Source organism: Ranitomeya variabilis, chromosome 1 (assembly GCF_051348905.1).
Source record: "Ranitomeya variabilis isolate aRanVar5 chromosome 1, aRanVar5.hap1, whole genome shotgun sequence".
NCBI classification, from domain to species: domain Eukaryota; kingdom Metazoa; phylum Chordata; class Amphibia; order Anura; family Dendrobatidae; genus Ranitomeya; species Ranitomeya variabilis.
Window position 1 is genome coordinate 165,366,739 of NC_135232.1, and position 72,089 is coordinate 165,438,827.

General features: G+C 44.4%; 1 protein-coding gene across 2 annotated transcripts; it reads left to right on the forward strand.

Annotated features, from left to right (window-relative positions):
- The first annotated feature begins 28,084 nt into the window (after positions 1-28,084).
- On the forward strand, positions 28,085-48,956 carry DCP2 (decapping mRNA 2). Of its 2 annotated transcripts, none has more exons than XM_077290442.1 (11): positions 28,085-28,309; positions 31,663-31,814; positions 33,823-33,950; positions 34,357-34,455; positions 36,703-36,855; positions 38,800-38,912; positions 40,540-40,647; positions 42,268-42,334; positions 42,863-42,982; positions 43,092-43,143; positions 43,950-48,956. In XM_077290442.1, the coding sequence occupies exons 1-11, from the start codon at positions 28,257-28,259 to the stop codon at positions 44,225-44,227; spliced, it is 1,323 nt and encodes a 440-aa protein (XP_077146557.1). In that variant the 5' UTR covers positions 28,085-28,256; the 3' UTR covers positions 44,228-48,956. The 2 variants fall into 2 exon arrangements, with proteins under 2 accessions (XP_077146557.1, XP_077146563.1); XM_077290448.1 differs by lacking the exon at positions 28,085-28,309 and adding an exon at positions 31,078-31,140.
- The last annotated feature ends 23,133 nt before the right edge of the window (positions 48,957-72,089 follow it).

Sequence of the window (72,089 nt, forward strand, 5' to 3'; positions counted from 1 at the left end):
ATTTGTAAGACGGACACTGGCATTATAAAACAGACCCCCATTTAACATAAAAATTTATTTTTTCTATTTTTCTTCACCAAATTTGGGGGTGCGTCTTATAATCAGGTGCGTCTGATAAAGCGAAAAATACGGTATGTGCTCAGCGAGATGCATTTACTCAGTGAGATGCATGTGCTCCGAGAGATGCATGTGCTCAATGAGATGTGTGCTCAGTGAGATGCATGTGTGCAGTTCAAAATCTATTAACCCATACAGTTGTCTGCGCACTCATGCAGGAGTGATCAGTGAAGGTCTCAGAACCTGGGCCCCATCTATCTGCAGGGAGTTTTAGCACATTAAATTGATGCTGTCATATCCACAAATGCTATTTACATACAGATATACAGTTATTCTGGAGGTTATAACGCTGTCAGTCTGCCTTAGTGAAAGCTTTGATACCAGAAGAAAATTAGCTTTATACTCAACCAATAAGAGTGTTGAATTGGGTCAGGATTTCAAGGCTGGCCATAGACTGGACAACATTTTTCATAGTGACAGGTTATCTTTAAATTAATGAAATTAACATGAAGTCCACAATACATTACCCTTATTACAACTTGGAGAATAGCCTTTTAATAGAAGAGGACTTACGGATATACACAAGTGTTCCCTGCATATTTGATTTAACTCAGGAAATCTATGTGGAATAATCTCTGCTTATAAGAACACTTTGAAGTCATATTGTTTGCACTATGTTGGCTTCTGCCCAATGCCAATATCCGCATCTGTGTGCCTTTGTTCACCGGTTGCATAGAATTGACTTCTAGTGTTACCTCAATAAGATACAGCTGCGGACATACCGCATGTGCAGCCGATGTGGCTGCACCGGGGCCCGGAGGTGGAGGGGGGCCCCTGCAGGACTGCTAGTGTAGGATGCTAGCAGGTGCGTATGATGCAGTGACACACAGGAGGCAGAGCAAGGGTTAACAGGTTCTTTATAAATATAAACATTAATGGTACAAGCAGGGGGTAAAGGATGTGAACTTGAGGATAGGGGAAAGTCAAATGCAGAAGAAAATAACAGGTTAACTTATCAGTCTCTGTTCGCTGGAGGAAGGTGGCTGGAAGATCCCTCGGCGGGGGGCGATGCACTGTCTCCTTGCAACGACGAATCCTCCAGGTCCTTCGGCACGTGATCTCCTGATCCGGGCACACGGTGGGGTAGAGATGATGGCTGGCGGCACAGTGGAAGAAGCGGAAAGTTCAGTAGACAAGGCCACAGTTGAAGCACACAGTCCAGCGAACATAGCCACAGGCACAGGCCGGTCCTTAGCAGGCACCGCAAGGATGGAACTAAGCAGTGCCTCCGTGGTGGTGAGCGGAGCCAAGGTATGCACTCTATACTGGTCACTACCCGATGCGGATGTCTCTCTGGGTGGGGTGTAGTCTGTGTCGGCAGTATCGCTAGCCGGGGGTACAGGGACAGCTAGCTGGCATGGGTCTGACAAGAGGGAGTCAACCGTCTCACTACTCAAAAGCTCGTTCACCACCAAGTCTCCCGTCGTCCCACTCAGACTGCTGTTTATGTCGGACCCGCCCCCATCAGTCAGGTGTCCTGAACTGCTGCGGTCCGAAATCTCTTCCTCCTGAAACAATGGTGACAGCCATGACAGTTCCGGACCAGACACCCAAGAGAGACCGCAAGTTTGGCTCTCCTCCCTACACTAACACTGAGGGCAATCTGGTCTATTTATCTGGCCCTAAGGCTCCGGGGTGCCCCTGGCCATATTGCCCTCATGTGAGGCAGGCAGGGAGCAATTTTCTCCTGTAGGCAGCGGAGCTGTAGTGATCCGTCCTGCTTCCTGGCCGCGCTTCCTGTCACAGTTGTGTGGCTGGATGACGTCATCATTCAGCGCGCTTCTGTGTCAGAGTAAGGAAGCTGCCGGTGATGAAGATGCTGCGGCTGCGAGGAACATGTGGAGAGGTGAGTGGTGCTCTGTGTGAGTGTGTGTTTGTGTGTGCTGCAGCTGCCGGGTAGCGTGCAGAGAGGTGAGTGGTGCTCTGTGTGTGTGTGTGGAGGTGAGCGGTGGTGTGTGTGCGTGTGTAGGTGGTGGAAAGGGCAATGATCGGAGTGGTGGGGGAGGAGGCAATGATGGAGGTGGTTGAATGGGCAATGATGGGGTCGTGGGGGGAAAAGCAATGATGGAGGTGGTGGAAAGGGCAGCAATGGTGGTGGTAGAAAGGACTATGATGGTGGTGGAAAGGGCAACGATGGTGTGGCGGGGAGAAGGCAATGATGGAGGTGGTATAAAGGACAATGTTGGGTGTTGTGTTGAGAATTATGGGAGTAGTGGTGGCAAACAATGATTTGCGTGTTGGAGACGGAAATGTTTGGGGTGGTGGAGAAGGCAATGATGGAGGTGGTGGAATGGGCAATGATGGGGGTGGTGGGGGAGAAGGCAATGATGGAGGTGGTGGAAAGGGCAATGATGGGGGTGGTGGAGGAGAAGGCAATGATGGAGGTGGTGGAAAGGACAATGATGGGGTGGTGGGGGAGAACAATGATGGGGTGGGGGAGAGGATAATGATGGGAGTGGTGGGGGAGAACAATAATTGGGGTGTTGAAGAGGGCAATGATGGAGGTGGTGGGGGAGACCAATGATTGAGGTGGGGAAGAAGGCAATGATGGAGGTGGTGGAAAGGGCAATTATGGGGATGGTAGGGAGACGGCAATGATGGAGGTGGTGGAAAGGGCAATTATGGGGGTGGTGAGGAGAAGGTAATGATGGAGGTGGTGGAAAGGGCAATGATGGGGGTGGTGGGAAGAAGGCAATGATGGGGGTGGTGTAAAGGATAACGATGGGGGTGGTGGAGGAGAACAATGATATACACTCACCGGCCACTTTATTAGGTACACCATGCTAGTAACGGGTTGGACCCCCTTTTGCCTTCAGAACTGCCTCAATTCTTCGTGGCATAGATTCAACAAGGTGCTGGAAGCATTCCTCAGAGATTTTGGTCCATATTGACATGATGGCATCACACAGTTGCCGCAGATTTGTCGGCTGCACATCCCAAAGATGCTCCATACAAGGCAGGATGGATCCATGCTTTCATGTTGTTTACGCCAAATTCTGACCCTACCATCCGAATGTTGCAGCAGAAATCAAGACTCATCAGACCAAGCAACGTTTTTCCAATCTTCTACTGTCCAATTTCGATGAGCTTGTACAAATTGTAGCCTCAGTTTCCTGTTCTTAGCTGAAAGGAGTGGTACCCGGTGTGGTCTTCTGCTGCTGTAGCCCATCTGCCTCAAAGTTCGACGCACTGTGCGTTCAGAGATGCTCTTAGGCCTACCTTGGTTGTAACGGGTGGCGATTTGAGTCACTGTTGCCTTTCTATCAGCTCGAACCAGTCTGCCCATTCTCCTCTGACCTCTGGCATCAACAAGGCATTTCCGCCCACAGAACTGCCGCTCACTGGATTTTTTTTCTTTTTCGGACCATTCTCTGTAAACCCTAGAGATGGTTGTGCGTGAAAATCCCAGTAGATCAGCAGTTTCTGAAATACTCAGACCAGCCCTTCTGGCACCAACAACCATGCCACGTTCAAAGGCACTCAAATCACCTTTCTTCCCCATACTGATGCTCGGTTTGAACTGCAGGAGATTGTCTTGACCATGTCTACATGCCTAAATGCACTGAGTTGCCGCCATGTGATTGGCTGATTAGAAATTAAGTGTTAACAAGAAGTTGGACAGGTGTACCTAATAAAGTGGCCAGTGAGTGTAGACAGACTCTATATAGTATAATGGCCTACCCATAGGCAGATTGTGGAGATACGGAGGTCAGTGGGTGTCCTTGTCCGCTGGCCCAGCTGTCTTTAGCAAGACTGCCGGAGCCTTCCGATATTTACTGGGGGAATTACAAAGGTGGGGGGAGGACAGAAGAGGGATATCTTGTCCCCTCTGCCCAGGGGCGCAGCCTGTGGGCTGATGCATCTCACATGGAACCTATTATTCATACATATAACTGCACAACATATTCTGGGTGCTGAGTGGTTCCGTAACACGTAACACGGCTCCCCTTTTCAGCGACGCGATCGGCATACACAGTCTGATCCTTAACGGATCGGTTTGGGGATGACCGAAGTTTATGGGGTTTGTACAAGTTCCGTTTGTCGACTTAGTCCATCGGCGTTACCGTTTTGTTTGCCGGGTCTGTAGTGGATGGTGAAGTCCAGAGGTTGTAGGGCTAAACTCCACCGCAGTAATCTGGCGTTGTCTCCAGAGACCCGATTAAGCCAGACTAGGGGATTATGGTCCGTTAGGAGGGAAAACTGTCGTTCATACAAATATGTTTGCAACTTTTTGAGTGCCCATACTACCGCCAGGCACTCCTTCTCGATGGCCGCATAGCTTACTTCACGGGGCAGTAGTTTCCAACTCAGGTAAGCTACCGGGTGTTCTTGGCCGTCCGGCCCGACTTGGCTCAGTACTGCCCTCAATCCAAACATAGAAGCGTCTGTGTGAACAAGGAAACGTTTAGTTGGATCGGGTGCGGCCAATACAGGGGTATTGGTGAGGGCATCCTTTAGCTGGTGGAAGGCTTCCTCACACTCTGAGGTCCAGGTTACCTGGCGGGGTTGGTTCTTACGGGTCAAATCAGTGAGGGGCTTGGCTACGCTGCTGTAATTGGGAACGAATTTCCTGTAATACCCTGCTGTCCCTAGAAACGCCATGACCTGGGTTTTAGTGCGTGGGGTGGGCCATTTGGCTATGGCCTCAATCTTGGCTGGTTCTGGTCGCTGTTTCCCACTTCCCACCCAATGCCCTAAATACTGAACCTCTGCTTTGCCCATGTGACACTTGTTTGGGTTCAGGGTGATTCCGGCCTTGTGGATCCTGTCCAATACTGTCTCTATGTGATTTAGATGCTCTTCCCATGTCGCGCTGTAGATGGCGATGTCGTCCAGGTAGGCACAAGCATAGTCCTGAAGACCATCCAGAAACCGGTCAGCCAGCCTCTGGAAGGTCGCCGGGGCATTCTTCATCCCGAATGGCATAACTCGAAACTGGAATAAGCCGAACGGGGTGACAAATGCCGACTTGGGAATAACGTCAGGACTAAGGGGAATCTGCCAGTAGCCTTTGCATAAATCGATGGTGGTCAAATACTTTGCCCCCGCCAGCTTGCTCGCTGACTCTCCTCTCTCCGCTCTGCCATCTCCATCTTGGCCAGCTCCACTTTGGTCCGCTCTGCCATCTCCATCTTGGTTAGCTCTATCCTGGTCCGCTCTGCCATCTTTTCCTTCAGATCAGTACGCACATCAGCCATCACCTCTCGTATGATCTCTACTGCAGGGTTTGGGCGATAGAACGCCAGTCTGTTCTTTACCTCCCTCTGGAATTCAGTCTCCTCCACGTTCACATTGGGGGGCGCTGCACTGTCTTGTTCCATGATGGCTGCTATCAAATCCGCTTTTGTTTTGTTGCTGGCGATTAACCCTCGGGCTTCCACCAGATCTTTTAATGTAGTCCTCTTTAACTTCTGGTAGTTGTTTTCCATTCATTCCTTTCCTCCTGTAGAAGGGGTATCACATCCCGCTGTCTGCCACCAGTGTAACGGGGTCTACCAAGCTGGGGTACCTCTTTCAGTACCACCACGTGTTTCAGGAGGTCCACTTTGCTTTCGCTGGAGTCTGAATGAAGGACGCTGGCTGGAATTCCTTGATTACATGAGAGCATATAAAAGCTGACTGCTTCTCCACGTATTTCCAGTCTCACAACTCTTTATTCACAGGACACAAAATATATTACACAGATACAGAGGGCAGGCCAATAGAAAAGTAGCAGGCCAGACATACATTACAATAGCCGCAGGGGGCCGGAGCCTGACGATATTTACTGTGGGAATTACAAAGGTGGGGGGAGGACAGAAGAGGGCTATCTTGTCCCCTCTGCCCAGGGGCGCAGCCTGTGGGCTGATGCATCTCACATGGAACCTATTATTCATACATATAACTGCACAACATATTCTGGGTGCTGAGTGGTTCCGTAACACGTAACAGTCTCCATGGAACCTGGCGACCAGCATGTCCCAATCCTGGCTATCTCCAAATGTATCCATGGTTCAGCGATGGTCAAATGTGGCAGGTCTATATTTCTTCAGTTGGAGTCATGATGCCATGACTTCTGTAATGTAAACTCTCTGAACACAGGCATATCCTCCTTTTTAAAGGTCACAACTTCTCATTCAGTCATTCCACCACAGGCTTGGGGGAAGCAGGTAGGAGGCCATCCCTCACTCTAGGAGTGTGCAAACAACATGCATAGATTGTCCTTCATATTGAAGAGCACCAATGGGTCATCAGCATATTAACAAACATTCAAACATTGTGCCTTTGTTTCCCAAAGATTTCAGAACAATGCTAGGACTGCAATACAATAGCTAATCAGCAACCAGTCAACAAATGGCAGCCAGTGAATTCATTACAATAAGTGCCAACAGTCATTCTCACATGAACTCTAGCTTATGTCCCTGGGCCTACTGAAATAATATGTCTGGGTAATTCAGATTAAATGCGATGTCGCCACACAGACTATAGTATATTGCACTCCCCATAGGCAGACTTTACATTGTATAATGCACCCCCATAGGCAGATTCTCTAGTATAATGCAGCCCCATAGGCAGACTCTCTAGTATAATGCACCCCCTATAGGCAGACTCTCTAGTATAATGCACCCCCCATAGGCAGACTCTCTAGTATAATGCACCCCCATAGGCAGACTTTAGTAGAATGCACCCCCATAGGCACTCTACAGCATAGTGCACCCCCTATAGGCAGACTCTCTAGTATAATGCACCCCCATAGGCAGACTCTCTAGTATAATGCACCCCATAGGCACTCTATAGTATAATGCACCCCCTGTAGGCAGACTCTATATACTATAATGCACCCCCCATAGGCAGACTTTATATTGTATAATGCATTCCCCATAGGCAGACTATATATACTATAATGCACCCCCCATAGGCACTCTACAGTATAATGCACCCCATAGGCAGACTCTCTAGTATAATGCATCCCCCACAGGCATACCCTCTAGTAAATTGCACACCCCACAGGCAGACTCTCTAGTATAATGCACCCCCTATAGGCAGACTCTCTAGCATAATGCACCACTCTATAGGCAGACTCTCTAATATAATGCACCCCCATAGGCAGACTCTATAGTATAATGCACCCCCTATAGGCAGACTCTATATACTATAATGCACCCCCCATAGGTAGACTCTATATTGTATAATGCATTCCCCATAGGCAGACAATATATACTATAATGCACCCCCATAGGCACTCTACAGTATAATGCACCCCCCATAGGCAGACTCTCTAGTATAATGCACCCCCCATAGTCAGACTCTCTAGTATAATGCACCCCCATATTCAGACTCTTTAGTAGAATGCAGCCGCATAGGCACTCTACAGTATAGTGCACCCCCTATAGGCAGACTCTCTAGTATAATGCACCCCCATAGGCAGACTCTCTAGTATAATGCACCCCCATATGCACTCTACAGTATAATGCACCCCCCATTGGCAGACTCTATATGCTATAATGCACCCCCCATAGGCACTCTACAGTATAATGCACCCCCCCATAGGCAGACTCTATATACTATAATGCACCCCCCATAGGCAGACTCTATATACTATAATGCACCCCCATAGGCAGACTCCATAGTATAATGCTACCCCCATAGGAAGACTCTATATTGTATAATGCAGCCTATAAAAACAATAAATACAATACTCATCTCTCCTCCTTGTTCCCCTGCTGCTCTGTGTTCCCGCACATCTGCGGACAGCAGGCGCCGGGTAGTGACGTCATCGCACGCGCTGTCAATGTCTGTGTCAGTGACGTCAGACGCTGAGAGGGGGCTGATGGGAGAGGGAGCGCAACGTTCCCACTCTCATCAATTAGGAAAACTGTATCAGCATTTAGCTGATACAGTTAAATTTGCGATGACGGGCGGGGGGGCCCACTGCTGGCACCAGGCACCCCCCTACTGCTCAGGGGCTCCATAGCACCTGGGTGGCAGAACAGGGAGATTGATTCTCTCTGCTCTGCCACAGAGTGTAACTTTATAGGCGAACTGTCCACGCCGATACATTTACAGTAGCATAGCTTCGGGTTAGCCCCCTCACAGCGTGGGGCCCGTGGTGACTGCCCTCCCGATATCTACGCTACTGTGTATTATTAAATCCAGCAGATCTCTCCTTTGCAAGACTGAGGTCTTATTTATTGTTGCTATGTGACGTTAGTACTATTATGTCTGGTATTTATTGGCCAAACCTCGGTGTTACTTCGAAAACCAACAGAGAATGAACTACCAAGAATTTAATAATAGTAATGGAGCCAGGCGCACTATTATGCAAAGATAATCAAGGGAGGTGCAAAAGCCAGTAGTAAAAACAAATAATGATGCCAAAAAGAAGAAAAGCACTGCTGTAAGGCATGCACACTACACCAAAATAATAAAATATAATAATTTTATTGACCCACAATTACAGAAACAGAAAACACAAGTAAAAACACGTTTTTACTTGTGTTTTATGTTTTCTGTTTCTGTAATTGTGGGTCAATAAAATTATTATATTTTATAACCAGGAATTTATACATAAAATATAAATCTTTATTGAATACATAATATAAATAAAAACAATAAAGTGGTAGAATTTGTAAAGAGAAAGTAGTGGTAATTTAGTCACATATATTATCAACATGTCATACTAGCATAGTTTTATTATTCCCATATTCCATGAGGAAACTCAGTATCAAACATCAAATAAAAATGAGAGTATACCAACACAAGTGTGGAAAACACTGTATGAATGATTTTTATATGTAGCACCAGGTTCACCTAGTGGAGGAAGGTGTAAAAACAACAAACATCACTAAACCGTGGGATTCAGTATAAGCTCTCGGTACCAACTCTTAGGGTATGTTCCCACGGTCAGGAACCAGCAGCACATATCCGCGCTGTCCAAAGCGCTGCCGGCTTTTGAACGCAGGTGATTCCGCATGTGTTCATTGAACCATGCGGGATCACCCCATCCAATACATTGAACGGGAAATTTATCTTGCGGAGACTTTCAGTCTCCGCAAGATAAATTTACGTGCTGCGGTCTGGAAAGACGTGCCACATGTCCATCTGCGCAGGGAAGCCGGAGGTGATCCTGCACGCATAGTGGAGATGGGATTTCTTCAAATCCCATCCACTATGCTGTAACATCTGGCCGCTGCGGGTTGGGCAGTGCAGATGTACGCAGCGTCCGATCCGCAGCGTTTACTGACTGTGGGAAAATACCCTTAGACTATGTGCGCACGTTGCGGATTTGTTTGCAGAAATTTCTGCATCTCTTGGCAGAAAAATGCAGTGGAAAATCTGCGCGTTTTTTATGCGGTTTTTATGCATTTTTGTTGCACTTTTTCATGAGTTTTTTTAAATCCATACAACTAAATAAAGATATATTATTAAAAGAAATTGTGATGTCATTTCCTTGTTCAACCTCTTCAGTCAGATACCCTCATTAATCTAATATATAAAGCTGAATGTGTGTATGTATGTGTGTGTGTATGTATGTCTGGGATTGGCATCTGAACCGTCGCAGCTACAGCCACAAAATTTTGCACAGTCACACGTCTGGACCCCGAGAGCGTCATAGGCTATGTTGTGAGGTGAAATTTTAACCCCACGCTTTCCAATTCACCAAACAATTTTGTCCCTATCTACATAATGGGGAAAAAGTGAAAGGAAAAGTGTTGGAGGCGTCGCAGCTACAGGCACAAAATTTTGCACAGTCACACGTCTGGACCCCGAGAGCGTCATAGGCTATGTTGTGAGGTGAAATTTTAACCCCGCGCTTTCCAATTCACCAAACAATTTTGCCCCTATCTACATAATGGGGAAAAAATGAAAGGAAAAGTGTTGGAGGCAAATTAACAGCTGCCAGATGTGAACAAGGGGGACTTAAAGAATGAGAGCGATGGTGCCAAAGAGTATATACTGTACAGTTGCTAAGGTGGGGCCCCGACATGGGATAATCACCACACCACCACGGGGATATGAACACACACACAAAATGCGCCACACACTACCACGTGCTCGAACACATATACGACCCTCAGCGCACATTTCACCACACATACACCAACCTCGCCACATAAAAGTCAAAACACAAAAGTCGCCGCTCAAAACTCGCCACGCGCAAAACTCTCCACATGCAAAACTCGCCACACGTGCAAAACTCACCTCATGGAAAACTCGCCACATGCAAAACTTGCACACGCGGAAAAATTGCCACATGCACAAAAGTTGCAACACATGCAAAAGTTGCGTCACACAAAACTTGCACATACTCAAAAGGCACCACACATAAAACTCGCCACGCGCAAAACTCGCCATGCGCAAAACTTGCTGCACACAACTTGCTACACTAACCTGTCACATGCAACTCGACACACAAAAAGTTGCTACACGCATGTCGCCACACAAAACTCATCTCACAAAAGTCGCTACATGCATGTCGCCACACGCAACTCAACACACACAACTTGACACACGAAACTCGCCCTAAAACACACACAAGTCTGGTATTATCCTTCAAAAATAAAAATCTGATTAATAAGCTGAAAAACTACAAGAGCAACAAATGTACCATATAGGAATCCGGCAGCTGTCAGTCACATGACCAGTCTATTATGTGTATGTGTGAGCTAATATATACTGCCAGGGGGTGGGCTTACTGTTGGCTGGGGATTTATCAGGCTGCCAATTTAGCTTACAAATACTGAGGTAAAAATACTGACCAAATAACGTGTGAACGAGGTCTAATACAGGAGATGACATACAGATATATACTATATACAGGAGGAGATGACACACAGGTATATACTATATGCAGGAGGAGATGACACACAGATATATACTATATACAGGAGAGATGACACACAGGTATATACTATATAGAGGAGGAGATGACATACAGGTACATACTACATACAGCAGGAGATGACATACAGGTATATACTATATACAGAAGGAGATGACACACAGGTATATACTATATACAGGAGCAGATTACCTACAGGTATATAGTATATACAGGAGGAGATGACATACAGGTATATGCTATGTATAGGAGATAACATACAGGTATATACTATATACAGGAGGAGATGACACACAGATATATACTATATATAGGTGAAATGACACACAGGTATATACTATATACAGGAGGAGATTACATACAGGTATATACTATATATAGGAGGAGATGACATACAGGTATATACTATATACAGGGGAGATGACACACAGCAGGTATATACTATATACAGGGGAGATGACATACAGGTATATACTATATACAGGAGATGACATACAGGTGTATACTATATATAAGGGAGATGACAAACATTTATATACTGAGGTGAAAATGAGAGGTGTGAGGTGAAAATGAAAAGGTGTGAGTGCAAAATGAGAGGAGTGAGGGAAAATAGTGGAGTGATCGGAAAATGACAGATGTGAGGTCGAAATGACAAGTGTTAGGGGGGAATGAGAGGAGTGAGGGGGAAAATAAGAGGAGTGAGGGGGAAAATGAGAGGTGTGAGGGAGAAAATGAGAGATGTGAGGGGGAAAATGAAAGATGTGATGGGGAAAATGAGAGGCGTGATGGGAAAATAAGAGAAGTGAGGTGCTATAACTAACCACAGATATTTACTATGCCCAGGCAACGCCGGGCTCTTCAGCTAGCTTAGATTTACAATCTCCATGCTTTTCTCATGGACAACTTTATGTGGCCTGTTCAAGAGTTGGAACAGACAAAAATCTGTTCGTCTTTGCACCTGAAGGAAAAACTAAGAATGTCGTTTATCAAAAGGCTCTCGAATAAGTAGTAGAAGATTACTTCACATTACTTGGCCAATTTAGTTAAATCTGTGTGCAATATCTTTGGTGTTGAAATATATGTTGTAAAATGCTTCTATTAGCTTAGTTTTTGCCTTTTAATAATTACATTTCTATCTATTTGTTTTGTGTTTTTTTTGTGCAGAATAAATTTTTGTTAACACATTCTATTTTGCTAACAGCAGTTATTACCCCGGGCGAAGCCGGGTAGTACAGCTAGTATTGTAATAATAATGTAACTGTCTCAACAAAAGTATGAAAATAATAGAAAAAAAAGGAAAAGGGAGTCGGGGTATTGTGAGCTAATTATTATAATTCTAGTCCTATGAGCATGTACATAATACATTTAGTACGTTGAGGATTCATTAATGATTGTAAGATAGGTTTGTAGACATTACAATCCCCGAACTCCTGCTACTCCACTATTATGAGTTACAGAGATGTTATTAATTTATTAAATGGAAGTAGTAAAGACTAGGCTCTCCATAGTACTAGACTCCTAGAGGAAATTCTATGGATGACCTAGGTTGTGAAAGGAAAAGAAGACGAGTAGTCGGAAGAAAGAAGATAAGATGAGGAGAGGAAGAGAGAAGAAGAAAAAGAGAAAAAGAGAAAGAGAAAGAGAGAAAGAGAAAAAAAAAGGGGGGGGGAATAGGAGTGGAGAGGATGAGGGTGTAGTTGGATGAGAATAAGAATCCGGTTTCCGGTCCAAGTGAGCTGGAGTCTGTGGTTTTTCATGGTGGTATAATATTAGTCCCATTGTCAGGGTAAATGGTGAGTATGGGTCTCTGGGCTAGTTATTTAGTGTAACCAGTTATTTAGCTCATCAGTTTCCCTGAAGGCGATCCAAGGAGACCAGACCCCAAACACCCCATTCGAGGTTCCAGTGTCTTGACCAATCAGTTGTTCCATTCTAAAGATGTGATTGAGTTCCATTATGAAATCAGATCGCGAAGGGGATTTAGATTGCTTCCAGTAGCGGGGAATCAGGTTACGAGCTGCCGTTAGGAAGTGTCTCAACAGGCCTTTTTTGAATTTGGAAATGGAGAGGTCACAAATGGATAATAAGGCTAATTCCATTGTAGGTTGGATTTTGTGGAAGGATAGTTTATTGTGAAGTTCAAAGATGTCTATCCGCACAATTTGGTTTTGATCCATTCCCCTTTCTTTGTCAGATATCCTGGAATATTTAATAAAGCATTTTGTATTTTTTCATATATTATTTTGTTTGGGTGTTCTTTTGATCATTTTTCTCTATGGTTGATTTACAGAAGTTTATAATGCAGAGCCATGAAAATAAAAAAAATTTTTTTTCCAGAAAAATGATTTTTTAGCCCCCAATTTTTTTTCCCAAGGGTAACCGGAGAAATTGGACCCCAAAATTTGTTGTCCAATTTGTCCTGAGTATGCTGATGCCCCATATGTGGGAGAAAACTACTGTTTGGGCAAGGGAAGTAGTGATGTTTTGGAATGCAGACTTTGATGGAATGGTCTGCGGGCATCATGTTGCGTTTGCAGAGCCCTTGATGTGCTTAAAGAGTAGAAACCCCCCACAAGTGACCCTATTTTGGAAACTAGATCCTCCCAAGGAGCTTATATAGATGTGTGGTGAGCACTTTCAACGCCCAAGTGCTTCACAGAAGTTTCTAACGCAGAGCTGTGAAAATAAAAAATATTTTTTTCCCACAAAAATGATTTTTTAGCCCCCAATTTTTTTTATTTTCCCAAGGGTAACAGGAGAAACTGGACACCCAGAAGTTGTTGTCCAATTTGTCCTGAGTACCCTGATGCCCCATATGTGGGGATAAACCACTGTCTGGGCTCATGGCAGAGCTCAGAAGGGAGCACCATTTTACTTTTTGAACGCAAAATTGGCTGGAATCAATGGTGGTGCCATGTCCCGTTTGGAGACCCCCTGATGTTCCTAAACAGTGGAAACCCCCCAATTCTAACTCTAACCCTAACCCCAACTCACCCCAAGCCCTAATCCCAACCCTATCCATATCCTAATCACAACCCTAATCCCAACACACCCCTATCCCTAATCCCAACCCTAGTCATAACCCTAATCACACCCCTAACCCCAACACACACCTAACCCTAATCCCAACCCTAACCATAACCCTAATCACAACCCCAACCCCAAACACACCCCTAACTCTAATCCCAACCCTAACCGTAACCCTAATCAAAACCCTAACCCCAACACACTCCTAACCCTATTCCCAACCCTAACCATAACCCTAATCAAATCACTAACCCCTTCACACCCCTAATCCCAACCATAACCCTAACCACAAACCTAACTCTAATCCCAACCCTAACCCTAATCCCAAACCTAACCCTAATCTCAGCCCTAACCATAATCCAAACCTAACCCTAATCCCAACCCTAACCCTAATCTCAACCCTAACCCTAATCCAAACCCTAATCCCAACTCTAACCCTAACTTTAGCCTCAACCCTAACCCTTAACTTTAGCTCCAACCCTAACTTTAGCCCCAACTCTAACCCTAACTTTAGCCCAACTCTCTCCCTAATTGGAAAATGGAAATAAATACATTTTATTTATTTTATTACTTTTCCTAAGTAAGGGGGTGATAAAAGGGGGGTTTATTTACTATAGTTTTTTATTTTGACAACTGTGATAGGGTCTATCACAGTGACCAAAATGAACCAATAGGAAAAATCTTCTTATTGTTGCCGGGTGCCGGCCGGCAGATTTCGGCGGGTACACTGCACATGCGCCCGCCATTTTCTCCCCGGAAAAAGATGGTGGCGCCCATGGGGGGAAGCAGGAGGGCCGAGGAGTACCGGGAGACACTGGTAAGTATCAGGGGGCAATCTTGGACCCTATTTCTCTGTCCTCTGATGTGTGTTCACATCGGAGGACAGAGAAATTAAATGGCACATTGTACTTTTTTTTTTGCGGTCGCCGGTATACAGTTGATACAGGCGATCGCAACCCGGGGGTCAGTAAAAAACAACTCGGATCATGTTCTTTGGGGTATCGGCTACCCCGGCAGCCGAGACACCAAGAGCTGCCAGCCGGCAGATCTCGGCGGGCGCACTGTGCATGCGCACGCCATTTTCTTCCCAGAAGATGGCGGCGCCCATGGGGGGAACACATGGAGCACCAGGAGGTACCAGGGAGGGATCGGGGACCCTATTTCTCTCTCCTCTGATGTGCGATCACATTGGAGGACAGAGAAATTAAATGGCACAGCGGACTTTTTTTTTTGCGGTCACCGGTAACTGGTTAATACCGGCGATCGCAACCTGGGGGTCGGTAAAAACTGACCTGAATCATGTACTCTGGGGTCTCGGCTACCCCCGGCAGCCAGGACCCCGAAGAAAATCCACACTTTTTCCACAGCGCCATTAATTAACGGCGCTGTGGTTTATGTACCCTTAACTACTGCTGTTAAAAGGCGTATCGGCGGTTGCTAAGGGTGTTAAAAATCATAATGACAACCCAAAACATCCAAATGACCCTGATCAAAAGTTCACATACTCTGGTGATTTTGGTCTGATAACATGCACAGAAGTTGACAAAAATGGGTATGAATGGCTACTAAAGGTAACATCCTCACCTGTGACCTATTTGCTTGTAATCAGTGTGTGTGCATAAAAGCTGAGTGAGTTTCTGGGATCCAGACAGACTCTTGCATTTTTCACCCAGCCACTGATGTTTCTGGATTGTGAGTCATGGGGAAAGCAAAAGAATTGTTATCGAATCTACAGGAAAAGGTAGTTGAACTGTTTAAAACAGGAAAGGGATACAAAAAGATATCCAAGGAATTGATAATGCCAATCAGCAGCGTTCAAACTGTGATTAACAGATGAAAAATCAGGGGCTCTGTAAAAACAAAACCACAGTCAGGTAGACCAACAAATATTTTGTCCACAACTGCCAGGAAAATTGTTCAGGACGCAAAGAAAAACCCACAAATAACATCAGCTGAAATACAGGACTCTCTGAAAACTAGTGGTGTGGCTGTTTCAAGATGCACAATAAGGAGGCACTTGAAGAAAAATGGTCTGCATGGTAGAGTCGCCAGAAGAAAGTGCAAATGCCACAAAGTACCTCGTTTACAATACGTAATATAGCACAGCGACAAGCCTCAAAAGTTCTGGAACAAGGTAATTTGGAGTGATGAGACCAAAATTGAACTTTTTGGCACAACCTAAACGTTACATTTGGAGAGAGGTCAACAAGACCTATGATGAAAAGAACACCATTCCTACTGGTCTGATAACATGCACAGAAGTTGACACAAATGGGTATGAATGGCTACTAAAGGTAACATCCTCACCTGTGACCTATTTGCTTGTAATCAGTGTGTGTGCATAAAAGCTGAGTGAGTTTCTGGGATCCAGACAGACTCTTGCATTTTTCACCCAGCCACTGATGTTTCTGGATTGTGAGTCATGGGGAAAGCAAAAGAATTGTTATCGGATCTACAGGAAAAGGTAGTTGAACTGTTTAAAACAGGAAAGGGATACAAAAAGATATCCAAGGAATTGATAATGCCAATCAGCAGTGTTCAAACTGTGATTAACAGATGAAAAATCAGGGGCTCTGTAAAAACAAAACCACAGTCAGGTAGACCAACAAATATTTTGTCCACAACTGCCAGGAAAATTGTTCAGGATGCAAAGAAAAACCCACAAATAACATCAGCTGAAATACAGGACTCTCTGAAAACTAGTGGTGTGGCTGTTTCAAGATGCACAATAACGAGGCACTTGAAGAAAAATGGTCTGCATGGTAGAGTCGCCAGAAGAAAGCGCAAATGCCACAAAGTACCTTGTTTACAATACGTAATACAGCACAGCGACAAGCCTCAAAAGTTCTGGAACAAGGTAATTTGGAGTGATGAGACCAAAATTGAACTTTTTGGCCACAACCTAAACGTTACATTTGGAGAGAGGTCAACAAGACCTATGATGAAAAGAACACCATTCCTACTGTAAAGTACGGAGGTAGATCGCTGATGTTTTGGAGATGTGTGAGCTCCAAATCACAGGAAACTTTGTTAAGAATGAAGGAAAAATGAATGCAGCATGTTATCAGCAAATACTGGAGGCAAATATGCAAGCCGGGAAGCTGTGCATGGGACGTACTTGGACATTCCAACATGACCACGATCCAAAACACAAGGCTAGGTCGACCTGTCATTAGCTACATCAGAGCAAAGTGAAGGTCCTGGAGTGGCCATCTCAGTCTCCTGACCTCACGGTATTAAGAAATGGGGTATGTGAACTTTTGAGCAGGGTCATTTGGCTTTCATCTGGAGACTCGAACATGCAGCCCATTTTTCTTCAAGTGCCTCCTTATTGTGCATCTTGAAACAGCCACATCGCTAGTTTTCAGTGAGTCCTGTATTTCAGCTGATGTTATTTGTGGGTTTTTCTTTGCATCCTGAACAATTTTCCTGGCAGTTGTCACAGGTGAGGATGTTACCTTTAGTAGCCATTCAAACCCATTTGTGTCAACTTCTGTGCATGTTATCAGGCCAAAATCTGTTGTGAATTAGACTTTTTTGGCTCCCTCTTGTGGTCACTAGTGATATGACTCTGGGATTGTCTTTCCTCAGTTTGGCACCTACCTGGGTCGTTAGTCCAGGGGTGTTGCTATATAAACTTCCTGGTTTCTCAGTCCTGTGCCTGGCATCGTTGTAATCAGTTCCTTTCTGTTTGCTCCTGTCTGCTGGTCTTGGATCTTGCAAAATTAAGCTAAGTCCTGCTTCCTTGTTTTTTGGTTATTTGCTTTGCTCTTATTTTTTGTCCAGCTTGTACTAAATGTGATTCCTGATTTTGCTGGAAGCTCTAGGGGGCTGGTGTTCTCCCCCCGGGCCGTTAGACGGTTCGGGGGTTCTTGAATATCCAGCGTGGAAATTTTGATAGGGTTTTTGCTGACCATATAAGTCATCTTACTATATTCTGCTATTTTTTTGTCAGTGGGCCTCTCTTTGCTAAATATCTAGTTCATTCTTACGTTTGTCTTTTCTCTTTTCCTCACCGTTATTATTTGTTGGGGGCTTGTATCCAACTTTTGGGGTCTTTTCTCTGGAGGCAAGAAAGGTCTATCTTTTCCCTTCTAGGGTTAGTTAGTTCTCCGGCTGGCGCGAGACGTCTAGAACCAACGTAGGCACGTTCCCCGGCTGCTGCTATTTGTGGTGCTAGGATTAGATATATGGTCAGCCCAGTTACCACTGCCCTATGAGCTGGTTTTTTGTGTTTGCAGACTTGGTATGTACTTTTGAGACCCTCTGCCATTGGGGTCATAACAGTATGCCAGGCCAAGGTTGAATGTTTAATGCATTGCAGAAGTGGGATTACAAGAAAGGAAAGTCTGAGTTTTTTTTTTTCTTTCCTCTCTTTTTTCCTCCCCTTTACCTCTGAGTGGCTTGTGCTTGCTGCAGACATGAATGTCCAGACTTTGATTACAAGTGTGGATCAGCTTGCTGCTCGTGTGCAGGGCATACAAGATTTTGTTACCAGTAGTCCTATGTCTGAACCTAAAATACCTATTCCTGAACTGTTCTCTGGAGACCGATTTAAGTTTAGGAATTTCAGGAATAATTGTAAATTGCTTCTATCTCTGAGACCCCGTTCATCTGGAGACTCAGCTCAGCAAGTAAAAATTGTTATCTCTTTCTTACGGGGAGACCCTCAGGATTGGGCCTTCTCGCTAGCGCCAGGAGATCCGGAATTGGCAAATATTGATGCGTTTTTTCTGGCGCTCGGATTGCTTTACGAGGAACCCAATCTTGAAATTCAGGCAGAAAAAGCCTTGCTGGCTATTTCTCAGGGTCAGGATGAAGCTGAAGTGTATTGCCAAAAATTTCGGAAATGGTCCGTGCTTACTCAGTGGAATGAGTGTGCTCTGGCCGCAAATTTCAGAAATGGCCTTTCTGAAGCCATTAAGAATGTGATGGTGGGTTTCTCCATTCCTACAGGTCTGAATGATTCCATGGCACTGGCTATTCAAATTGACCGGCGTTTGCGGGAGCGCAAAGCCGCGATTCCTCTGGTGGTGTTGTCTGAACAAACACCTGATTTAATGCAATGTGGTAGAATTCAGACTAGAAATGAACGGAAAAATCATAGACGTCAGAATGGGTTGTGTTTTTACTGTGGTGATTCTACATATGTTATATCAGCATGCTCTAAACGCCTAACTAGGGTTGTTAGTCCTGTCGCCATTGGTAATTTGCAACCTAAGTTTATTTTGTCTGTGACTTTAATTTGCTCATTGTCTTCTTACCCTGTTATGGCGTTTGTGGATTCAGGTGCTGCCCTGAGTCTTATGGATCTGTCGTTTGCCAAGCGCTGTGGTTTTGTTCTTGAGCCGTTGGTAAATCCTATCCCTCTTAGAGGTATTGATGCTACGCCATTGGCGGAAAATAAACCGCAGTTTTAGACACAGGTAACCATGTGCATGACTCCTGAACATCGGGAGGTGATTCGTTTTCTTGTTCTGCATAAAATGCATGATTTGGTCGTTTTGGGTCTGCCATGGTTACAGACCCATAATCCAGTCTTGGATTGGAAGGCAATGTCTGTGTCAAGTTGGGGCTGTCAGGGAATTCATGGTGATTCCCCGCCGGTGTCTATTGCTTCCTCTACTCCTTCGGAAGTTCCTGAGTATTTGTCTGATTACCAGGATGTATTCAGCGAGTCCAGGTCCAGTGCTCTTCCTCCTCATAGGGACTGTGACTGCGCTATAGATTTGATTCCAGGTAGTAAATTTCCTAAGGGAAGATTATTTAATCTGTCTGTACCTGAGCATACCGCAATGCGTTCGTATATCAAGGAATCTCTGGAGAAGGGGCATATCCGTCCATCCTCTTCCCCTCTTGGTGCGGGATTCTTTTTTTGTGGCCAAGAAGGACGGATCTTTGAGACCTTGTATTGACTATCGGCTTCTGAATAAAATCACTGTTAAATTTCAGTATCCTTTGCCTCTGTTGTCGGACTTGTTTGCCCGGATTAAAGGTGCCAAGTGGTTCACCAAGATAGATCTTCGTGGTGCGTACAACCTTGTGCGCATTAAGCAAGGAGATGAATGGAAAACTGCATTTAATACGCCCGAAGGTCATTTTGAGTACTTGGTGATGCCTTTCGGGCTCTCTAATGCTCCCTCAGTGTTTCAGTCCTTTATGCATGATATTTTCCGGAAGTATCTGGATAAATTTATGATTGTTTATCTGGATGATATTCTGTTTTTTTCTGATGATTGGGACTCGCATGTAGAGCAGGTCAGGATGGTGTTTCAGGTTTTGCGTGAGAATGCTTTGTTTGTTAAGGGCTCAAAGTGTCTCTTTGGAGTACAGAAGGTTCCCTTTTTGGGTTTTATTTTTTCCCCTTCTGCGGTGGAGATGGACCCAGTCAAGGTCCGAGCTATTCATGATTGGACTCAACCCACGTCAGTTAAGAGTCTTCAGAAGTTCTTGGGTTTTGCTAACTTCTACCGTCGTTTTATCGCTAATTTTTCTAGCGTTGTTAAACCTTTGACGGATATGACCAAGAAAGGTTCTGATGTTGCTAACTGGGCTCCTGCAGCCGTGGAAGCCTTTCAAGAGTTGAAGCGCCGGTTTACTTCGGCGCCTGTTTTGTGCCAGCCTGATGTCTCACTTCCCTTTCAGGTTGAAGTGGATGCTTCTGAGATTGGGGCAGGGGCCGTTTTGTCGCAGAGAGGCCCTGGTTGCTCTGTAATGAGACCATGTGCTTTTTTCTCTAGGAAGTTTTCGCCTGCTGAGCGGAATTATGATGTTGGCAATCGGGAGTTGTTGGCCATGAAGTGGGCATTTGAGGAGTGGCGTCATTGGCTCGAGGGTGCTAAGCATCGTGTGGTGGTCTTGACTGATCACAAAAATCTGATGTATCTCGAGTCTGCTAAACGCCTGAATCCTAGACAGGCCCGCTGGTCATTGTTTTTCTCCCGTTTTGACTTTGTGGTCTCGTATTTACCAGGTTCAAAGAATGTGAAGGCTGATGCTCTTTCAAGGAGCTTTGTGCCTGACTCTCCTGGAGTCGCAGAACCAGTTGGTATTCTCAAAGAGGGAGTTATCCTGTCAGCCATTTCTCCGGATTTGCGACGTGTGTTGCAGAGATTTCAGGCTGGTAGACCTGACTCTTGTCCACCTGACAGACTGTTTGTTCCTGATAAGTGGACCAGCAGAGTCATTTCCGAGGTTCATTCCTCGGTGTTGGCAGGGCATCCGGGAATTTTTGGCACCAGAGATCTGGTGGCTAGGTCCTTTTGGTGGCCTTCCTTGTCACGGGATGTGCGGTCATTTGTGCAGTCCTGTGGGACTTGTGCTCGAGCTAAGCCTTGCTGATCTCGTGCCAGCGGGTTGCTCTTGCCCTTGCCTGTCCCGAAGAGGCCTTGGACACACATTTCAATGGATTTCATTTCAGATCTTCCGGTGTCTCAGGGCATGTCTGTCATCTGGGTGGTATGTGATCGCTTTTCCAAGATGGTCCATTTGGTATCTTTGCCTAAGCTGCCTTCCTCTTCCGATCTGGTTCCTTTGTTCTTTCAGAATGTGGTTCGTTTACACGGCATTCCTAAGAATATTGTGTCTGACAGAGGATCCCAGTTTGTTTCCAGGCTCTGGCGATCCTTTTGTGCTAAGATGGGCATTGATTTGTCGTTTTCGTCTGCCTTTCATCCTCAGACTAATGGACAAACGGAGCGAACTAATCAGACTCTGGAGGCTTATTTGAGGTGTTTTGTTTCTGCAGATCAGGATGATTGGGTGACCTTCTTGCCGTTGGCTGAGTTTGCCCTTAATAATCGGGCTAGTTCCGCTACTTTGGTTTCGCCATTTTTTTGCAACTCTGGTTTCCATCCTCGTTTTTCCTCGGGACATGTGGAGCCTTCTGACTGTCCTGGGGTAGATTCCGTGGTGGATAGGTTGCAGCGGATCTGGAATCATGTGGTGGACAACTTGAAGTTGTCACAGGAGAAGGCTCAGCGTTTTGCCAACCGCCGCCGCGGTGTGGGTCCCCGACTTCGTGTTGGGGATTTGGTATGGCTGTCTTCTCGATTTGTTCCTATGAAGGTCTCCTCTCCTAAATTTAAGCCTCGCTTCATCGGTCCTTACAAGATATTGGAAATCCTTAATCCTGTGTCCTTTCGCTTGGATCTTCCGGTGTCGTTTGCCATTCACAACGTGTTCCATAGGTCTTTGTTGCGGCGGTACGTTGTACCTGTGGTTCCTTCTGTTGAGCCTCCTGCTCCGGTGTTGGTTGAGGGCGAGTTGGAGTACGTGGTGGAGAAGATCTTGGATTCTCGTCTCTCCAGGCGGAGGCTTCAGTATCTGGTCAAGTGGAAGGGCTATGGTCAGGAGGATAATTCCTGGGTGGTTGCCTCTGATGTGCATGCGGCCGATTTAGTTCTTGCCTTTCACGCTGCTCATCCTGATCGCCCTGGTGGTCTTGGTGAGGGTTCGGTAACCCCTCCTTAAAGGGGGGGTACTGTTGTGAATTAGACTTTTTTGGCTCCCTCTTGTGGTCACTAGTGATATGACTCTGGGATTGTCTTTTCTCAGTTTGGCACCCACCTGGGTCATTAGTCCAGGGGTGTTGCTATATAAACTTCCTGGTTTCTCAGTCCTGTGCCTGGCATCGTTGTAATCAGTTCCTTTCTGTTTGCTCCTGTCTGTTGGTCTTGGATCTTGCAAAATTAAGCTAAGTCCTGCTTCCTTGTTTTTTGGTTATTTGCTTTGCTCTTATTTTTTGTCCAGCTTGTACTAAATGTGATTCCTGATTTTGCTGGAAGCTCTAGGGGGCTGGTGTTCTCCCCCCGGGCCGTTAGACGGTTCGGGGGTTCTTGAATATCCAGCGTGGAAATTTTGATAGGGTTTTTGCTGACCATATAAGTCATCTTACTATATTCTGCTATTAGTCAGTGGGCCTCTCTTTGCTAAATATCTAGTTCATTCTTACGTTTGTCTTTTCTCCTTACCTCACCGTTATTATTTGTTGGGGGCTTGTATCCAACTTTTGGGGTCTTTTCTCTGGAGGCAAGAAAGGTCTATCTTTTCCCTTCTAGGGTTAGTTAGTTCTCCGGCTGGCGCGAGACGTCTAGAACCAACGCAGGCACGTTCCCCGGCTGCTGCTATTTGCGGTGCTAGGATTAGATATATGGTCAGCCCAGTTACCACTGCCCTATGAGCTGGTTTTTTGTGTTTGCAGACTTGGTATGTACTTTTGAGACCCTCTGCCATTGGGGTCATAACAAAAATCAGCAGGTTATGTAAACTTTTGATCAGGGTCATTTGGATGTTTTGGGTTGTCTTTATGATTTAAAAAGAGAAAGCACAGTAGTTTGACAATAAATGTCTTCACCCCATCACTAACCATAAGCCGAGAAAAAGTTTTTGTGTCATCATTCATATTCTCTGAAAAAAGGCCAATAAAGCAAAAATTCTGCCGGGGTATGTAAACTTTTGAGCACAACTGTATAAAGCAGACATGTGGAAATGTTATTTATTAATGTTTTTCCTGTGGTATGACTATCTGGATCAGAGAGATAATCATTCAAAGTTTGAAAATTGCAATTTTTTTTTACATTTTTGTAAAATTTCTGATTTTTTTTTTAAATAAATAAACACAAAACATATCAACCTAAATGTACCATTATCATAAATTATAATATGCCATGAAAAAACAATCTCAAAATCACTGGGATCGGTTGAAGCATTTCAGAGTTATTACCACATTAAGTGACATTGGTCAGATTTCAAAAATTTGGCCCGGTCACTAAGAGGTCAAAGTGTATGTAATCTTCTGACTTTTCAGTAAGTAATAAAAATGAAATAGAACATTCTCTCTTTCTCATTATTCTGGCATTTGGCAAATAATAATTATGGTAATCCTAACTGAACTAAAATGGGAAAGGTTTATTCTGATTTCATGTCAGATATTGAGAAAAACATGCATATGTGTCTTCTTATATAGTGTATGTAACCTTCTGGTATCAACTGTATGATACGAAGAGATTAATTTAAAAAAGTGCAAGTGCAGCTCATCTGAAAAAACGCAGTTACATCATATTGGTATCAATGCACAATAGTACATCATATAATGAATTGGTGGAAAAAAGAGTGATTCAGTGTATCAGACCTAAGCAAACCTAAACCTTGGTCACCCAAATCTAAGATTGTAGTTTGCAGTCTTTAGTCATGTATAATGGGTCAATTACACACAGGGCTTCTTCACATGTACCGCAGTCCTAAATGAAGCCGATTCTCATAATTCTAAGGCTCACAGCTCATGTATTAAAAAAAATAAAAAAAAATCAAAGCTCATTATCATACATTAATCTCAATGCAGCCAAATTCTGCTTTCTTGACATTAAGGGTATGTGCACACGTTGCGGATTTGCCTGCGGATTCGTAGCAGTTTTCCATGCGTTGTACAGTACCATGTAAACCTATGGAAAATAAAATCTGCAGTGCACATGCTGCAGAAACTACCGCGCGGAAATGTAGCGTTATTTTCCGCAGCATGCCGTTCTTTGTGCGGATTCCGCAGCCTATTACACCTGCTCCTCAATAGGAATCCGCAGGTGTAAAACCGCAGGTGGAATCCGCACAAAAAACGCGGTTAATCCGCGGGTAGTCCGCAAGTAAAACACAGTGCGTTTTACATGCGGATTTTTCTAAATCTGCGCAGAAAACTGCGCACATGAATCCGAAACGTGGGCACATAGCCTTAAAACGCTGAGTTCAAAACAACAGGGTTTCAGCATTTTCTGCTGCTTTTTCTCTGATTTTTGGGTGTGGACTACGTGTGCTTTAAACAATATACGTTTAATACAGTTAGTTTTATTCACTAAAAACAGTTATAGAATTTTGTAAAAAATGCTGTTTTTTTCTGTGTTTTTTTTTTTACTTGCTCATTGCTTTCTCTGGGTGAAACAATGTGCGCTGCAAAAACACTGAAAGAACTGAGAAGCTGCAGATTTTGCTGAGGTTTTGAAATTCAGTCAGAAAATCATAAACCAAGTGTGGGCAGGTCTCTAACTTCTCACAGCATTTCATTTGCACGTAGAAAAGTAGCAAAAATGCTGCATGTGAATAAAGCCTTAGATGTTGGGGGTCGGGGGTGCCTGAAAATATACTGCGTTTTTGGTAACTTACTTCAAAAATGAAAACTGGAAGGAGAAGGGGGCTGAGCTAGGACAGGCTGGGGTCAGCTACTGTACTAGGGTTAAAACAGTGAACGCCCTGTTTCACTGGCCAGTCGTGTACTTTACTGACCACTCGTGTACTTTACTGGCCACTCGTGTTCTTTATTGGCCACTCGTGCACTTTACTGACCACTCGTGTACTTTACTGACCACTCGTGTTCTTTATTGGCCACTCGTGTACTTTACTGGCCACTCGTGTACTTTACTGGCCACTCGTGTACTTTACTCGCCACTCGTGTTCTTTATTGGCCACTCGTGTTCTTTACTGGCCACTCGTGTACTTTACTGACCACTCGTGTTCTTTACTGGCCACTCGTGTACTTTACTGACCACTCGTGTTCTTTATTGGCCACTCGTGTACTTTACTGGCCACTCGTGTACTTTACTGGCCACTCGTGTACTTTACTCGCCACTCGTGTTCTTTATTGGCCACTCGTGTTCTTTACTGGCCACTCGTGTACTTTACTGACCACTCGTGTTCTTTATTGGCCACTCGTGTACTTTACTGACCACTCGTGTACTTTACTGACCACTCGTGTTCTTTATTGGCCACTCGTGTACTTTACTGACCACTCGTGTACTTTACTGACCACTCGTGTTCTTTATTGGCCACTCGTGTTCTTTACTGGCCACTCGTGTACTTTACTGACCACTCGTGTTCTTTATTGGCCACTCGTGTACTTTACTGACCACTCGTGTTCTTTATTGGCCACTCGTGTACTTTACTGACCACTCGTGTACTTTACTGACCACTCGTGTTCTTTATTGGCCACTCGTGTACTTTACTGACCACTCGTGTACTTTACTGACCACTCGTGTTCTTTATTGGCCACTCGTGTACTTTACTGGCCACTCGTGTACTTTACTGGCCACTCGTGTACTTTACTCGCCACTCGTGTTCTTTATTGGCCACTCGTGTTCTTTACTGGCCACTCGTGTACTTTACTGACCACTCGTGTTCTTTACTGGCCACTCGTGTACTTTACTGACCACTCGTGTTCTTTATTGGCCACTCGTGTACTTTACTGGCCACTCGTGTACTTTACTGGCCACTCGTGTACTTTACTCGCCACTCGTGTTCTTTATTGGCCACTCGTGTTCTTTACTGGCCACTCGTGTACTTTACTGACCACTCGTGTTCTTTATTGGCCACTCGTGTACTTTACTGACCACTCGTGTACTTTACTGACCACTCGTGTTCTTTATTGGCCACTCGTGTACTTTACTGACCACTCGTGTACTTTACTGACCACTCGTGTTCTTTATTGGCCACTCGTGTTCTTTACTGGCCACTCGTGTACTTTACTGACCACTCGTGTTCTTTATTGGCCACTCGTGTACTTTACTGACCACTCGTGTACTTTACTGACCACTCGTGTTCTTTATTGGCCACTCGTGTACTTTACTGACCACTCGTGTACTTTACTGGCCACTCGTGTTCTTTATTGGCCACTCGTGTTCTTTACTGGCCACTCGTGTACTTTACTGACCACTCGTGTACTTTACTGACCACTCGTGTTCTTTATTGGCCACTCGTGTACTTTACTGACCACTCGTGTACTTTACTGACCACTCGTGTTCTTTATTGGCCACTCGTGTACTTTACTGGCCACTCGTGTACTTTACTGGCCACTCGTGTTCTTTATTGGCCACTCGTGTACTTTACTGGCCACTCGTGTACTTTACTGGCCACTCGTGTACTTTACTGGCCACTCGTGTTCTTTATTGGCCACTCGTGTACTTTACTGGCCACTCGTGTACTTTACTGGCCACTCGTGTACTTTACTGGCCACTCGTGTACTTTACTGGCCACTCGTGTTCTTTATTGGCCACTCGTGTACTTTACTGGCCACTCGTGTACTTTACTGGCCACTCGTGTTCTTTATTGGCCACTCGTGTTCTTTATTGGCCACTCGTGTACTTTACTGACCACTCGTGTACTTTACTGACCACTCGTGTTCTTTATTGGCCACTCGTGTACTTTACTGGCCACTCGTGTACTTTACTGGCCACTCGTGTTCTTTACTGGCCACTCGTGTACTTTACTGGCCACTCGTGTACTTTACTGACCACTCGTGTTCTTTATTGGCCACTCGTGTACTTTACTGGCCACTCGTGTACTTTACTGGCCACTCGTGTTCTTTATTGGCCACTCGTGTACTTTACTGACCACTCGTGTACTTTACTGACCACTCGTGTTCTTTATTGGCCACTCGTGTACTTTACTGGCCACTCGTGTACTTTACTGGCCACTCGTGTTCTTTATTGGCCACTCGTGTTCTTTACTGGCCACTCGTGTACTTTACTGGCCACTCGTGTACTTTACTGGCCACTCGTGTACTTTACTGGCCACTCGTGTTCTTTATTGGCCACTCGTGTTCTTTACTGGCCACTCTTGTTCTTTACTGGCCACTCGTGATATTTATTGGCCACTCGTGTACTTCACTGGCCACTCGTGTACTTTACTGGCCACTCGTATTCTTTACTGGCCACTCGTGTTCTTTACTGGCCACTCGTGTTCTTTACTGGCCACTCGTGTTCTTTACTGGCCACTCGTGTACTTTACTGGCCACTCGTGTACTTCACTAGCCACTCGGGTACTTTACTCGCCACTCGTGTTCTTTACTCGCCACTCGGGTACTTTACTCGCCACTCGGGTACTTTACTGGCCACTCGTGTTCTTTACTGGCCACTTGTGTACTTCTATTACTGACATCACCCAGTCAAATAACGTACACGAACGGCACACATCGTTATAGCAACACTCCTCGTCCAATCAGCTTACGCCTTGTTGCCTAGGGTAGCAACGGGATTTACTGAATGCTGAGTGCCGATTGGTCCAACGCTTTCCCGTGACGCCTTCCCAGGTGGGCGTGGAGACACATGGCGAGCTCCATCGCTGATTGGTGGAGCCTGTCCCGGTGGCCGTGCAGCTGGCGGCGGAGGTGACGCAGGGCGGTGACGCAGTGAGTGACTGGCGAGGAGCGGAGCTCTGCTTGTTATTGTTTCCTTTCCTCGCTCCGCCCCGCAGCTCCCGCTTATTTCAGGCTCCTGGATCGTTCTGTCTCCGGGATGTGCCTGTGTCCACCATGGAAGGCAAGCGAGTGGAGGTTCCCGATGGCGTCCTGGACGACCTGTGCAGGTGACGGCGGACTTCAGTGCTCCTGTAATACACTTTCCCTGTGGTACTACTAGCCTCAGCACGCACTGTCACCCTGCTGGGACTCGTAGTACACCTTGTGATCTGAGCCATTGATCGCCTCCATCATTGCTGTGCGCCATGTACATCAGCCCCTGACACTTTTATGGCAACGTTTATATTTTTGCTATTGTCAGAAAGTATCCTCCTCTCCCCTCCCCCTCTCCTGTCTCTGCTGGTGCTGCTGCCGGTGGGATCGGACACCCGGGACCCCATACTGGCTGTGGTGCAGGCTGACCTCTGACCTTGCGGGGGAATGTGGGTGACAGGTGGTGGCAGGAGCTGCATAGATCTGACCTCCAGCCTTCTGTACCTGAGACCCCCCCATCTGTCAGTGCTCATCGTCGGGCTCCATCCTATTCATGGTGCCGCTTTATTTTATTAAAGGGAACCTGTCACCCCCCCCCTGAGGCATTTGTAACTAAAAGAGCCGCCTTGTGCTGCCCTGATGCTGCATTCTGACAAGGTGGCTCTCTTGGTTCAGGTCCCTGGCACTGCTGAAATAATCGTTTATCATATTTGTCCCTCATACCTGTGAAATCGCCACGGGGCAGGTCTTTCCCCCCCTTACACAGACTCCTCACAGCCGTCACTCATGGCCTCTGCCTCTTCTTCCTTCATTAGCGTTCCTGGCACCGGCGCTGTTATTTATTTTTTTTTCTGGCATGCGCAGTTGTGCTGCCCTTCTAACTTACACAAAAGAGGGGGAGAAAAAGACACTGCTATAAAGAAATGCACACCATCAATTATATAACCATACAAAACAACACTTTATTGGCATAAACAACAAAAACAATTAAAATCAATACGTCACTGCAGACCGCCAGGACAACCAATGCATATACACCAAATAGTATGCAGCCTGTCAATAAATCTCATTTACAAAGGCAGTTGTAATGGTAACATCCTACCTAGCGGCTCATGGGGAATCTAAATAACCACAGAAACTCCCATATGTATAGTGGGACATTAGTCCAAGTTATAAGGACATAGTATCCGCAGCAAAATGCAACCCACCTAAGTTAAGACAAGCTGGAATATCCAGGGGGTCGAGTGGACCGTGACCCCACGCGTATCGCCTCCCGAATGAGGCTTCGTCAGGGGAAGTATCTAGCCTACCAATATACCAGTGTATATATACGTGCATCGTTAATGCCTTAAGCACCTACCGGTGTATCAAAAAGTCGTCACATGGGAGGCGATACGCGTGGGGTCATGGTCCACTCGACCCCCTGGATATTCCAGCTTGTCTTAACTTAGGTGGGTTGCATTTTGCTGCGGATACTATGTCCTTATAACTTGGACTAATGTCCCACTATACATATGGGAGTTTCTGTGGTTATTTAGATTCCCCATGAGCCGCTAGGTAGGATGTTACCATTACAACTGCCTTTGTAAATGAGATTTATTGACAGGCTGCATACTATTTGGTGTATATGCATTGGTTGTCCTGGCGGTCTGCAGTGACGTATTGATTTTAATTGTTTTTGTTGTTTATGCCAATAAAGTGTTGTTTTGTATGGTTATATAATTGATGGTGTGCATTTCTTTATAGCAGTGTCTTTTTCTCCCCCTCTTTTGTGTAATATTACTGCTATTTGCACCCTCTATATTGTACACAATCCTATGGCTGTGCGCCGTTTTTTTCTGGTGCCCTTCTAACTTACAGCGCAGGCGCCAGGGACGCTAATGAAGGAAGAGGAGGCGGCCCCCGGCGCGCAGAGGCCATGATTGACGGTTGTGAGGCGTCTGGATTAGCCGGGAAAGACCTGCCCAGTGGCGATTTCACGGTATGAGGGACAAATTTGATAAACGATTCTTTCAGCAGTGCCAGGGACCCGAACTAAGAGAGCCACTTTGTCAGAATGCAGCATCAGTGCTGCACAAGGCGGCTCATTTAGTTACAAATGCCTGGGGGGTGACAGGTTCCCTTTGAAGTAAACTTTCCACATCAATCTTGTGCCCCCCTGGAGTCGCGCCATGTGCCTGCTGCTGTAGTACTAAGCGCGGCGCTGACCTTACACCAGTTATACAGCGGCCATTTGTCAGGACGTCATTGCTGATGCAGGAAACAGCTGAGGGGCCGAGACCACTGAGCTCTGCGTCTTCTATTTTTTAATTCTGGGGCTTTTTTTTTTTTATAAAACATTTACTTGCCAGGCAACACCTGTGTACAGAAAGCCGCACACAGCAGATCAATGTCGGCCATTTTTTTATCATTCTTTATTACTATAGCGCCATTTATTCTATGGTGCTTTACATGTGGGGAGGGGTATACATAATATCATGTATGGGGGGTTGTGAGCTCACCCACTGATTCCGGGGTAAGAAAGGTTTGGGTGTGATCATTATCATAGGAGTCTCCGCTCCCCCTCTCTGGAGACAGAATGGAGAAAAGCTGTACCCAGCGCTCCTGCCCAGGGCCAGTCACACACTGCCGTATGTTAGATCTATACAAAACACAGGTGTGCAGACTGCCGTGGTGCTCATCATAAGTGGCCAATTGTTGAGGCAGGATCACACATCATGTGGGATAAATCCGGTATGCAGTGACATGCACCATTGTTCTCTTAAAGAACCACACTAAGGTCGCTCTCTATATTTCCAAATGAACCCGTGAAGAAAAATATCCCCCTCCATTGTATCCCATATTGCAGAGCGTCGCCTTGTGGTTATTTCTCCTTTTTTTTGTTTTTAGTGTATCGCCCTGTGTAATATCACAAGGCTGGTAACAATACATATAGCAGCACTGACAGTCTGAGGCCCCTTTACATGTATGTGGCATCTGTTTTTTTTCACATATGACACATGAACCCATTATAATCTATGGTGATCACACATGTGTTCACATGCTCCATACCACACACAGACATGTCTATTTTTTTTTTTTTCTGGCAGCACGGATGACCAAGGCCAATACAAGGCTGTGGGTATGCACAACACGTAGAGCTCACGGGTGGCATCGGTGTCCTGCACAGTATAGGAGAAGCTTTTAATTTCATTCTTTCTCTATCCATATTGGAAAAGCACTGATCTGACCCACTGATGACACCGGTACTAGGTTGTTCTGGTACCATAGTTTTACGCACTTGTGAAGGTTTCAATACAGACTGCTGCCCCCACTGTAGATGCAGAGTGGTCAGCGGAGAGGTGGTCCCGTGCTTACTGCCCAGATCCTCTATTGATGGAGCACACTGTAATGGCGCGGCCGCTGTTCCTCTGCCTGTGACATGAGGTTTTGTGTCTTTTTCACTCCACTGTGATATAGTAACGAGATGTTTTTTCTCTTTCCGCAGCCGATTTATCTTGCACATTCCCAGCGAAGAAAGAGATAACGCCATCAGAGTTTGCTTCCAGATCGAACTGGCCCACTGGTTTTACCTGGACTTCTGCATGCAGAACTTTCCAGGCCTGCCTCAGTGTGGGATAAGGGACTTTGCTAAAGCCGATATCCTTCTCAGGGTTTGCTGCTGGTTCTCTGCTCCTCATCTGTTACACACATTGCTTACATACAGCACTAATATGCAGTTTGCTGGAATTTTTCGAATTCTTTTTTAGTCTAATTTATTTTTATTTCTGCATGAAGAACCACAGCAAAAATGTTCAGCGTCTTATGTGGTGTCTTCTCCAGTGACGTGGATTTACATTGGTCTAGCATGATATGATAGGCCAGACAAACCAGAAAGTTGGCTTACCTGCAGTTAGGGCTGGCGGAACGCACCAAATAAATATAAAGATAATAATAAGGTGCGTTCGTAGCCCAGGGTCCACCGTGCAGAGATGGAAACTGCTGCTCGGTAATGGCGGACACAAGTGGCGGTATTGCACCGGACACACGTGGGTTAACCGTCACCTGGTGTGTACTTGCAACGAGCTCTGTTACCTCACAGAACCGCAGAACACAGATACTGTACCCTGTCTGCTGTCACCGGGTACTGCAGAAACAGAGCTAGTGTTTGGTCACAAGACTCGGCCCCTAGGACGCGGGGTAAGAGTCTTTCTAGACCCACTACACGCACGGCGTCGCACTTGTGATGCCTGAGCTACAACTAGCTAAAAGAATTAGCGCACAAAGTGTGCGCAGCATCGCGCCGGCTAACGCCACTAACCAACCCTGACTAGGGAATTTAGTGCTCGGAGTGCGCACGGCGTCGCCTGGCGAACACCACAAGTAGACGCTGACCAGCGTGTACTGTGCTGGCAATGCAACTACACGGCGCTATATCTTTGCTCCAAACTCCCGGACTCAGTCACAAAAAGAGGGTAGAGCATGATTAGGAGCAGGCACCAGATACATACATGCTTGCACACACACGATATTGGAATATACTAGCGCACGGCCGAGCGATCCCTTTATAGCCGCAGCCTTCCGGGACCTTGCTAGTGGACCAATCTGAGCAGCTTGAGAACCTGGGTATGTGACCTCCGACCACCAATGAGTGGTCATCTCTCAAGCATGCTCAGAAGGCCAAAAGCAGGACTTAGTCCCAGAATCGTCTGCTCGCCACAGACTAAGCTGGTTGCTATAGCTGGACCTGGAAAGGCAGCAGCAACCAGACGCACAGCATTAGCCTGAGCAGGACGCTGGGACCGATGTCTCTGGTGAGCAGATTCCTCTGCGGCTGAGGAAGAATGGGGGACCGCAGAGGACATGGCTTGAGATTCCCCCTGTGCAGCGGTGAAAGCCTAGCACCTGCCATTACTGGATGATTTATCCAAGATTCACGTTTTGTGGGCTGAGTACAGACTGAAGATTGGATCAGGAGACCCTCAGCTGGTCCGTGCACCTCAGTCCATTCTCGGCCCGTGAATCACGGATGTGTAGATCCGGCCTTATACATAAAATGCTAAGAAGCTCTGAGACTCTTGATAATTTGCAAGTATATTTCCAAAGCCTGAAAATTGTGCTGGACGGCTTCTGCCTTCCATAAAAGAAAACCTTTAGTAAATGTTCATCATTTAGGTTTTACAGCATGAGGGCGTCATTAGATGCCTGGCAGATAATGTAATGGAGGGGAAAGCTCTCCAGTCCGGGGGCCACTCCTAGTGAATGACTCCATTCTGGCTTATACAGGAGGTTACTAAATGGGAGACTCTGACATCCACACGGACAGGAGTTGTGTGTCCAGACAACCCCTTTAGGAGATCTATGTTGTTAGTTTTCCTGTTGGATCTAGTGCTGCTCCCCTGTGATCAGTTGGGTATATGCGGGTGGCTGCTTGCCCGTTATTCAGTCCAGAGGTGATCATTACACACTGCTCCTGCAGATACGAGGTGCCTGGGCCCTACTGATCATCGCTGACTGGCTCTCATTAGAGCACAATATTGGTTATCCCACGTAATGGTTTATTTCCCTGCCCAAATGAATATACACTGAATGTAGAGCTCATGGAAGTTACTCTTCACCAGTGGAATTTTTCAGTCCTGTCCCACACTTTCCTTTACAATCCTTGCACTTTTCCAGCATTGCCCATTCTTACTTCCCAATGGTGAAGATGTACAAAGGGTCTTGGATGAATGGAAGGAATATAAGATGGGAGTACCCACCTATGGTGCCATTATTCTGGATGAGACACTTGAAAATGTGAGTGACTTACACAAAAATGCCAGAGCTAATTAGTAAGACTGTAGATGGAAATGTGTTTTTATTTTTTTGTACATTGGTAGATAATATTTCCCAACTGAGTGGAATAGCGGACTCCACTTCTCCGCAATATACAGCTATCCTATAGGGAGCATGCCGCAAAAAAATACCTATTTATTATAGATATATAATTTTTTTTTTTTTTTTTTAAAGCATGGTAACATGGCCATACAGTGGCACACAGCAGAGACCTCCACCCCGGCTTATAACGCCCACATGTCATGACCTTACCCTGGAATCTCTGCAGTGTGAAGGCAGCTGAATACAACCTGACCCTATAATTTTACCCCATAATATGGATGTGTGCACGTATCCGCCCTCACTTTATCTACTTCTTTCTTTCCAGGTGCTTCTTGTTCAGGGTTATTTAGCAAAGTCTGGATGGGGCTTTCCAAAAGGAAAAGTGAATAAAGAAGAAGCTCCTCACGATTGTGCTGCCAGAGAGGTGAGGCGCTGCTTATTGTCGTAGACTTTATTCTCATGATTTCTCGATCTAGGTATAAAGTCGGACAGTCCAGTTTAGGTGATGGTTTCCCACATGGGCTCGGTTAGCTATGGGGTATATTTTGCAATGAAATGCGGGAAAAAAATGTTTATTTTTAATGTGGTTTTTGTTAAACATTTCTGCATTCTATATGCTACCATATCAGTATATTCCTTAAGGTAGCTTCACACGAAGCGACGCTGCAGCGATACAGACAAACGATGCCGATCGCTGCAGCGTTGCTGTTTGGTCTCTGGAGAGCTGTCACACAGACAGCTCTCCAGCGACCAACGATGCCGAGGTCCCCAGGTAACCAGGGTAAACATCGGGTTGCTAAGCGCAGGGCCGCGCTTAGTAACCCGATGTTTACCCTGGTTACCAGTGTAAAATGTTAAAAAACAAACACTACATACTCACCTTCGCGTCCCCCGGCGTCCGCTTCCCTGCACTGACTGAGCGCCGGCCCTAACAGCAGAGCGGTGACGTCACCGCTGTGCTGTACTTTCACTTTACGGCCGGCACTCAGTCAGTGCAGGAAGCGGACGGCGAGGGACGCGAAGGTGAGTATGTACTGTTTTTTTTTTTTTACACTGGTAACCAGGGTAAACATCGGGTTACTAAGCGCGGCCCTGCGCTTAGTAACCCGATATTTACCCTGGTTACCATTGTAAAACATCGCTGGCATCGTTGCTTTTGCTGTCAAACACAACGATACACGCCGATCTGACGACCAAATAAAGTTCTGAACTTTAACCAACGACATCACAGCAGGATCCTGATCGCTGCTGCCTGTCAAACTCAACAATATCGCTAGCCAGGACGCTGCAACGTCACGGATCGCTAGCGATATCGTTTAGTGTGAAGGTACCTTTAGATTACACCATCAGTATTGATCTGCTATCAACGGTGTGTGGCGTTAGTGTCCTTCTCACCATCTATCTTCAGTGGGGCACCGCATGCCTGTCTCCTGGTGTCCTGCTTGCTGGGTGCGATGTTCTCCTGAAGATTGTTAATGGTCGCACCTTGGTCCAACCCAAACTGCACTTAGATGAGTGCCGGAGCACCGAAACTGTCCAGATCTCGTGATCCAACCAGCCTCACAGCAGCCGTTGCAAGTGTGTGCTTCTTACCAAGGAGTCCGGCAACAAGTAGTAAACTATAAGATTTAGAAATATTTTCGTTCTTGAGAACAGAGCTGGCTTTTGAGGAGAGGTAAATTGCCATGGTGCTTGTTTTTACAAGCACTTTGTGATTTTACTTGTTTAGCATGATGAGATCTCCTTTTAGGGTACTGTCACACTATACGATTTACCAACGATCACGACCTGCGATACGACCTGGCCGTGATCGTTGGTAAGTCGTTGTGTGGTCGCTGGGGAGCTGTCACACAGTCAGCTCTCCAGCGACCAACGATGCCGAGGTCCCCGGGTAACCAGGGTAAACATCGGGTTACTAAGCGCAGGGCCGCGCTTAGTAACCCGATGTTTACCGTGGTTACAAGCGTAAAAGTAAAAAAAAAAAAACAGTACATACTCACATTCCGGTGTCTGTCCCCCGGCGTTCTGCTTCTCTGCACTGTGTCTGCGCCAGCCGGAAAGCACAGCGGTGACGTCACCGCGTCACCGCTGTGCTCGCTTTCCGGCTGGCCGGCGCTCACAATGCAGAGAAGCAGAACGCCGGGGGACAGACACCGGAATGTAAGTATGTACTGTTTTTTTTTTTTTTTACTTTTACGCTTGTAACCACGGTAAACATCGGGTTACTAAGCGCGGCCCTGCGCTTAGTAACCCGATGTTTACCCTGGTTACAAGCGAACGCATCGCTGGATCGCTGTCACACACAACGATCCAGCGATGACAGCGGGAGATCCAGCGACGAAAGAAAGTTCCAAACGATCTGCTACGACGTACGATTCTCAGCGGGGTCCCTGATCGCTGCTGCGTGTCAGACACAGCGATATCGTATGGATATCGCTGGAACGTCACGGATCGTACCGTCGTAGCGACAAAAGTGCCACTGTGTGACAGTACCCTAAAGGATCCTTAACAATTGTTGTGTATCCAGCACTAAACTGAAGAGATCCGCAAACATCGATGTAGGGAGGTGTTGGTAAATGTAATGTGTAGTGATAACATCAGCCTGTATTATAAGGTGTTACTTCCAATGTCTCCTTCTTTTCCTCACATGCTGATCTGATTCTTCTTTCAGGTACTTGAAGAGACAGGCTTTGATATCAAAGATCGAATCTGCAGTAATGATTATATTGAGCTGAGGATCAATGATCAGTTAGCACGTCTGTATATCATTCCTGCGGTCTCAAAGGACACAAAATTTAATCCAAAAACAAGAAGAGAAATCCGAGTAAGTGTACTCTGCTCTGAAGGTGTACTTACCTTATATACTCGAGTATAAGCCGAGAATTTCAGCCCATATTTTTTTTTTTTTTTTTTAGGCTGAAATTGCCCCTCTCGGCTTATACTCGAGTCATTCCCAGGGGTCGGCAGGGGAGGGGGAGCGGCAGCTGTCTAATAATACTCACCTGCTCCTGGTGCGGTCCCTGGACGTCCCTGGTTCTCCGGATGCCGGCAGCTTCTTCCTGTATTGAGCGGTCACATGGTACTGCTCATTACAGTAATGAATATGGACCCGGCTCCACTCCCATAGGGGTGGAGCCGCATATTCATTACTGTAATGAGCGGTACCATGTAACCGCTCAATACAGGAAGAAGCTGCCGGCGCCAGAGAACCAGGGACTGCACCGCGCCAGGAGCAGGTGAGTATGTGTATAACGCAGTGCGCGATGTTCACCTGTTCCACCGACGGCTGCGTCCTCTGCAGTGACGCTCAGGTCAGAAGGCACGGTGACGTGATTAGTGCGCTCCGCCCTCTGCCTGAACGTCAGTGCAGAGGATGGGGAAGACACAGCGGCGCCAGCGGTGGAACGCGGACCGGTGAATATAGCAAGTGTCGGGGGCCTGAGAGGTGAGTATGTCATTATTATTTTTTTTTATTTTTTTAAATCGCAGCAACAGCATATGGGGCAAATGTCTGTATGGAGTATCTTATGGGGCCATGTGCAGCGTTACATGGGGCAAATATCTGTATGGGGCATCTTATGGGGCCATGTGCAGCATTATATGGGGCAAATATCTGTATGGGGCCATGTACAGCATTATATGGGGCAAATATCTGTATGGAGCATCTTATAGGGCCATGTGCAGCATGATATGGGTCAAATATCTCTATGGAGCATCTTATGGGGCCATAATCAGCATCTGTGCAGCATTATATGGGGCAAATGTCTGTATGGAGCATCTTATGGGACCATAATCCGCATCTGTGCAGCATTATATGGGGCAAATGTCTGTATGGAGCATCTTATGGGGCCATAATCAGCATCTGTGCAGCATTATATGGGGCAAATGTCTGTATGGAGCATCTTATGGGACCATAATCAGCATTTGTGCAGCATTATATGGGGCATATTTTAATATGGGGCCTATCATAAACTGTATGGAGCATTATATGGGGCTCCTGATTCAATATGGATATTCAAAAACACAACCTACTGATGTCTCAATTAATTTTACTTTTATTGGTATCTATTTTTATTTTTGAAATTTACCAGTAGCTGCTGCATTATCCACCCTAGGCTTATACTCGAGCCATCCAGTTTTTTTGTGGCAAAATTAGGGGGGTCGGCTTATACTCGGGTCGGCTTATACTCGAGTATATACGGTACTTTACTATTGAGGCCCCTTACATATGTTGATGATTTTTTTTCTCATATGAAAAAAAAAAATGTTCTTCAGCGTTTGATCCATGTGTCAGTTTTTATCATCAGTGAATTTTGTTGATGGACAAAAGAAAATTAATTACAAAGCCTCTTCTGTGTATTACCGTATTAATCACCGACCGCACACAGACTGTACACTGATGCTATCCGGGATTTTGCACAGAGCCATAGACTTGTATGGTTAATTTTGATTTGTCGCATGGATTAAATATGGACATATCTGTGTTTTTTGTTTGTTTTTTTGTGTGTGTGAATCCCTCACTGGGGAAAAAACATGGACATATGAAGTCCCATAGACTATGCTTGGCTCATGTTCTAGTAGTTAGAAACTCCCAACACGGATGTCTGACTGAGGCCTAACTTGAGATTCCTCGTTAACCTCCATTTCAGATTAGGCAGCTGAAGTCTGAATTCTTCATCTTTATTTCTTTTTTTATGATGAATGAAATTAATTCATGAAACTGTGATTGCAGAATACGGCATTGAACCTTACTGTTTTTTTGTCTTAGAACATTGAGTGGTTTCCAATTGAAAAGCTGCCATGCCATAAAAATGATATGACGCCCAAGTCGAAGCTAGGGCTGGCTCCGAACAAGTTTTTCATGGTTATACCATTCATAAGGTAAGCAAAATGAGAAACCTGCCAGCAATAAAGAGCATTTTTGGCTTGTCAGACACGGTGCTTGAAGGCAGCGCAGTGTGCACCCCTGGGGTCCTGTACCCTGGTCTCAGTGGAGAGGTGGCTGTGCGGTTTCTGCTACATAACTATATTCTACACCACTGGACGCAGTGTCGGGTGTTTGGATGGGTGGGCTGCCGTGTTGCTACGGAGGTACCGGGGGGTTATGGCTAGTACTGCACTTTACTATAATTACCACAGTACATTAAAACCTATAATTTGGTCTAGTTACTGATCGGGTGTGACTCTCCAAAAATTACTTGCAATTCCTATACAAGAAGTGTACACCACTCCATACTTACTGTGCAAAACACAGACAGTAATGAGATAGACATACACCGACAATAATGGTATGTGTATACGAGTAGCACACGGCACTCAAGGTTCCTTGGTGGTGCACAAGTAAGGTTTCCAACCCGTCAGTAAATAATAAAGCACTTGGCACTCAAAGATTAATTTGCAAGATGAACGTAAAAGTTTTGTTTATTTGTGCGACCAGTTCAAAAGATTTTAAACGTTTTCGGTCACAAGACCTTCATCAGAAACATCTCTTATGAAACTGGAAGCAAGACAGCGCGATGCATAGGCCCAAAAGACCTGCGCACAAATATAACCTGGCGCGGCTTTTGGCAACACCGGCTCCCCAGCACCTCGGCATCCCGGATCTGGACACACTAGCGCCAGCTCCCTCCAGCGAGTTTTTGCTGTTTCCGTGCGCCCTACCTCTGATACACCCTCCAGGACCCCCGAGGTGTTTTTGCCAGGTTATATTTGTGCGCAGGTCTTTTGGGCCTATGCATCGCGCTGTCTTGCTTCCAGTTTCATAAGAGATGTTTCTGATGAAGGTCTAGTGACCGAAAACGTTTAAAATCTTTTGAACTGGTCGCACAAATAAACAAAACTTTTACGTTCATCTTGCAAATGAATCTTTGAGTGCCAAGTGCTTTATTATTTATTTAAATAATGGTATGTGCACACACTGAAATATGGTCACCACTGTTTAGGATGTGCTCCAGATATAATATGCGGATTACTTTGCATGTTTTGAGGTTCCTAAGACCTTTCACATATTCCGTAAACTCGAGTGACGAGCATTTGCACTCTTCACTAATGAATATCGCAGTGTCAAATGATTTTCCATGTTGTGATGCAAGTATCTGCAAAAATTCAGACCTAATGGATTTTTGTGTAGGTCATATGCGACCACTTACCTCTATTGTAAATTGCTTTGAGACCAAATAGTCATTTCGTTGTGTCGTTTTTTAATATAGTCAAAACTACACTCTGGAATAGTCCCAACAGTTATCAAAGTTGCCATGAAAGCCTTGGTCTTTCAGATTGCTCTAATCGCATGGTTACGGTGACCGCTTGCCCCCATGTTTGGACTAGCACAAGGGTTGTCATATTGGTTTTGGCTGTGCTTATCCTCCAATCCTCTGCTCTCTATGAGAAGAGCAGCCGCTTTTCCCTCTGATACCAATTATAGTAAACCCCAATTAATTTGACTTTTTCAATAAAAAAACCTTACGCTGATTCCTTCATGTTTCATATTCTCTCGGCTTCTCCGTAGACCATTGCGGGATTGGCTTCAGAGGAGACTGGGCGACTCGTCAGATAGTGATAATGGATTGCTCTCCGCCGGAAGTACACCATTAAAGCCACACACAGAAAAATGCAGGTAAGGTGCGATTCCTGTCCTGGAATGGTTAATGTGTCCTTGCTGGGTGGAAGGTGTGTGTGCATCAGTGATCCAGGTTAACGTCTGGTGTACTTGTATGCTTTCTGGAATGATGGGTAATTACTGGCCCTGTATGTATCGTAGCCGTACAGAAACCACAAGCCTGTGTCTGCAGAGCAGATGAAGGTGACTCCTTAAAGCTCTGGTTCCTAATGGATGACAGGATGGGTACAAGCTCTACAGTGATTCCTCTTCCGGACTACTCACCAAAATGTCATCAAAAATGGTCCTTTAGGGCCAACTGTATGCAAAGAATGGGATGGAACTGAAAATCTGTCAGGGGAAATAATGGTCTGAATAAAGCAATGATCCTCTAACCCCTTAACACAAAATGTAAGTCATTGGGGAGGGAGGTGATACCCATATGCAGAGATGACTCCGGAGCTGAGCTCTCTCCACGGGTGGTAAATGTTGGCGAACCGCAGTGGCTGGAGTTCAGCTCTAGTGCTGCTGTTAACCATTTAAATGCCACTGTCATTCTTTGACAGCAGAATTTAAAAGGAATTTGTCACTTAAATCAACCCTCCTAATCTGTTTATATGGGCATGCAGGTCATAGGAAGCTGAATAAAATAATATCGGAGATGCAATGTCTTGTTCCAGAGAAATCCATGGTTTCCTTATATGCACATGAGCTGTTAAGATCTCTGGATTGGACACAGATCTCCCCTAGAATCCGCCTCCAGAGCTTATTCTAAATGAAAGGGGCGTTTCCATTGTGAGCCATGTAATGACTGACAGTCTGCTCTCAATGCAGAGCTGTGTGTGATTATAACTATGCCGTGTAACCACCTTCACTATAGTTCTCAGAACTAGTACATGTTTACTTTGTTACCATGGAGAATAATGACCTGACGGACAGTTGCAATCTGCTCTAAATTGTCAGTGAACATAAGAGGAGCTATTTTCCTGTGTCCTCATGTAACCCATGTACTAATGGAGTAAGTAGTGAAGGTAACTTGTATGTGTATAAAATATTCAAAACCTAAGATTCAAGCAACGTGAGCAAATATCCTGCAGTAAATATATAGCAATAGTGCATGAAAATACCATAGGATGCTTTAGTTGACATAATATTGATCAAAAACAGTAAGAGCCATCCCACCGGATCAAGGTGACCCTATTCGCGATGATCCTAACCTCTATTATTAAAACCTTGCTACATGTCAAATGAAGTAAAATGTGAATAAGGGCCAAGCAGGACCGAGACCCCCGACCAATGGCCACCCAGCCATAGGGAGCTGTATAAACGGGTATTTGCTCATTTTGTTTCTATCTTCGGTTTTGTCTGTTTAGTGGCCAGTGTGAACATGCGCCTACACATTGCACGGATACCAACTTCTATTCCAGTTCATCTTTAGGTTTTTGTTTCTATAGCACATACAGTGTGTGTGTGTGTGTGTGTGTGTGTGTGTGTGTGTGTGTGTGTGTGTGTGTGTGTGTGTGTGTGTGTGTGTGTGTGTGTGTGTGTGTGTGTGTGTGTGTGTGTGTGTGCGCGCGCGTGCGTGCTCGTTCACAGTTCATCTCTTCAATGTCACTTCTAACATTCATTCCCTTGTAGGCCCAGAATGCGCTGTATGCCTCAGTTTTCTGAACTTTCTCCAGGAGAATATTGGACAAAGCCTAAGGTACAACAATAGTCACTTCCATAATCTTCCATTGTCCGTTATAGTAGTGAACTTGTGTTATGTAGATAATGATGCACTACTCTATTTATAAGAAAAGATGCTCAAGATCCAGACATATCAAGATTGGGGGTCACTTTTAATTATAATGGTCCCTATATGATTATTGATCTCACGGTTTCCTGCAGTTATGGTTAATCTGGAGAAATTTTGCAGCAAGTTGTCAGTTCTCTGCAGCGCCATCTTAGGGCAAATGATGCATTACACGGATCTCATTGAAATGAATCCACTGTGTATAGACGCGGGGGTCTCATGACATGAGGGTTCGGAGCGGTCTCTTCTGTCAGTGACGGATACTCTATCAGGGTATATGAAATTGTCTCTTGTAAACTAGTCAGCCCCTATAGAAAAAAACAGGAGGTTGCTGATATCTTCATGTTCATGGGCATGTGTGATCAATGTATTGGGCATATGTTAAAGTCTGCTTCTTTTTTTTTTTCCCTTTTTCTTTTGGGGGATGGGGGGGTTTAGAATCAAAATCTTAAGACCAACGGTAAGAAGCAACATCAGGATTCTCAGAACCAAAAGAAAAAAGCAAATGGCGTCCACAATCCACAAGCCAAGCAACAGCCGCAGCAAAATAATATTCTGGTAGGTGCGCGACCTATGAGGCGATCTTGTAACCATCTTGACCTGTATCTTTAGGGCACATTTCACAGTATAGAGGCAGTGACCATGCTGTTGTTTTTTGTCTTTGTAGAAATCTGAGCGAAAACTAAATCCTAGAAGTCTGAATGACACTTTTGATGGGGGTTTGTATCTTACTTATGATTTTAATATTTATATATTTTTTTCCCTCCTTTTTAGAAATTGCTTAAAGGAAATCTGTGATCAGGATTTCACATCACAAACTGTTTATATGCGCCTGTAGCGCTTTCAAAGACATCCAGGAATAATTTACATGGCCAGTCCGTTCCTCTGCTACTGAGAAATCAATGTTTCTATTGACATGCAAATTAGGCTTAAGAAATATTTGCATATCTGAAGTCTCTGTCACTCCGGCTCAGTGCAGCCTCCTCCTGCTTGACTGACTGCTCTATTGTCCATGACGTGGCACAGCATAGAGGCTGGAAATCAAGCAGGAAGATGGCATCACTGGGCAAGGAGTAGAGCTGGAGTGACAGAGGCTACAAATGTACAAATAGTTCTTCAGCCTCATTTGCATATCTATTGAAAAGCTGATTTGTCAGTAAAGGAGGAACGGACTGGCCATGTAAAGCTAGTGCTGGACTAGTCTTTGAAAGAGCTGCAGGTGCATATATAAATACTTTGAGGGGGTTAAATCCTGCTGACAAATTCCCTTAAAAAAATGATTATGAACATTGAATGTTATAGTTCCTTTTACAAAGTGTTCTAGTTCTACATGGCAGTCCTGAGTGGAGCTGGCAGGTTTAGATCAGAGTCCCTGTAAGTGCAGTAAAACTGTGACACCGATTTCCTTCCCTCCCTCCAGTTACCTTTTCAGACCCCCTGTGCCGGTGACCCCAGGACTGTAGGGAAGCACCTTACGATCGCTGCCCTGCATTAGTGATAGTTATTAGGATACATTTTCTTCCAGACTCTGTGTATGGTGGTGTCATCCCCGCTGAAGGGCCGCAGTATGACCACGCTGAAGGGCCGCAGTATGACCACGCTGAAGGGCCGCAGTATGACCACGCTGAAGGGCCGCAGTATGACCACGCTGAAGGGCCGCAGTATGACCACGCTGAAGGGCCGCAGTATGACCACGCTGGAGCTGAAGCTTGCAATGGTGCCCTGGAGTATCCCTTCTCTTCTAAAGCCTTCCTGGGATTCCGATTTGACAAGGACGCCATCATGAAATCCTTGGATTTCTGAGCCACCAGCAGCTGCACGAGGTTCTGGAGCGCTGCAGCCTCACCGCCTAGAGCGTGTTTTAATCAAGCCTTACCTTCCTCAGGTTTTTACAAGGATGTGCAGGGATTTACTGGGGGTGAGGAGAAGGTCTGTCCTATGGACAGGACTTGATTCTGTTCGTTCTCTGTAATTGTGAGTATCTGGCTGTGGGAGGATCTTTCCGTCTTGCACTGTTTTTTTGCAATATCGTCTTTCTTTTTACTACATCCGAGAACCTTTCAGTGTTGAACACTCCTGTCCTACATATTCGGCGGGCGTTGCCTAGATGTGGTTTGTCTTCACATACTGTCCACGGTCGTCTCCTCCCTGAGATACATGTGACACTTGGTTTACTAGATGGCTTCTTGGTGTAGCTCGAATGTAACCTGAATGCATTGTCAATGGTGACTTCAGCCTCGCTGCACACCACTTGGAGGGTGTGGGGGTCTCCAGTTTTGTTGCCTTGCATTATATGCACTGCACATTACACAACATTAACCTCTTCAAGTCTGAAGTGGGATCACAATTATCAGGGTGGAAAGGTCTGCATTGGTGCTTTTCTTTTTTTTTTTTTCTGTCTGTCCCTATAAATGCAACATATCTCCTGTAGTATGTCTATGGTGACTGTGCAGATCCACGCCTATGGCTGGGGAGGACACAATGGATATTATTTTTCGCTTTGATCGTTATTTGGAAGCTTCACATTAATGTGAAAAGATACAAGCTTTCCCCGGGCTTCTATCTTATGCCCTTTTTTTTTTTTTTTTTTTTTTGCCACTGCTCGTTCATTTATAAATTGGCCTGAGATGTGAAGAACATTAAGCAATGTATTTACTAGGGGATCATGTGCCTGTGTTTGGCATTAAGCAGCTGTAATGTAGCCCCCCCCATTACTTTGGTGGTCCTTTAACCTGAATGTGAGCCAGTGCTCTTCCCCACCACCGCTCATGTTGTGTTTTGTGTGGTTTTTTTTTTGTTTTGTTATTTTTTAATTCACACATTGTTTTCCTCATCATTATTTGTCCAATATAAATGCCACATCTTATGTATCCAGATCTGCAACAAGGGTGGCAGGACCACTTTTTATTGTCGGATCAGGACATTATTTTACTGTACGTCATTGTCTCTTATAATGGACATATCCAGAAGTTCTGCACTGATACACCATGTGCTGCCTGTAAGGAAAGTACTAGAAGAGTGTCATGCCCTTGAGGTCTCCTGGGCCGGCAGCGCTTAGTTGCTGACCTGGGCCGGCAGCGCTTAGTTGCTGACCTGGGCCGGCAGCGCTTAGTTGCTGACCTGGGCCGGCAGCGCTTAGTTGCTGACCTGGGCCGGCAGCGCTTAGTTGCTGACCTGGGCCGGCAGCGCTTAGTTGCTGACCTGGGCCGGCAGCGCTTAGTTGCTGACCTGGGCCGGAAGCGCTTAGTTGCTGACCTGGGCCTGATCGAGTTCTGCCCTCTGCTCAAAGAACAAATGTAAGGATTTTAAATACATGGCTGCTTTCTTCCAAAAACAGTGCCCCGTGTGTCTACCAGATGTATTGCTGTTTAGCGACATTTATGGCAGTATCATGCACAACTTGAAGACAGGGGTGGCGCTGTTTTGGGGAAAAAAAGCGGTCATGGTTTGTTTTTGTTTTTTGTTGGACAACCAATTTAACCACGTTTCTGTACCACAGTCATTTTAGGCTTGATCACGATACAAAGGTAGACCTTGGTTTTTCCCTTATTTTCTGGTCTACATATGGCTCCTACCGTGTGTGATATATGCAAAAGCGAGTTGTGGTAGGTGCATGGCTTCAATGAACATGTCCATCTACCTAGCTAGTTTTGCAATCTGTTGACTGGCCTATTATGCCAAAATCTAGCCTGATGCTAAAAAAGTAATACTTGAAATCTTAATATGCAAAAGGACCATGTAAGAACTAGGTACGATCCTGGTGGGGTGGCGGGAGAGTCCTAGGACACATGACTTCCCAGATGTCACCCGCTGAACAGAAAGATCATTATTATTATTAAGACTTGGAGCATCTTTTTTTTTTTTTTTAAACATTTTATAATGAATATGACAAGTTCCCTCTTCTTTACCCATTGTATGACTTCTCACTGCTGTGAAATCTGGTTCTAAATTATTATTTTTTTAAAATGTATACTTTTTAATCATGAAGTAAATTCCTCTTGTAATATTACCCTAATTTCTGCTGTGTAAATCAAGTTTTCATTCGGTTTGATGGGACTATGTGTATATGGAGTCGGCACAAATCCTCCTACTACATAGACATATTGGATTGTGACGACTAGTAACCTCGCTTACTGTACTTTTGCCAATTATTGTTGGCTTGGAAGCTATTGTTTCTACTACAATGTCGGATTAGTGGCACCAGATGGTGCTGCATTTACAAGGCACAAAGACACCTATGCTTCTAGATCTAAGATTAAAAAATAGTTTAACTGTGTAGATGGTTTTGATATTCTTTTTATTTTAACCCCATTTGTGTAATCAGCTCCTATACAGATGTATGTGTTTCCATGGTTACAGAGTACAAACCTACCCTTGTGTGTCTCTTCCAGTATGGTCTGTAGATAAGTGGAGGAACTAATGACTGCAGAATCGGACTAATCATTGTGCGCTCCATTTATCAAAACTGTCCAAAAGAAAGAAAAACAATCTAAACTCAGCTATATATTTTACCAGAGCACTGAAAGCTGATTGGTTGCTGTGCGCAACAAGGCCAGTTTTGCGGAATAACCTTTGGTGTTTGGCTGTAACCATGGTGACACATAGGTCTGCATAGAGTCTGTAGCCAGAAAATTGTTTGATATTTTAATTGAGTCTTTGCAGTTATTTAGGTTTTTATTTATGTGCACGCAGCCATTACAGAGAAGCCGTCACCTCTATCAATTTGGAGTAGAATTTTCTCTACTTTCACTTATGTTCTGAACATGAATAAGCCGAGGCTGCTGGTGTTGTTCTGCGCGGGGAGAATGGACTGATGTTTCTGCCTCTGTGAGCACAATGTAAGATGACATATCTTCAGGTTTAGGACTCTCCATTAATGTGTGTGAATAATAGCAGCAGCGATTTACTGTTCTCAGAATGAAAACCTCTATGGTTTATGCATCCAAGGAACGGTAACATTTAGGGTCACATGAAGTTCCTAATGACCGGAGGTGCTTCTCCGGACGGCTGGAGGGCTTGAAAGTTGCCTTCAGTTTCATTCACCCTAAAGATGTTGGGTCCGGCTATGGGTCTGCGCACACCTCTTATAGACACTGGCACACCTGCAGAAGACCCTTTAGGAAAACGCCGGTGGTGTTTTTCTGAAGCGTCTTCTTTGGCATGTTCTCAGACTTTTTTGTGTTGACTTTGCTGTCGGATCTTTCTTTTTTTTTTTTTTTTTTTTTTAGATTTCATTTAATTACTTTATTTCATATATAAAATAGTGGAGGCCACCGGAAGAGTGGGGCGGTCACCACTTAAAAGAAGGAACATGTGCACACGGAAACATCTTGCCAGAAATATTAAAAACTATGAACATATGCACAGCAAGTTCCACTTTTAATGTTTTAAGAAAAGTTACATATCACTCCGGTACCTTGGTGTGTGTGTGTGTGTGTGTGTGTGTGTGTGTGTGTGTATAGTGTAGGCCCGGTGAGTACATAGTGCCCTAAGGCTGCGTTCCCACCATGAGCTTTTCATGTTGCAGATTGTCTGCACATACAGTATGTAAATGTTACTTGTGTTTCTTCATTGTGTATTCTTACATGTGCTTTTGTCTTTTGTCGGTGTGTCCTGTTTTAACCCCTTGGTGACCGGGCCAAATTTTTTAAATCTGTCCAGTGTTGCTTTATGAGGTAATAACTCTGGAATGCTTCAACGTATCCCAGCTAGCCTGAGAATGTGTTTTTTATTTTTTTTTTTTTTTTTTTAATTTTTTTTTGGTGACACAGTTTTTGATAATGGCAAATTTAGGTCAATATATTTTGTGTTTTATTTATAAAAAAAATCAGAAATTTGACAAATAGCAATTTTCAAACTTTGAATGATTATTCCTTTAATCCAGACAGTCATACCATAGAAAAATATGAATAAATAACATTTCCCTCATCTCTGCTTTACATCCTCACCCTTTGTAAAATGTTATTTTATTTTGTTAGCCTTTTAGGAGGTTTAAAAATGTAGCAGTAACTTTTCATTTTTTTTTTTCAAGGAAATTTACAAAATTTATATTTTTTGAAGGACCTATTCAGGTTTGAAGTAACTTTGGGGGACCTATATATTGGAAAGCCTCCAAAAGTGATACCATTTCAAAATTAAAAAAAAAAACCCTCGACCTAAACTGCTGCCAGGTAGTTCATTAATCCTTCAGTGACATGTTAGGAATGAAAAAGTGTATTTTTACTACCTAACTGTTGATAATTTCTTAACAGGTCAATATATCCGGTAGACTCTGAAAGCTGAGTCACACATAACGATATCGTTGCAACGTCACGCTTTTGGTCACGTAGCAACGATCCCGCTAACGATCTCGTTATGTGTGACAGCGACCAACGATCAGGCCCCTGCTGGGAGATCGTTGGTCGTTGGGGAATGATCAGGACCATTTTTTTGGTCGCTGATCACCCGCAGTCATCGCTGGATCGGCGTGTGTGACGCCGATCCAGCGATGTGTTCACTTGTAACCAGGGTAAATATCGGGTTACTAAGCGCAGGGCCGCGCTTAGTAAGCCGATATTTACCCTGGTTACCATTGTAAAAATGGGGACGTGACAGACATCAGAATGTGAGTATGTACTGTTTTTGTTTTTTTTTAACTTTTACTTTTACAATGGTAACCAGGGTAAATATTGGGTTACTAAGCGCGGCCCTGCACTTAGTAACCCGATGTTTACCCTGGTTACCCGGGTGCTGCAGGGGGACTTCGGCATCGTTGAAGACAGTTTCAACGATGCCGAAGTCGTTCCCCTGATCGTTGGTCGCTGGAGAGAGCTGTCTGTGTGACAGCTCCCCAGCGACCACACAACGACTTACCAACGATCACGGCCAGGTCGTATCGCTGGTAAGTCGTTTAGTGTAACGGTACCTTTAGGCTGTTATTTGGCTGTGAATTGCCATGACAAACATCAGGACCACCCAATCATGATCTCAGGGTGCCGATGGAGTTAAAGAGGAAGCCCCCACACTCTGTTAACCATTTATATGATGTAGTCATTGACAGCACCATCTAATGGGTTAAACAGATATATACGGTGCCAACACTGACCATGACTGATACATAATATATATAAGTGGATTACTTGGGTTTTTGATGCATTTCCGCAGTGGAAATGCACTAAAGATTAATGTGCGCCTTCTACTTTTGGATTTTACACCTCTAATGCAATTCTATGTGAAAAAGTGTGCACATAAAGCTCAGCGTAAGCGCAAGAGAAATTGACATGTTGCTGATGTGGTACACACACCACAGGTCAGTTTACGCTGAGTGAAAAAGAAGCCCAGTGGGCCTAAGGTTTTCATTAATCCCATCCACTTTGCCGGCGCTGTAACATGCTAAGTTTGACACACTGTAAATATTCAGTGTCAAAAACTTATGGTGGGAACACAGACTAATACAAGTTTTGCTTGGTGCTTTCCCATTTTCCAGATGGTGAACCCAACAATGCAGGCAGCTTCTGGAAACCACGGTTGAATGATCTGCCTTTGGGAAAAGGTGGCAGCTGTAGATTGTAGTGGCAACAGCAGGTTTTATGCCACAGTTAGTGACACAAAATCTACACTGAACTAAGGCTGCCGTCACACGTTCAGTATTTGGTCAGTATTTTACCTCAGTATTTATAAGTCAAAACCAGGAGTGGGTGATAAATGCAGAAGTGGTGCATATGTTTCTATTATACTTTTCCTCTGATTGTTCCTCAAATACTGAGGTAAAATACTGACCAAATACTGCTAGTGTGACCGTGGGCCTAAAGGTTTGCTCCCTGTGCAGTATTCCTGCGTTGCTCAGTGGCTGCACCATCCCGGTGTTCTGTAGAATTCTAACCATGTAATGTGATCTGTGCTGTTGACGCTCTGTTCCGGCAGCGCTAAGCTTCTGGAGTGTTTCTCTTGACTATAGTTATGCTGTGAAGTCCCCTCTAAACATTTCTATGTGAACACTTCCATGAGAACGCTGCTCCGCACTGACATTAGTAAGGCAGCACAAGTGTGGAAACCAGTTGAATTTTTTTCTTTTTCCCCTTCGGGATCTATGGTTGCTTTATTAAAATCACTTTTCTTTGTCTTGTGATATTCAATGATGTTTTGCATCAAATGCTGCATGTAATTCATGAATTGAGGGGAAAAAAGTTTTCCATAATCAGTTTGTGTGACTCTTTAGCACCAAAAGTCACAATTCCTGTAAACAGTCACACATTTGTCTAATTACGCTCCAAATTTAAAACTGTAATACAAATCTGACTCCAAGCAGGGAATGGAGGCAGAGCCTGCAACAAATGCAACATTTATTAAGTCACATTTCATGAATTGGTAAAAAACAAAATCTGGACAAGTTTAAGTGGCGTCCAAGATAGAGAGAAGAAGGTGCAAATACTAAAGTAACTAAAAAAGAACAAATCACTCCAGAAAACTGGAGAAACCACAACGATGAATCTGGGCCAATGTGCTAAAAAAAGGCCCTCTGACCGGCACTTGCAATATTGGTGTAACTCGAGTCTTTAAAGGGATGTTGCACGTACACTATGTTCCAAATTATTATGCTAATTACATTTTTCTCAGATTTTCCTAAATGGTCGGTGCAAATGACAGTCAGTCTAATAAAAGTCATCACCCGTTATAGTATACATCGAATTTTATTGAAGAAACCTCCCAATGATAACAGTATAATCTCCAAAATGAATAAAAACTTAAAATGCACTGTTCCAAATTATTATGCACAGTAGAATTTCTAAACATTTGATATGTTTTAAAGAACTGAAAATGCTCAGGTGTGGAATTTGCAGCATTAGGTCACATTCACTGAACAAAAAAGCTATTTAACGCCAAAAGATCCCAACAGGCCAAGTTACATGTTAACATAGGACCCTTCTTTGATGTCACCTTCACAATTCTTGCATCCATTGAACTTGTGAGTTTTTGGAGAGTTTCTGCTTGTATTTCTTTGCATGAAGTCAGAATCGCCTCCCAGAGCTGCTGTTTGGATGTGAACTGCCTCCCACCCTCATAGATCTTTTGCTTGATGATCCTCTAAAGGTTCTCTATAGGGTTGAGGTCAGGGGAAGATGGTGGCCACACCATGAGTTTATCTCCTTTTATGCCCATAGCAGCCAATGACTCAGAGGTATTCTTTGCAGCATGAGATGGGGCATTGTCAGCATGAAGATGATTTTGCTCCTGAAGGCACGTTTCTGCTTTTTATACCATTGAAGAAACTTGTCAGTCAGAAACTCTATATACTTTGCAGAAGTAATTTTCACACCTTCAAGAACCTTAAAGGGCCCTACCAGCTGTTTCTCCATGATTCCGGCCCAAAACACGACTTCTCCTCCTCCTTACTGACGTCGCAGCCTTGTTGGGACATGGTGGCCATCCACCAACCATCCACTACTCCATCCATCTGGACCACCCAGGGCTGCTCGACACTCATCAGTAAACAAGACTGTTTGGAAATTAGTCTTCATGTATGTGTGGGCCCAATACAACCATTTCTGCTTGTGAACACTGTTTAAGGGTGGCCGAATAGTAGGTTTATGCACCACAGCAAGCCTTTGAAGGAGCCTACACCTTGAGGTTCGAGGGACTCCAGAGGCACCAGCAGCTTCAAATATCTGTTTGCTGCTTTGTAATGGCTTTTTAGCAGCTGCTCTCTTAATCCGATGAACTTGCCTGGCAGAAATCTTCCTCATTATGCCTTTATCAGCACAAACACATTTGTGCTCAGATACAGCCACAAATCTCTTAACAGTACGATGATCACGCTTATGTTTTTGGAAAATTTCTAATGTTTTCATCCCTTCACCAAGGCATTGCACTATTTGATGCTTTTCAGCAGCAGAGAGATCCTTTTTCTTTCCCATGTTACTTGAAAACTGTGACCTGCTTAATAATGTGGAACATAATTTTTAAGTAGTTTTTCTTTAATTAGAATCACCTGGAAAACCAATTATCACATGTGTTTAAGATTGATTAAAGTGATCCATTGAGCCCTGAGACACAATACCATCCACGAGTTTATTTGAAAAACAAAACAATTAAATCTTTATGACACTTAAATCCAATTTGCATAATAATTTGGAACACAGTGTAATGTTTTCCTCACTTAGATGACAATGGGTGAAGTACCTGAAAGAACTGACATGCTATGTAATACACAAAAGGTCAAAAACCGTGTCAGTGAGATTCTCATTCAATTGCTGTTGGTGTAAAACGTTGCGTTTTTCCACATGGAAAAACATCATCAAAAATGCAACTTGTGATCAAGCCCTTAACATGTAAGAAGTCATAATAATTACTCATTGTAGTTTAGTTTGACTCATGTGATGACACTCTTTTATGCCATTTTTTACTGTATTTGTCTTGCTGGAAGCTTATTTAAGTGGCATCTGCCCTTGAGGAGGTTTTAAATGCTAAGACCTAGGTTTTATTGCTATAGATTTGTTTCCATGTTGTATTCTGTCTAAAAATAACATTACTAAACAGCAATAAACCCAACTTGTAAAAACTGTTTCTATTTGGGAGACTTTGTATTATTTTCCATTGAATATCTGTAACCCAGGTTAGACGTTCATAGGTATATCCACTGTACTTGCAGAATGGCCGGCTCACCATGGATTTGGCGCTGTCCTGGCACGTCTTGTAAAACCAAAGAAAGAATGGTCCAGATCAACCAATGTATATTGAAAAATATTTACATTGCTATAGGGTCTGCACACCTTTAGTATTTATGTACAGATGCACAAATCTGCTATGTGGCCAATATACTTACATACAGCTCTGGCGAAAATCAAGAGACCACCACATCAAAACCCTGTCATGGGCAGCCCGATCTCCAGACCTGAACCCCATTGAAAACCTCTGGAATGTAATCAAGAGGATGATGGATAGTCACAAGCCATCAAACAAAGAAGAACTGCCTAAATTTTTGCGCCAGAAGCAGTGTGAAAGACTGGTGGAAAGCATGCCAAGACCCATGAAAGCTGTGATTTAAAAATCATGGTTATTCCACAAAATATTGATTTCTGAACTCTTCCTGGGTTAAAACAGTATTGTTGTTTCTAAATGATTATGAACTTGTTTTTTTTGCATTATTTGAGGTCTGAAAGCACTGGGGGGTTTTTATTTTGACTATTTCTTTGTCAGAAAAAAAATACACATTTTTTGCTTGTGGAAATTCGGAGATATATTGTCAGAAATTTATAGAATAAAAGAACATTTTACTCAAAAATATACCTGTAAAGAGAAAAATCTGACACACTGAACATTTTGCAGTGTTCTCTTAATTTTTGCCAGAGCTCTATACAATGTGTCAGTACACTGTGATGTATGAACACATGAACTCCAATATTGCTGTACATTGAAAATGTTAGGTACTCGGTTAGCGTTTTTTGATTAAAGAGCTCAATATCATAATAATCATTGCAAAACAAAGTGAAATCCCACCACCACCCTCATCATGCTGCACGTGACTTCGCAGCCACAAAATTGCGAGCGCGGTCATGTGATTCAGAGGCAACGCACAGCATAAAGATACAGGCGCCGGCGGGGCATCGGGATGCAGAGAGATGTATCCGTACGACATGATTGATGAGATATATAGACATTCTATTATTTACAGAGAGCAACAAATATGTCTTAGGTCACACCCCATAGCAACACATGATATAACTAATATACTACATGTGTTTTTGTAAATGTACAATTGTGCTCAAAAGTTAACATTTCCCGGCAGAATTTTTGCTTTCTTGGCCTTTTTTCAGAGAATATGAATGATAATACCAAAACTTTTTCTCCACTCATGGTTAGTGATTGGGTGAAACCAATAATTTTCAAACTACTGTGTTTTCTCTTTTTAAATCATAATGGCAACCCAAAACATCCAAATGACCCTGATCAAAAGTTTACATACCCTGATGATTTTGGCTTGATAACATGCACAGAAGTTGACACAAATGGCTTTGAATGGCTACTAAAGGTAACATCCTCACTAGCGATGAGCGAATATACTCGTTACTCGGGTTTTCCCGAGCACGCTCAGGTGGTCTCCCGAGTATTTGTAACTGTTTGGAGATTTAGTTTTTGTTGACGCAGCTGCATGATTTACAGCTGCTAGCCAGCCTGAGTACAGGTGGGGGTTGCCTGGTTTCTAGGGAATCCCCACATGTGTTCAAGCTGTCTAGAAGCCGTAAATCATGCAGCTGCGACAAAAACAATCTCTGAGCACTCACAAATACTCGGAGACCACCCGAGCATGCTCTGGAAAACCTGAGTAACGATTATATTTGTTTATCACTAATCCTTACCTGAGACTGGTTTGCTTGTAATTTGTGTGTGTGCATAAAAGCTGAGTGAGTTTCTGGGATCTAGACAGACTTTTGCATCTTTCATGCAGCCACTGATGTTTCTGGATTGTGAGTAATGGGGAAAGCAAAACAATTGTCAATGGATCTATGGGAAAAGGTACTTGAACTGTATAACCAGGAAAGGGATATAAAAAGATATCCAAGGAATTGATAAAACAGACAGCAGAAGTCAAACTGATTAACAAATGGAAAACAAATCAAAACCACAGTCACGCAGACCAACAAAAATGTCGTCCAAAACTGCCAGGAAAATTGTGCGGGATGCAAAGAAAAACCCACAAATAACATCAGCTGAAATACAGGACTCTCTGAAAACTAGCGGTTTGGCTGTTTCAAGATGCACAATAAGGAGGCACTTGAAGAAAAATGGGCTACATGGTCGAGTTGCCAGAAGAAGGCCATTACAGAGCAAACACCACAATGTATCTTGCCTACAATATGCAAAACAGCAGGGACAAGCCTCAAAACTACTGGACCAAGGTAACTTGGAGTGATGAGACCAAAATTTAACTTTTGGCCACAACCGTAAATGTTACTTTGGAGAGAGGTCAACAAGGCCTATGGTGAAAGGAACACCATCCCTACTGTAAAGCACGGAGGTGGATCGCTGATGTTTTGGGGATATGTGAGCTACAAAGGCACAGGAAACTTGGTCAGAGTTGAAGGAAAGATGAATGCAGGACGTTATCAGCAAATAATCATCAGCCCGGAAGCTGCACATGGGACGTACTTGGACGTGACAACGATCCAAAACACAAGGCCAAGTCGACCTGTCATTGGCTACAGCAGAACAAAGTGAAGGTTCTGGAGTGGCTATCTCAGTCTCCTGACCTCAATATCAATGAGCCACTCTGGGGAGATCTCAAGCGCGCAGTTCATGCTAGACAGCCCAGGAATTTACAGGACTTGGAGGCTTTTTGCCAAGAAGCGTGGGCAGCTTTACCATCTGGGAAAATAACCTCATCCACAACTACCACAAAAGACTTCAAGCTGTCATTGATGTTAGAGGGGGCAATGCACGGTATTAAGAAATGAAGTGTGAACTTTTGATCAGGGTCATTTGGATGTTTTGGGTTTACATTATGATTTAAAAATTGAAAACGCAGTAGGGTGAGAATAAATGGTTTCACCCGACTAACCATGAGTGGAGAAAAAGTTTTGGTGTTCTCATTCATATTCTCTGAAAAAAGGCTAAGAAAGCAAAAATTCAGCCGGGGTATATAAACTTTTGAGCATAACTGTATAATCAGTCCTAGATACTCCTGCACATTCTCTCCATTCGTTCACCATGTGTAAGATTTGGACACTTGTGCTGATGCACGCGTTGGTCTAAAAAAGTGACAAAGGACTCACAGAAATTGCTTCTTCCACTTCCACCACTGCTGTTGCTACTAATGTTTTGGCATTGACGAATGGACTTGCGGAGATTGGAAGTCTAGAGCTGCAATGCGAACTGTGCTTCACTGCTGTCTTGGGGAAAATCTGTCTTAAGGTTGTGTAAAAGTGTGTTTTGATACTCCAGCAGTCGTGGGTCCCTTTCTAGGGTGGGAATCATCTGGCAAAATTTGGTTTTATAACGTGGATCTAACAGAATGGCAACCCAGTAGTCAGCATTATTCCTAATAACTATACATGTTAGTGCAGTAAAAAGGCACTCATATGTCGGGCTCTACCATGAGGTCCAAGCCCATGCTGAGTTGGTGGCTGGGCAGCAATGAGGCTCATTTCCACCGTCCCCTCCCGTCAACCACGAACAACAGATAGGGGAGGATTATCCTCTTCAAATGACAGTTGCTCGCCCATCACCTCTTCCTCCTCCATTTGTTCCTCAGATCTTGCACCTTCGATAACAGTTTGGCTGTTATCACCAGCCCCCCTCAATCGCAGTAATCCACCCTCCCTTGGCACCCGCCTGTGTGACGACAGTCTTGCACTTAGAGATAATGTTATCTCCTGCATCCTCCTCTGCTTCCTCCTCTTTTTCTGTGACCTCCATCTCTTCCTGCAGGCTATTCAAAGTCTGCGCCAGCATATAGATGACCGGAATAGTGAAGCTGATGACTGCGTTGTCAGAGCTAACAATCTTAGTAGCCATTTCGAAACTGTGCAGAAGGGTGCAGAGGTCCTTAATCTGTGCCCACTCTGTAAATGTGATATGCGCCACATTCATACTGCGTTGGCCCAGGCTGTACGACATAACATACTGCGTCAGGGCTCATTGCTGCTGCCACAGTTGCTGCAACATGTGCAAAGTGGAATTCCACTGTCGACACCGCATATCAACATGTTAACTGGCATGGACAAAGACTTCTGTTTTGATGCAAGGCGATGACCAGAGGGGGTGAATGGCTGAAATGAGCACACAGCTTACGTGCGTTCTGGAGCAGCTCACCCAGGCCAGGATAGTGGCGGAGAAAAAGCTGTACCACCAGGTTGAGGACGTGAGCAACGCAAGGCAAGTTTGTGAGCTTGCCTCGCTGTAGGGCCACCACCAGGTTCGCACCATTATCGGACATGGCCATCCCTGGATGCATGTTCGGCAGAGACAGCCATTGGTCAAACTCAGCCTGGAGAGCTGTCCACAACTCCGCACTGATTCGCTCTGCACTGTTGGAACGCGTGTCTTATTAAGGCAGAGTTTGAGCTCACAGTTGGAGGCCCTAGAGGAGGCAGAAGCAGTGGAGGAAGTGTTAAATGTAGAGGATAGACCTGCAAGCCTTGGGGACTCCAAGACTTGTCGAGCAGCGCCTGTCCCCACAGCCACAAGAGTCACCCAGTGCCCAGTCAGCGAGAGGTAACACCCTTGGCAATGCTTACTCGTCCAAGTGTCTGTGGTGAAATGCACCCTGGTAAACAGATTTTGTCAAGGAACAAGTGATGTCTGCGACATGCTTGTGTAGCGAGGCACAGCTTTCTTAGAAAAGTAATGGCGATTGGGTAATTGGTACTGGGGGACTGCGATGGCCATCATCTTTTAGGAACTGTCTGTATCTACCAGGTGGAAATGCAGCATTTCCATGGCCAACAGATTGGAGATGGTGGAGTTCAACCTCTTAGCTTTGTCATGCGTAGGAGGAAACAATCTTTTACATGACCACAACTGCGGAACCGTGGGCTGGCTGCAGTTCTGAGAGAAAGTGGACAACGGTGAACTGGACAAACTGCTGGACCGTGAGAGAGGTGCAGGCGGAGATGTTATGGTGGATTGAGAAACTTTTGGTGTGCTCGTTCCCTGAGATCGGTCAAAAACAGCAGGCATGTCTGCTTCCGTTACTGCTGACGGCGAGCTCTCAGTGTGACTGGAGTTGTTAAAGAACCCGAGGTTCTACAGTCAAGACCAGCGTCTCAATAGTTGGCACGGTAACAGAGGAGGAAGAAGCAGCAGATGCGATTTTATGGGGTGGCTGATGGTTGTTAAGGTCTGCTGGTCCGCATTTTTTTGCAGTGGGATTCCCACAGTAAAGCATGTTGATTGTGCATGCAAAAGTTCATACATGTAGTAGTCAAATTATTGCACTTTTTACCTCGACTCATTTTCTTTTTTTGCAAAGTTAGCAGATAACGTGAGTTGGCTCATCCTTTGTAGTGTCAAAAAAGGCCCAGGCTAGGCAACCCTTGCCACCCTTGCGAGCTGCAGACGAGCGGATGCTGCTGGTCACAGGCTCAGTTGTGGCTGAGGATGCATTGCTTGTCGTGGCTGCATCACTACGTGTCTGTGACGTATGCAATGTAACCTCATCTTCCTCTTCAGATGACCTACTCAGCTGTGTGCCTCTATGTTCATGCCAACTGGGATCTAACGTCATCATCATTCTCAGTGTTACCACATTCGTCGCCCTTGGAGTCACCCTCCTCTTCTTCCCTTGACAGAACAGTACAGTCCGTGTGAGCCTCAGATATCTGAAATTCATCAGGATCACCTCCCCCCAGGGGTTAACGTCTGATGACGAGGGTCAGGATGCTGTTCGGACCGTACTTCGTCCTGCCCCGGATCAAAGCTAAAACAATCTTGGGCATCGGTGCAGATTTCCTCCTCTTGACTCTGCAAAGATTTTGAGTACACTTCTGATGAACATGGCATAGAATGTGTGAACAGCTCTTCAGACTCACCCATCTGTGGTTTCGTACAGTCAGTTGAATGGTTGGATAGTTGGGACTCGAGGGGAAGAAAGGGGAATTTGGGTGTCAACTCTGTGGACTGTACTGGGTGTGATGTTGAAGTGGAGGTAGAGGAGGAGAGGCCACTTGAAGCTGCAATTGCCATCCACTTGAGTACATGCTCTTTCTGGGCATCATCGACAAGGGGTACCGCTGTGTGTCTGCCAAAGAAAGGTAGTGGTGTAGCTTGTCCAGTAACATAAGTTGTCAGTTGTCTTTGCATAGGACATGACGTTGCTTCACTAGTGCTTTCACAAACATTACCACCTACACCATGTACACCTTAAACACCAAAAAATTAGATTTAAAACTCCAAGTTGAAATATGGAGTGCTGCATCATGTTAGTCACAGAAAAAAAGAATTGCCTAAGTGTGGATGAGGCCTGTATGACAAAGAAGTCATGCTACAAACAATTTGAAAGTCAGGTCCCCTACTGTATGACACGAGGAACAGAAGATTTTTTTGTGGCCTATGAATCAGGCCTATATAACACACTAGATGCTACAAACTATTTTAAAGTGAGTTCCCCTATTGTATGACACTAGGAACAAGACATTTTTTGTTGCCTATGAATCAGGTCTCTATAACACACTAGATGCTACAAACTATTTAAAAGTCAGGTTCTCTACTGTATGACAATAAGAACAAGAATTTTTTGTGGCCCATGAATCAGGCCTCTATAACACACTAGATGCTACAAACTATTTTATAGTCAGGTCCCTTACTGTATGACACTAGGAACAGAATACTTTTTTGTGGCCTATGGATCAGGCCTCTATAACACACTCTAGATGCTACAAACTATTTTCATGTTAGGTCCTCTACTGTATGACACTAGGAACAGCATTTTTTTTGTGGCCTCTGGATCAGGCCTCTACAGCTTAATTTCAACCCAACCAAATGACAAAGTGTGATACGGCGGGTTGTCTAAATTTTTGCTACTGAAAAATTATAATTTTTTTAATGTGCCTTAGGTCTGCAGACAGTTTTATATCACCACAGCACCAAATGACAAGGTGGGATACAGCAGGCTGTTTCACATTTAGCTAGTGTAAAAATATTAATTAGAATGCTATACTAGTGCATGGAGCACAATAGAAGCAGTGCACAACACACTTGTAGGACATGTGCCCTGCTGTCTTTGTCTGTGGACCTCAGTAATGGCCCAAAAAAAAGTGCTAGAAGGTAAATTTAACAGCCACACAGGACACTAGCTAGCTTCACTATCTGACTGATATTCAGCCACCTAATTAGCTAAAATCTTGCTGTTAACAGTGCCAGCATCAGGAGCAGCCTCTCTACGTTATTACAGTGTCAAAATGGCGCTAAAACAAGATGTCCACTATTTATATGGAGAGGGACATGTGATTTCAGCAGACAATGACACAAGCTGTAGTGTCAGGACATTGTGGGTGTTTCCTGCGCCCTGATTGGCTAGCCGCAATGTGCACACAAAGTTAGGAAAAAAAATGACTGCTTACAAGAACGTCATCATCAAACACGTGCCAAACGCTCATGCTACACCACCATTATCGTTGCTAAAGTGCTGAAAATATTTTTGTGGCAACGCAAATATTTTCCTGCACTTTTACCGAATGTTATCAATTTTTACCGATTTTACAAAATTTTGCTCGTGTTTCCAATCACGAATCCAAATGTGCAATATTTGTGCCAAATTTATGTTTGGCAATCATTTTCCGAACAAATTCGCTCATCACTACATTTTTTTAATCATATTAAATATTTAAATGGAATATTATTCCTCTTTTTCATACACCAGGAGTAAGGGCATCTGATGTCAGAAACGTGTTGGTAGTGTGGATTTTTTATGGATTAGCTGTACCTGTTTTAAACACTTTGAAATGAAGAATTGAAGAAATTTTAATATATAATTAATGTTGAGCCAGACCATTCTTTCTTTGGATTCACAGAAGTGCCTCCATGTTTCCATGGTAGTCACTGCAATGAGTACCTCAATGTGCCCACTACAGACAGGTCCATTTAAGCAGTCTTCCTTTCTGCTGTATTAAACCCCCCACGCCAACATCAATTATCAAAGATTAATAGATTAATGCAGATGGAGAAGGAAGCAGTTTGATGATGGTCTTGGCCTAAAGAAGAGATACAAAGAGAAAAATAGGGCGCACTTTCACCTTAATGATTCAAGAAGCATATAACAAAACCATGAGAATATTAATAGGGTGCATCACCTTGTTTGGGTAGCTGAAACAATGTGAAGAGGAGAAAAGACCAAACAAATAATGGCGTGCACACCTGATAAATTGTCAAATGTAGAAAAAGTTTATTTGAACACCAATAAAACACACTACAAACATTAAAAACATTTAAAAGGACAGTAGCATATATCTGTCACAATGATGGAACACCCTCCAAGCATGACCCATACCGAGAATATGTACTGCTAAGTCCAAAAGTGAAATGCATATGGTCTCATGGGGTACCGACAACTGGGTTTGTGGAATGTGCATATATACAGGGGTTCGTCGGGAGCTGCACAAATCTGGATTCCACAGAAGAGCTGCAATTAGAAAATCGCTGCTCTCAATGACAAATGTTTCCAAGCATTTAGAGTGGTGTAGAAACCTCCAGAATTGGTCCCCCGAGCAGTGGAAACGTGATATTCTCAGACGAATCATCGTTTACCCTATTTCTGACCTCCGGCCGAGTGTAAGTTTGGAGACAGCTGAAAGAAGCATTCCATCCAGACTGCCTTCTCCCAACCATAAAACATGGTGGAGGTTCTGTGATGATCTGGGGTGCTATTTCGTGGAGATCCGCCGGGCCAATGATATCCCTTCATGGAAGAATTAACAGCGTTCTCCCAGCTTGGCGCAGGCGCGGTTCATAACGTGTGTTTCGGCATTTTCATTTGACTTTCGGCATGGGGGGCGCTGCTGCGCTGTGATTACATGGGCTTGGCTGCCCCTGCCAGCTAATCCTTCCTTGCACTCATTGAACCGGAACTCCACACCTGTATACTATGTTAGCATAATTAGTCATTATATAAGGCTTGTTTGAGCACTTCAGCTCCACACTACCCCTGACGAAGCTGCATAAGGCAGCGATACGCGTGGGGCCCTCTTCACACCCTCTTCCCTCAGAGACCAGTCCCCATGGGCGCTCTATATCAAAGGCTTATTTGATTCAGGCTGCAGCAATCTGAGCCTCATACAGCTTCTTTGACTCTAGGACACTTTTGATGGCATCATACACTATTTTCTGCTGCTCAAAGACAGGTAGTATATTTCTCTCTGTTATATCGATACCCCGTGCGGGTTTGTAGATACCCAACCGCACAACATACATGTTGTTCTAATATTCTTACTGCCCCTGGGTAACACAAATAACTACAAAACATTACCATATGTCACGGTTTGCATGTTTATCACATGTTCGAAGATTATGATGCCAAAACGTTAGGTGTTTCCATTATTTTGTCCAACCCCTGTATATATGCACATTCCACAAACCCAGTTGTCGGTACCCCATGGGACCATATGCATTTCACTTTTGGACTCCATCATTGTGACAGATATATGCTACTGTCCTTTTAAATGTTTGTAGTGTGTCTTTTTGGTGTTCAAATAAACTTTTTCTACATTTGACAATTTATCAGGTGTGCACACCATTATTTGGTTGGTCTTTTCTCCTCTTCACATTAAAGAAGAGATGCAATCACAGCAAACAACCCAAAAAAGTTGAAGCTATTTCATGCTAGTAGTACGCACAGAATTGGCAGACTCTCCTCTTACTGTTAATTAAGATCGCTTTGTTATTCTCTCCTACTATGAGTATCACTTTTCCAGTTGTTTTAATTCCCTCCAAGTTTCATGGGAATGTGGCATAAAAAATAAATAAACAATTCATGTTTTAATTTTTTTTCTTTTGAAGATATCAAAAATTAAAATTGATTTTTTTAAAATTTTTCTTTTGTTAAGATATTTTCCCACTTTCAAACACTAGGGGGAGACGTTATTGACATTTTACCATGAAAACCTAATGTAGTGCAATAACACATTACAACTGCAGTAAATGTGGGCTGGATCTGCTTGCATGTGTTTGCTGTCATTCCTCCCCTTCTGGGTGTATGTAAAAGGATCAGAGAGAATTACCTTTTTTGGTGACTGCAAAGTGATACTGGGATGTGTACAGTGTCTCCGAGGATTCTGTTAGTTGGTACTGCTCACTGGTCTTGAGAGAGATCTGAGCAGAGCAGTTATATGCAGCACTCAGATCACAGTACACCGTTCAACAGTCAATATTACACATGATAGTATTAGCTACACAGCTCAGCGGACAATTGCTATGATCTGACCTGAGCCATCATGTCATTGGGGCTGCAGTGGTCAGATCACGGTGATGAATGGTAAGTGCTCACCAGGTCCTGGCACCAGCTATGGTGGAGACTTCATCTAGTGATGTATGCTCACTTCTGGATGAAGTTACTGTGATCTAAGCACAGCAATGACATGACTGCTCTACTCAGATCACAGCAGGTCAAAGAGAGAAACTGTACCCTAGCACACAACTCTGGGCTACAATAAAAAGGTACTGGGCTCCACCTACCACTGTAAACTGGGCATCTCTATGTAGGCAAAAAAAAGGCAGCTCAGTTCAAAAGTAAAAAAAATACACCATTTTGTTTTATACATTTAGAAATAAACCTAAAGTCCTCATATTTAAAAAAACAACAACCTTGTGACACATTCTCTTTAAGAGTATGTGCACACAAGATTTTTCTTACGTACATGTACCCAGCGAGTTTTACAAGAAGCAGATGTGTCTTCAGGGCACGCTGGTGACTTTGTCCAAAAGCATATTTTTTTAGGTGTCTTGTTGTTTCTTTGGCATTTTTAATGTTCTCTTTGCCAGCGGTGTGTTTTTTTTGTTTTTATTCTTATACTTTTTCATATAATGTAGTGGTCGGGGCTCTTCTTTTAAATGTTTTGTGTCTTTTGAAACCTGAAGTGGATAAAAGAAGCTCAAAGACATGAACAGACGCGCTGAAAGTTGTCTTAACATTGCAATTACATTCTATTTTTTCGGCATTTATTAAGCGCTTTTTCGGTCCTTTCTGAGAGACGTCCTGTGCACATACCGTATGTACAGTGGGTACTGAAAGTATTCAGACCCCTTTAAATTTTTCACTCTTTGTTTCATTGCGGCCATTTGGTAAATTCAAAAAAGTTTTTTTTATTTGTATCATTAATGTACACTCTGCACCCCATCTTGACTGAAAAAAAACAGAAATGTAGTAATTTTTGCAAATTTATTAAAAAAGAAAAACTGAAATATCACATGGTCATAAGTATTTAGACCCTTTGCTCAGACACTCATATTTAAGTAACATGTTGTCCATTTCCTTGTGATCCTCCTTGAGATGGTTCTACTCCAGTTGTGTTTAATTAAACTGATAGGACTTGATATGAAAATGCACACACCTGTCTATATGAGACCTCACAGCTCACAGTGCATGTCAGACCAAATGAGAATCATGAGGTCAAAGGAACTGGCAAAGGAGCTCAGAGACAGAATTGTGGCAAAGCACAGATCTGGCCAAGGTTACAAAAAAATTTCTGCATTACTCAAGGTTCCGGAGAGCACAGAGGCCTCCATAATCCTTAAATAGTAGAAGTTTGGGACTACCAGAAGTATCCCTAGACCTGGCCGTCTAGCTAAACTTAGCAAGCGTGGGAGAAGAGCCTTGGTGAGAGAGGTAAAGAAGTACCCCAAGATCACTGTGGCTGAGCTCCAGAGATGCAGTAGGGAGATGGGAGAAAGTTCCACAAAGTCAACTATCACTGCAGCCCTCCACCAGTCTTTATGGCAGAGTGGCCCAACGGAAGCCTCTCCTCAGTGCAAGACATATGATAGCCCGCATAGAGTTTGCTAAAAAAAAAAATATATATATGAAGGACTCCCAGACTATGAGAAATAAGATTCTCTGGTCTGATGAGATGAAGATAGACCTTTTTGGTGATAATACTAAGCGGTATGTATGGAGAAAACCAAGCACTGCTCATCACCTGCCCAATACAATCCCAACAGTGAAATGTGGTGGCAGCATCATGCTATAGGGATGTTTTCAGCTGCAGGGACAGGATGACTGGTTGTCATTGAAGGAAACATGAATAAGGCCAAGTACAGAGATATCCTGGATGAAAACCTCTTCCAGAGTGCTCTGGACCTCAGACTTGGCCGAAGGTTCGCCTTCCAGCAAGAGAATGACCCTAAGCACACAGCTAAAATAACAAATGAGTGGCTTCAGAACAACTCTGTGACCATTATTGACTGGCCCAGCCAGAGCCCTGACCTAAATCCAATTGAGCATCTCTGGAGAGACCTGAAAATGGCTGTCCACCAACGTTCACCATCCAACCTGATGGAAATGGAGAGGATCTGCAAGGAAGAATGGCAGAGGGTCCCCAAATCCAGGTTTGAAACACTTGTTGCATCATTCCCAAGAAGACTCATGGCTGTATTAGCTCAAAAGGGTGCTTCTACTCAATACTGAGCTAAGGGTCTGAATACTTATGACCTTGTGATATTTCGGTTTTTCTTTTTTATTAAATTTGCAACAAATTACTGCATTTCTGTTTTTTTTCAGTCAAGATGGAGTGCAGAGTGTACATTAATGAGAAAAGAATGAACTTTTTTGAATTTACCAAATGGCTGTAATGAAACAAAGTGAAAAATTTAAAGGGGTCTGAATACTTTCCGTACCCACTGTATCTTTTAGCTAATTTCTAACCCCACCACTTTCCTCAAAGACCCCAGAGAAGGTGAATCGACCAATTTACTTTCTAGTTTTTTTTTAAGTTGAGAGACTAGTCCATTGTATTCAGGTTTAGCATTCTTTGTCACTCTAGAGCCCTCCTATATACAATTCGCCCGCATCACCGCTTTGTGAGCCTCCCACAAAACCGAGGTAGAAGAAACTGAACCTTCATTAAGATGAAAGAATTCAGTAAGATAGTCAAATAAAGTTTTTCTGATAGTAGGGTATTTGATTAAGAACTCATTTTAAACGCCAATGACAGGCTCGGGAAGGCGGTTGAGCGGATTTAAGATCCAATACCACCAGTGCGTGATCATACCAAGTTATTTGACCCATCTCCACTTTTTCCAACATCCGAAGAGTTATTATACTGACAAAAAAGTACCGTATTTTTCGGACTATAAGACGCACCGTACCATAAGACGCACCCCAAATTTGGGGTGAAAATTGCAGAAAAAAATATTTTTTATAAGATGGGGGTCCGTCTTATTGTCCGAATTTAAGATCTCTTACCTGAGGGCAGGCAGTGGCAGAGCAGGGTCACAGGAGGCATGGTGGTGGCAGAGGTGAGGTGATGCTGAGGTGCGGTGGGCGGAACGGCGTGCACCTGAGCAGGGTCCTATCCTGCTTAGGTGGGCGACGCCATGGCCTGGTGTTCATGGGGAGGTTGCGGCAGTGCTGTGGCGGCGGCAAATGTGCGGTCACTTCCTCAGGTGGCGGCGGCCAGGGTCCCTTCCACATTTGAGGTGACGCCACGGCAGTATTGAAGGAGAGCAGCAGAGCTGGGTGAGTCACGGTTTTCCCGGTGGCGGCGGGCTTACCGGCATTGTGGCGGTGACAGAGGTGCGGGGATGATGTGGCGCGGTGAGCGGTATGGCGTGAGCAGGGTCCCGTCCACATTTGAGGTGAATCCACAGCCCGGTATTGAAGGAGAACAGCAGAGCTGGGTGAGTTATGGTTTTCCCGGTGGCGGCGGCCATCTTTCTGAGGCCGCGCGTGCGCAGATTCAGTACTCTGCTTCCCAGGGCTTCAGGAAAATGGCCTCGGGAGGCCGCGCGTGCGCAGATGGAGATCACGGCGGCCATTTTCCTGAAGCCGAGATCTCAATCTGCGAACTCGGCTTCAGGAAAATGGCTGCCGCGATCTCCATCTGCGCATGCGCTGCCTCCCGCAGCCATTTTCCTGAAGCCCCAGGAAGCAGAAAACTCAATCTGCGAACGCTCGGCCTCAGGAAGATGGCCGCCGCCACCGGGAAAACCGTAACTCACCCAGCTCTGCTGCTCTCCTTCAATACCGGGCCGCGGATTCACCTCAAATGTGGACAGGACCCTGCTCACGCCATACCGCTCACCGCACCACATCATCCCCGCACCTCTGTCGCCGCCACGATGCCGGTAAGCCTGAGTTCCAACTATAAGACGCACCCCCCATTTTCCTCACAATTTTTTTGGGGAAAAAGTGTGTCTTATAGTCGGAAAAATACGGTAGTCTATTCTGGTAGGGGTGTGATGAGGGGAAGAGAAAAAGGAAAAGCTCGTTCCACAGGGTGCTCAATCCTCCATAGATCAAAAAGGGAATTTGCCCTAATTAGTTTCCTAAAGTCTAATGCCAATCTAGTTACATTATGAGATGGGGTTTGTTCCTAAGGGAATGTCTATCAGAGACCTCTGAAAAAGGAACATTAAAGTCCCCACCCACCACCAAAGCCACCGGCTGAAGTTTCTGAAGAAGAAAAACACTACTCAAGAAGCGAATCTGCCCTGTATTTGGAGGGTATAAGTTGCATAGATTAATAGGTCTACCTCTCAGGGAGACTTCCAATACAATAAATCTGCCCCAAGGATCAGTGTGTTTTCTTTTTCACCTGAAGAGGGCAGAGTGAGGATACTAATATCGCAACACCTCCCCTCTAATTATTGTTATAAGCTGAATAAGACACAGGAAAGGTGCTGAGCGCAAACTTAAACGTACCAGTCTTATCGTAGTGGGTTTCTTGAATAAAAGCGATATCAGCTCTCTGAGACTTAAGTTCCTGTAGAGTGAGCCTATGTTTTCTAGTGGAGTTAAGACCCCTAACATTCAATTAAACCATGCAGGCCATATTGAACAGTATATATACAGTGGGTACGGAAAGTATTCATACCCCTTTAAATATTGCCTTGCGCTGGCGTGTACTCCGGAGAACAGAGAATGAACTTCAATCCAATATTGCGGCCAGCATGCAGCCAGCGGGTAAGGAAAGGGTGAATCAAACACCCAAAAACCCCGCCCATATGACCCAAAACCGGTCCCGCCAAATTCAGGTGACAGGTTCCCTTTAAATAGAAGAAGTTTGGGACTACCAGAAGTCTTCCCAGACCTGGCCGTCCAGCTAAACTGAGCAATTGTGGGAGAAGAGCCTTGGTGAGAGAGGTTAAGAAGAACCCCAAGATCACTGTGGCTGAGCTCCAGAGATGCAGTAGGGAGATAGGAGAAAGTTCCACAAAGTCAACTATCACTGCAGCCCTCCACCAGTCGGGCCTTTATGGCAGAGTGGCCCAACGGAAGCCTCTCCTCGGTGCAAGACATATGAAAGTCCACATAGAGTTTGCTAAAAAACACAAGAAGGACTCCCAGACTATGAGAAATAAGATTCTCTAGTCTGATGAGACAAAGATAGACCTTTTTGGCGATAATTCTAAGCGGTATGTATGGAGAAAACCAGGCACTGCTCATCAACTGCCCAATACAATCCCAGCAGTGAAACGTGGTGGCAGCATCATGCTATAGGGATATTTTTCAGCTGCAGGGACAGGACGACTGGTTGTCATTGAAGGAAACATGAATAAAGCCAAGTACAGAGATATCCTGGATGAAAACCTCTTCCAGAGTGCTCTGGATCTCAGACTTGGCCAAAGGTTCACCTTCCAAGAAGACAATGACCCTAAGCACACAGCTAAAATAACAAATGAGTGGCTTCAGAACAACTCTGTGACCATTTTTGACTGGCCCAGCCAGAGCCCTGACCTAAACCCAATTGAGCATCTCTGGAGAGACCTGAAAATGGCTGTCCACCAACGTTCACAATCCAACCTCACGAAACTGGAGAGGATCTGCAAGGAAGAATGGCAGAGGATCCCCAAATCCAGGTGTGAAAAACTTGTTGCATCATTCCCAAGAAGACTCATGGCTGTACTAGCTGAAAAGGTGCTTCTACTCAATACTGAATGGTCTGAATACTTATGACCATGTGATATTTCAGTTTTTCTTTTTTAATAAATTTGCAAACATTACTGCATTTATTTTTTTTTCAGTCAAGATGGGGTGCAGAGTGTACATTAATGAGAAAAAAAAGAACTTTTTTGAATTTACCAAATGGCTGCAATGGAACAAAGAGTGAAAAATTTAAAGGGGTCTGAATACTTTCCGTAGCCACTGTACTCACAAGCTCCGAAGACCCTGAAAAGTCTCCCCACCAGTACCCCACATCAGGTGAAGAATTTCTAAATTCTCTCTGCAGTCATAACTCCGCCCTCAAAATGATTGTGTCTGTACAAGCAAAAAGGGTAGAAACATCAGGGCATGGGGAAGACTAAGGCTACTTTCACACTAGCGTTAACTGCAATACGTCGCAAATGCGTCGTTTTGCCGAAACTACGCATCCAGCAAAAGTTCTTGCTGGATACGTTTTTTCGTCATAGACTAACATTAGCGACGCATTTGCGACGCATTGCCAAACGGTGCGTCCGTTTTGCGACGCTTGGGCGTGTGGTAGCGGACCGTCGGGAGAAAAAAACGTTACATGTAACGTTTTTTGCTCCCGACGGTCCGCTTTTTCCGACCGCACATGCGCGGCCGGAACTCCGCCCCCACCTCCCCGCACTTCCCCGCACCTCACAATGGGGCAGTGGATGCGTGGGAAAAATGAATCCGCTGCCCCCGTTGTGCGGCGGAGACCACGCTAGCGTCGGGAACGTCGGCCCGACGCACGGCGACGGGTTGTTCCCGACGCTAGTGTGAAAGTAGCCTAAGACAAGAACATACAAAAACACAAATAACAATTTGAAAAAAGGTAGCCACCATACTTCACAGGAAAATACTCCTGGTCCAGGGCTACTCCTGCCGACTACTCTGAACCTACTAGGAGTGATCGATTATGAAAATAGCCCCAGAAAAAATCTCTTGATGAGCAGGGCCCAAAAACCAACCCGCTCGGAAGCAACAGAAAGGAGAAGGAAGCAAAGAGCGCAGACTCCTCCAGGCCAAAAAGAATGTCACCATGCGGAGAAATCCACAAGACGTCAAAACAGCATCATAAAATTAAATTAAACTTTGAATGTGTCTGCACTGGCTTAAACTTGCTCAGGGGAGAGAAATGTTAAAAGAAACCCTTACCATATTATAGGACATTAAATATTAATTTTGGACATCCCACAGAAGGACTCTCAGCGAAGTCTGTTGTAAGGAAGACCTCTGTTATCCACTTTTTCTCCTTGTCCTCCCCGTTCCTTTCTCTTTCTTTGGTTCCAAACCTGAGGCGGTGGTCCAACCAGGAGAAGAGCGTCCCAGTCCTCAATCTTGGGAATCTGCAATCCCAAAGTTTCACAAAAACCTGGAAGGTCCTTCTAGGGAACACAGCGTCGCTGAGGTACCATCCCTGCGAGCAGTCAGGGCAACGGGAAACCAAATCTGTATGGAATGCGAAAGTCTTTCAAAATGGACATCATCACATTCCCTAAGTAGGATATCTCTTTCTGCAACCTAGCCTTTGCCATGATCCTTTCCTTAGTCTCATAGTCATGAAGACAGCAACTGATATGCCATGGATAACAAGTCGACCCCTTAGGTTGTAAGGCACGATGAGCTCTGTGAAATGTAATAGACGTTGAGGGAGGATCCTCCAGCACAGCATTAAAGATCTCCTGAGGAATTAACTGAGTTTTCTTGCTCATTAGTTTCCAGGATGCCCCTTGTTCTGATATTGCACCTCCTCCCCCTATTATCCAGATCCTCCAGTTTTCTCCATAATTCTCTGACAGACCTCTGGTGTGGAGTGGTTAATCTATGGAGATCAGCCACGTGATCTGGTAGTCTATATGGCCAGCTAACTGCTGCAGGTCCTGTCTCAGACCTACAGGTCTCCTTGACCTCAGCAATCAGGGACTTAAAATCATCCTTGGAGGGAAATTGTGCAAGAAGTCTTTTCCGGATGATACATTATACTGTGTGTGCATGGGGGGCTGCACTATACTGTGTTTGTGAGGGGACGCATTATAATGTGTGTGAGGGAGGCTGCATTACACTCTGATGAGGCTGAATTATACTCTATAAGGGGGCTACATTATACTGTGTGTAGTGTTGCATTATACTCAATGAGGGGGCTGCATTGTGCTTACATGTGCAAAAACCTTCTTACGAATACAGTGGAGGAAATAAGTATTTGATCCCCTGCTGATTTTGTAAGTTTGAATTTTTTGTAAAATGCAAATAAATTTATATAATTTATACAATGTGATTTTCTGCATTTTATTTTTGATATTTTATCTCTCATTGTTAAAATTAACCTACCCTTAAAATTATAGACTGTTCATGTCTTTGTCAGTGGGCAAACTTACAAAATCAGGAAGAGATCAAATACATATTTCCCCCACTGTATGTAATAGCACAGTATTGTACCTCCACTTGCACCTTATGAATACGAGTACCTTATCCATGCACTGTGGCACTTCATAGTCCTCTGTACATTGCATTATACACGTTTCTGATACTACAGTGTATCCTTTGGTTCATACTTATTATATATCATGGGCTTTCATGAATAAGGTTTGTTTGTTATAGACATAGCAGACACAAGGGTCCCTTTTGATGCCTTGTATATACTTTTTTTGCGCACTAGTGGGGTTGTTGTACAAGTGGTTTACATGCTAATTAATACTTTCAGAATCATTTCAGAATAATACGAGCTTGTTGCTGGGTCTTCTCATGGAATATCAAGTAAACTGATATTTTACCATGATTGAAATTTTCTATCTAATGGATTATACATGTGACTAATTACCATTCTATTCACTGTACAAACTTACCCCCCCTTTTTTTTTCTATCTTTAATCTGTATAGGTTTAAATTGTTATATTTAATAAAGATTGGAATCTCAATTTATTTTGGGTAGTTTAACGTAATTTAATGACCGCCAACACATCTTTTTACTGACCTGAGATATAAGAGAATAGCCTCCCCCTATGGGTGACAATCCAGCAGCTGTCGGCTGTACACTATAGCTGGCAACTTGCTGCCTCAGCCACGATCAGTGTTGACATCATCCATATCTGTTTA

Bases quoted from the DNA above. Each gene is read 5' to 3' on its own strand.
- DCP2 (XM_077290442.1), top strand. From the start codon at position 28,257: ATGGAAGGCAAGCGAGTGGAGGTTCCCGATGGCGTCCTGGACGACCTG. The intron at 28,310-31,662 runs GTGACGGCGGAC...CTCTTTCCGCAG, and splicing joins GTCCTGGACGACCTGTGCAG to CCGATTTATCTTGCACATTC. The intron at 42,335-42,862 runs GTACAACAATAG...GGGGGGGTTTAG, and splicing joins AATATTGGACAAAGCCTAAG to AATCAAAATCTTAAGACCAA.